Here is a 72,089-nt window from a genome sequence, read left to right as displayed (position 1 = left end):
AAAAATGTTACTTATACACCTATGTTTGAATATATGTGTAGCATAAACCTGATAGTTCATGCCATACAAGCACAAAGGGAAAACAACTTTAGATAACCCACTCGAAAGCTGGTTGTCAAAACTGAATTTATTTTGCTTGTGAGGGTTTCTGTCAGTAAAACAATGCTTGATGTTGAAATATCCTCCTACACAGTGAAGAAGTAAAGAAGAACTGCAGCAGATGCATTTGTCAGGGACTTGAGAAATGTGTCAGATGTAGAATTCAGTATTCTGTAGCTATCTGCAAACATGGAATATGACAGAACACAGAAATATTTAACCATTGCCTATGAACCAGGCACAATATCAGAGTTTATTAATCGTGCATTTGTTTGTTTATTTATTTATTTAATATCTCTCTATCCCACTTGCTATACCCCACCTCTCTCTCTAATATATATATATATATATATATATATATATACACACACACACACATATATATATATATACACACACACACACACACACACACACAGAGAAGTGCATATATATATATATATATATATATATATATATATATATATATATATATATATATATATACTCTATATCTATCCATATTTTTCTTTAAAACATAAAACATTTAAATACCATGGCTCCACATTTAATATTTTTACTATAATTATCTATAAAGTTTAGATAATATCAGACTTTGATGCATGTAATAATTAGGTATATTCTATTCAATTAGAAGAGCCTTCTAAATTGAAATGTAAGGCTATTCCAACCCATCTGAAAATATTATTCATTTGACATTTGTTTCTATTATTTCATTGTGTACTTCAAAAACTCATCAGAATCTTTGAATTAAAGAGAAAATTAAACTTTCATGATTCAGATAGTAAACAACTTTCCAATTTACTTTTATCATCAAATTTGCATTGTTCTCTTGGTATTTTTCGCTGAATGCTAAACCTAGGTAGGTTCATATGTTAATTGCTAGCCCTTGAAAGACACCTCTTATCTGAATGCATTTGACAGTAGTTTACAGCTAGAGGGCGTTAGTTCATGTGTGCCATATAGATAACATTATGCTCACGTCCGTGGAGTTACTTACAAGAGGGCACTGATTGGCTAAAATGCAAGTCTGTCAAAAGAACTGAAAAAGGGGCAGTCTGCAGAGGCTTAGATACAAGTGTAATCATATAGGTAAAAAGTATATTAAAGGAACATGAAACCCAATTTTTGTCTCTCACAATTTAGAAAGAGCATGCAATTTTAAAAAACTTTCTAATTTACTTCTACTATCAAAGTTGTTTCCTTCTCGTGATATCCTTTGCTTAAAACATATCTAGATAGACTAAGTAGCTGGTGATTGGTGGCTACACATAGATGACTCATGTCATTGGCTCACCCATGTGCATTGATATTTCTTCAACAAAGGATATATAAAGAATGAAGCAAATTAGATAATAGATGTAAATTGAAATGTTGTTTAAAATTGTATTCTCTTTCTGAATCATGATAGAAATTTTTTGGGTTTAATGCCCCTTTAATCTCATCTTGTAAACCATTACTGAAAACAACAAGACCTGTGTCATTTAAACACAGTTTGCTATACCTGCCATCTCATTTTTCCAAACTCCAGTTATTGGTTATGGATGGCTTATCCCCCCCAAAGACCAAGACCTTGCTGACCTAGAAACTAAATTGTTCATCACGGTTTACGCTGCCCTTGCTTTATGATTCCCGCTTGATCTTGAGTCGAGTGTTAGAAATCACTTTAAGCCACTAAAAGTTTGTTAATTGCTGACATGATACAAGCCCCACTGGTACTCTGATGCACTGTTAATATCTAGCTATGCTTCACATGCACATGCAGAGAAAAATGTTAACACATTTTCAACCTCTCCCTCAGCACTGGTACATTTCCCTCATCGATGAAACATGCACTGGTCACACCTATCCTCAAAAAACTTTCCCTTGATCCTACCTCCCCATCCAACTATCGCCCTAATTCCCTCCTCCCTCTTGCTTCAAAGCTTCTCGAAAACTAGTATATGCACGCCTATCCCATTTCCTTACGTTAAACTCCCTTCTTGACCTGCTGCAATCTGGATTTCGTCCCTATCACTCCACAGAGACAGCTATTGTTAAGGTCACCAACGACCTACTTACAGCTAAATCAAAAGGCCACTTCTCTCTGCTTATCCTCCTTGATCTGTCCGCAGCCTTTGATACTGTCGACCACCCTCTTTTGCTCCAAACCCTCCAATCCTTCGGCATCTGTGACACAGCCCTTTCATGGCTCTCTTCCTACCTGTCAAACCGTACCTTCAGTGTAGCCTTCTCTGGGGCCTCCTCTGCCCCATCACCACTTTCTGTCAGAGTACCGCAAGGCTCTGTCCTCGGTCCCCTTCTCTTCTCAATCTATACGTCATCACTAGGTTCCCTAATTAAGTCCCACGGTTTCCAATATCATTTGTATGCCGATGACACCCAAATCTGCTTCTCTGCACCAGACCTATCTCCTTCCTTGCTAACCCGTGTCACTAACTGTCTTTCTCACATCTCTTCCTGGATGTCCTCTCACTACTTCAAGCTAAATCTCTCCAAAACTGAGCTCCTCATTTTCCCCCCTTCTTCTCCACCCCCAATATCTCTATAACTGTCGACAATTCCATCATTACCCCTACCCCGCATGCCCGATGTCTTGGGGTCGCATTTGACTCAGATCTTTCCTTCACTCCTCACATTCAGTCCTTGGCTACAGCCTGCCGCTTCCACCTTAAAAAAATCTCTAAAATTAGACACTTCCTTACACAAGACACAACTAAGATTTTAATCCACTCTCTCATTCTTTCCCGCCTTGATTACTGCAACTCTGTCCTCTCTGGTCTCCCCACCTGCCACCTAGCTCCTTTACAATCCATAATGAATGCCTCTGCCAGACTCATCTTCCTTACACGTCGCTCATCATCTGCTGCGCCTCTCTGCCAATCCCTTCACTGGCTTCCTCTTGCCTCTAGGATCAAACACAAAACTCTCACTCTTACATACAAAGCCCTCAACTGCACTGCTTCCCCCTACATCTCAGACCTTGTCTCCATATACTCTCCCTCCCGTCCCCTTCGCTCTGCTCATGACCTCCTACTCTCCTCCTGTCTTGTCACCTCATCACACTCCCGTTTACAGGACTTCTCCAGACTGGCTCCCATCTTGTGGAACTCTCTGCCTCGCTCCACAAGACTCTCTTCTAGTTTTAAAAGCTTCAAGTGCTCCCTAAAGACTCTACTGTTCAGGGACGCATACAACCTACGCTAACCTTTCCTAATACCAGTTCCTCTCCTCCACTGCAATCCCCTGAACCCCCTTAGCATGTAAGCCTAAAAGTCCAGCTGTTTGTAGATCACCTTCTTAAGAGCTGACTACAACAGTGCAACTCTTGGCAGGGCCCTCTACCCTATAATTGTTTTGTTTTGTACTCCCCCTTTGTTTATAGCGCTGCGGAATCTGTTGGCGCTCTACAAATAACCGATAATAATAAATAATAACACTAAAACAGTGATTACTTTTGCTAGAAGTACATTTAAATTTTGCCTGGAATGTCCCTTTAATTCATATGGTTGCTTGGTGCAGCCAAGTTCGGACAACATTATTTGCTACTTAACAAAAATGTGTTAACTCTTTCTTTCCTATGTGGAACATCTTCAGGGCAGCAGAAGAGCAGCTGGAAAGGTTAAAGGGTCATAATAGTGAAAACAAAGACATCCTCTCATTCAGTAGAGCATGTAATAATAATGCTATAGACCACTGGTTTTTATACCTGCCTTCAGGCCTCACTAACAGGCCACATTTTGAGACTGAACTGGAGCACAGGTGAAATAATCAGCTGCTTAGTAAATATGGTTATTTTACCTGCTCTCATCTAAGGTAATCCCAAAAACCTGGCCTGTTGGGGAGGCCTGAGGACAAGTTTGAAAACCAGTGCTATAGACCCTGCAAATGTATGTGTTTAACTACTGCTTGAGAGCTACAGAGATTAGCTGGTCCTGAGCTGGAACTGTGTTTGATCCAATCAGCAGTGCTAGTCCCATAATCCAACTGTCCAACAAGTGTTGCTATTTGGATCAGCAGCAGTTTCCACTTGGAAACACAGTTCTCTGCTGCTCCCAAGAGGTGCTTTATCTATGTGTTTTACTCATTTGATAATATTGATAAAATTACCTGCTCTAACGAATAAGAGCATGCACCTGTTTCACTATAATGGCTACTGCATAGCACAAAATAATATTTTTGAATTTATTTTTTTAATGGGGTAAGTATTGTCAAGTACATTAGAGAAGCGTATATGCTTATTGACTGACACATGAATCAATCAATTGGCTACTGAACTGCTATTGAGTTGCATAAAACTAAATGTAAACACATTCCTGCCTATAGAGTAACATTAATTTCAACTGTGTGAATAATTCAACTACATTTTAGTGTGCCATGCAATAAAGCAAAATTAGTGGTGTTTTTTTTTTTAATGATCAAAATCTGAATGAAATCCATTTATTCATTGTATGCCAGCCAGATTCTTTTTTTCTCTTAGTTTTCTATGCCATTCTGATGCATCAGTAGATCGTCCAATATTATGAATACAATTGTTTGGATTGTGTATAGGATATAATAATAATAGGCAACTAAGAGATTCATTATTAATAATTACTACCAAATGAGTTTAAGTTTTTTTTTGTCACAAGAAGTGCAATTAACAGTTTAATATAATTTTGTGTAATTTAATTAACTAACATCTGAACGCTTAAAGGGACAGTAAACACCTTGTAATTACAAGACAATTTTTCTGTGTTCTAATTTTAGAATAACATATCAGCCAAGTCTAATTTGACCAACCAATAGGATTTCATTAGCTACTAGCTCACATCCTATTGGCTGTTTTGAACAGCCAATAGGATTTCAGAAGCTCTCATCCTATTATCCTATTACCTGATTTGAATTTGAAGAATCAAATCAGCCAATAGGAATGCAAGGTACACCATTTTGAAACAGCTACCTTGCATTCGTCTTCAGTGTACGGCAGCGACCGTATGAAGAGGACGCTCCACGCAGGATGGGATCAGCTTCCAGAATGGCTCTGTTCCGTGCCGCCAGGATGAATATAGAAGATTCGCCCAGGATGGATGAAGACCTCGCCGCCTGGATGAAGGCTTCGTCGCCTGGATGGAGATGGATGTCCAGACTTCAGAAACTGTGAGTAGATCTTCTAGGGTTAGTGTTAGGATTTTTTTTTATTTTTTGGGGTGGATTTTTTTTAGATTAGGGTTTGGGCTTTGAAAAAGAGATGAATGCCCTTTTAATGGCAATGCAAAAAAGCTAAATGCCCTTTTAAAGGCAATGCCCATACAAATGCCTCTTTAGGGGCAATGGGTAGCTTATTTTTTTTTTAGAGTTAGGTTTTTAATTTTTATGGTTGGTTGGGTAGTGGGTTTTACTGTTGGGGTACTTTGTATTTTTTTACAGGTAAAAGAGCTGATTTCTTTAGGGCAATGCCCTACAAAAGGCCTTTATTGGTAGTATATTGTAGGCTAGGGAGCGTTTTTTATTTTGGGGGCTATTTTATTTTTATAGGGCTATTAGATTTGGTGTAATTGTTTTATTTTGTTAATCTTGTTTATTTTTTGTAATCTTAAGTGTTTTTTATTTTTTTGTGATTTTAGTGTTAATTATTTTTGGTAAACTTAGATTATTTAAATTTTTCGTAGGATTTTTTTTTTAGTTGTAATTTAGATTTTTTTATTTTTTCTCGTAGTGTTAGGTTTTTTAAATTTGTAATAGATATTTTAATTGGTAGTATTTTTAATTTTATTAGAATAGTAAGGTTAGGTTAATTTATAGTTTAATGTTAGGTTTATATTTATTTCACAGGTAAGTTTTCATTTATTTAAATAGTTGTATTGTAATTTTAATTTAGAGTTAGGGGGTGTTAGGTTTAGGGGTTAATAGTTTAATTTTGTGTTTTGCGATGTGGGGGGCCGGCGGTTTAGGGGTAAATAGGTTTATTTAGTGGAGGAGATGTGGGAGGCCGGAGGTTTAGGGGTTAATAACTTTATTTAGTGGTGGCGACGTCGGGGAGCGGCGGAATAGGGGTTAATACCATTATTATAGTGTCGGCAATGTCGAGAGTGGCGGAATAGGGATTAATAGCTTTATTATAGTGGCGGCGATGTCGGGAGCAGCAGATTAGGGGTTATTAACTTTATTATAGTGGCGGCGATGTCGGGGGCAGCAGATTAGGGATGTATAGACTTGGGGTTTATGTTAGGGTGTTTAAATGTAACTTTTTTTCCCCCATAGACATCAATGGGGATGCATTACGTTGATTGCCATTCTGCACTTCAGGTGTTAGGTTTTTTTTTGTAACACTCTCTCCCCATCGATGTCTATAGGGGAAAGTGTGCATGAGAACGTCAAAGCAGCCCTTGGGTTTTGTGCGGTATGGAGCTTAACGCCACCATATCACACGCACAAGGAGGCTTTTCAGAAACTCATAATGGCAGAACTATGGAGGGTGAAATAACGCAACTTTTGCGTTTGTTTCGCACCCTGTTTAGCGCAAAACTCGTAATCTAGGTGTTAATTAGTAAAATAATGTCCACCTGTATGCAATATAAGTGTCACATTATCTGTCACATGATCTCAGTATATACACACCTGTTCTTAAAAACCCCAGAGTCTGCAACACCACTGAGCAAGCGGCACCATGAAGACCAAGGAGTTTTCCAAACAGGTCAGGGACAAAGTTGTGGAGAAGTACAGATCAGGGTTGGGTTACAAATAAATATCAGAAACTTTCAACATCCCATGGAGCACCATTAAATCCATTATTATTAAATGGAAAGAATATGGCACCACAACAAACCTGCCAAGAGAGGGTTGCGCCAAATCTCATGGACCAGGCAAGGAGGGCATTAATCAGAGAGGCAACAAAGAGACCAAAGATAATTCTGAGTGAGCTGCAAAGCTCCACAGCGGAGATGGTAGTAGCTGTCCATAGGACCACTTTAAGCCGTATATTCCACAGAGCTGGGCTTCATGGAAGAGTGGCCATTGCTTAAAGAAAAAAAATAAGCAAACACTTTTGCTGTTCACCAAAAGGCATAAGGGAGACTCCCCAAACATATGGAAGAAGGTATTCTGGTAAGATGAGACTAAAATTGTTTTCGTGAACTATGTAAACAAGTCTAAAGTTTTCAGTTTGGCACCCAAAATCTTGATCCAGTGCAATTTGGTGTCCTCTCTCTGCTGCCCCTCACTGCTTTTTACCTCTTCTCTGACATTTTACAACTTTTATACAGCTGTTCCAAGTGGTTTTTATTTTATTTATTCTGAATATTACAAAATGCACTATTGGCACCCCCCCCCCGCCCCCCACCGGCGGAAATGGATAAACTACAATTTTCAGATTTAAATTGAGGCAAAATTAAAAATGAATGCATTGTTATTAATTTTTGCTATGCAGAATTAATTCTTTATATTTTGGGAATTAAACATTACATTGAGTGTGGCTTTAAATCTTTTATTTATACACCAGTTTGCGTACTGACAATCATATTGTAAATCAGAACTATTTTGTTATCCTCCAGGATTTGATGAATTGCAAAACAAACAGCACGGAATAAGTTGAAACATTTGTCTGAAAAAAAAAAAGACTAAATAAATGTTTGTATAAAGATATGTTGGTATTTGCTATATTTTTTTTTTTTCTTAGAATCAATGCCTCCGGTTTTTAGGATAAAGGTTAGACGACTCAAAGCTTTTGTTAAGCAGTTCCTGATGCTTCTTTTGACAGAAGCCTTAGATAAGAGACTTTCAGCTGCAGGAACTCGCCTAAAATAGATTCAAGCATCTCAGAGTTGATGGTCAATAGTATTTTTTACCCGGAGTGCTAAACCTGAAGTTCAATTCAGAAGGTTTTAAGAATAAGCCAATGTTTAGAACATACAATACGTCTTACAAAGACTAAGATTTTTTATTTTTTATTGTTGTTGAATACTTTAAAAAACTTCTAGCTGGTTAAGTGATAATACATCACTGGCAGTTTGGCACAGCATGAATTTGCTATTTTTTCTATTGAAAACTCCAGGTAAACTTTTATATATTTTGTAATTAAAAATTATATTCCATCAAAAAATCAGATGTGCTATATTGGGCAAAATCAAGAAAGATGTATATTGATCGATTTAGAAACATAGAAACAATGGGGTAGATTTATTAACTGTCGGGCGGACATGATCCGCTGTAACGGATCATGTCCGCCCGACATCGCTAAATGACGTCTGCATACGCTGTCGGCATTTAACATTGCAAAAGCATTTCTGGTGCAATGCTTGTGCAATGCTGCCCCCTGCACATTCATGGCCAATTGGCTGCTAGCAGAGTTTTTTTAATCATCCCGATCGTATTTGATCGGGATGATTGCTGTCCACAACCTCAGAGATGGTGGATGAGTTAAGGAGCAGTAGTCTTATGAGACAGAAACAGCTGCATTCACAGCATGATAAATCTACCCCATAGCATTTGACAGTAGATAACAACCAAAAAGGCCCATCAAGTCTACCCATATTACATGTTACTTATTTCTTAGGATAGCCTTATGAATATCCCAGTCCAGAGTCACACCAGCAACTGGGAGATGTGCCTTACTAGGCTTGGTGCACGTAGGATGAACTGGCGACCTCCAGCTGAATATATCTACATCAGAGCAAGTACTCCACAGCACCATAGAATCCTTTAAAAATATCCTTTTTTGAAGCATACAAACAGACAGGTATGCAACGTTTCGGGATCACAGTCCCTTAATCATGCATACTAAGCAGTGCACCTGTGTCTTTATTCAAAGGTATGGCCAGGTATCCTCTTTCCAGGAATTTCTCACCCATTTTATTTAGTCTTGTCTCTTTCAGACTCATCACGGACGTTTCTATTGATCCTCATTAATTGACTCCTTGGAAGGGAGTTTTTTAATCTTTGATTATGAAAACTGTCGTATCTAAGAAGCATATTACGATCCGTATCTTTACAATGTAAATCTATTTTCAATTCTTCCCCCTTCTTGTAAATCGCAGTATCCAAAAATACCATACTCGCTTCACTAGTTACCAATGTGAATTCTAGCCCATTAACCTCCTGATTAAGTTAATTCCCACATTGTATGATGGTATCTTCATTAACCCACCATATGCCAAACACATCATCATTGAAAAGCCACCAGGTGGTGCCATACCTTAAAATAGATGATAGTTGTAAACACATTTTTCTTCAAAATGATTCATGTATAGGTTGGCATATGATGGGGCAACATTAGAATTCATAGCGGTCCCCTTCTTTTGAATATACCAAGTATCTCTGAATAGAAAATAATTATAATATAACACTACTCTTAGTAATTACTCTAAAAAATCTATTTGTCTAGCATTATATTGTGTATCAATAGACAACAATTGGCAAATTACCCCTATTCCACTTCCATGCTTAATGGACGTGTACAGACTTTTCTTTTACAAAGATATGACGAGTCCACGGATTTCATCTTTACTTGTGGGATATTAACCTCCTGCTAACAGGAAATGGCAAAGAGCACCACAACAGAGCTGTATATATAGCCCCTCCCTTTCCCCTCCACCCTCAGTCATTCTCTTTGCCTGTGTTATACTAGGAAGACATGGTAAAGTGAGGTGTTAGTTTTAGTTTCTTCAATCAAGAAGTTTTTTATTTTAAATGGTACCGGTGCGTACTATTTTCCTCAGGGGGATATGGAAGAAGATTTCTGCCCTGAGGTTTGATGATCTTATCATTTGTAACTAAGATCCACGCTGGTTCCCACAGGACTTCTGAAGGTAACCATGAGACATCTTCAGTGTGGAGAACGGTTTCATGCTACAAGCAGCATTAAGGTATGTGCAGCCTTTTTTTCTGAGGAGACTTGGTGTATCAGAACTGGCTGGCATTATTTCCCTGTATGGGAATTGGGTAAGCAGTAAAACCTATTTTAATAAGAGGGGTGTTACTGGAGTCCCTATTTTATATTTATTATTAGTTGATATTTGGGCATTATGTGACATGGTAGACAATATAAAAAACTACGTTTTATGTTTTTTTTTATTTTTTTGGCACTTAAAACTTATTGGTTTTATGCTTGAGGGTAATATTGTGTGTGTATTTTTACTTTAGTGCAAAACTACATTTCCATGCGGTGTTGTTTGGGCATATGAGACTGCTGGACAGCAGCCTCCTGAAAGTATTATGGCTCATTCTACTAGGGCTGTGGCTTCCACATGGGCTTTTAAAAACGATGCATCTGTTGAACAGATTTATAAGGCTGCGACTTGGTTGTCCCTTTACACTTTTTCCAAATTTTCCAAATTTGATACTTTTGCTTCTTCTGAGGCTATCTTTGGGAGAAAGGTTCTTCAAGCAGTGGTGCCTTCCATTTAGGTTCCTGTCTTGTCCCTCCCTTACATCCGTTTCCTATTGCTTTGGTATTGGTTTCCCACAAGTAAGGATGAAATCCGTGGACTCGTCATATCTTTGTAAAAGAAAACTAAATTTATGCTTACCTGATAAATTACTTTCTTTTACAATATGACGAGTACATGGCCCACCCTGTTCTTTTTAAGACAGTTTTTCTTTATATTTTTTGTAAACTTCAGTCACCTCTGCACCTTTTAGCCTTTCCTTTTTTCGCTTCCTATACCTTCGGCCAAATGGCTGAGGATGGAGGGGAAGGGGAGGGGCTATATATACAGCTCTGTGTGGTGCTCTTTGCCACTTCCTGTTAGCAGGAGGTTAATATACCACAAGTAAGGATGAAATCCGTGGACTCGTCATATCGCAAAAGAAAGTAATTTATCAGGTAAGCATAAATTTAGTTTTTACGTCTAAGCTAAATAGTAAATACTTAGCATACCCCCCAACTGTCCCTATTTTCGCGGGATAGTCCCGATTTTAGGGGTCTATCCCCCTGTCCCGGGTTGCTAGCCATCTGTCCCGATTTGCCCCAGGCATTAAAAAAAATATATATATTTTTTTTAAATTCTTTTGGGCCCATACTCAGAAGCAGCTGGCTTTGCTCTCACAGGGTTAGATACCTGTTAGATTCCCTGTTTAAAAGGAATGGTGTATGGGTTAAGCAGGAGTAAGAAGGCTGTATACCCTCTGACCACGGGTAATGGTGACCTCTCTAACCTAACTCTGGTAGTGATGATGTCTAAGCCCTGATGATAATAGTAGCAAGCAGTTGCTGAAGTCCGGCTTGAACAATCTTCATCCCAGCGACTCCATCTTCATCCAGGTGGCTCCATCTTCATCCAGGCGGATTCATCTTCATCCATCCCTGGCGGCATCTTCTTCATCCCTGCGGAGGTGGAGCGGTTGATGCACGGAGGCGGAGATCCAGGCTAAGGTCCAAGGCAGAGGTCCAGGTGGAGGTCCAAGGCGGAGGTCCATGTGGAGGTCCATCGATCCGACGTGGAGGTCCTCTTAATGCGATTGTCCGCCATACACTGAGGATTCAAATGCAAGGTACCCCTTTTTTACTGTGGGTACCATTGCATTCCTATTGGCTGAAAAATTAAATCAGCCAATAGGAATTAGGTCTGCTAAAATCCTACTGGCTGTTCAAATCAGTCAATAGGATTTAAGCAGCTCTTATTCCTATTGGCTGATTCAAATCAAATGAGAGCTGCTTAAAGTTTTACTGTTGTGGTGAGTTTTACTGTTTTACTGATGGGGGGGGGGGGGTATTTTTTTACAGGGAAAAGAGCTGATTTCTTTAGGGCAATGCCCTACAAAAGGCTAAGGTTTTTTTTTATTTTGAGGGGGCTTTTTTAGTTTGATAGGGCTATTAGATTAGGTGTAATTGTTTTTATTTTGGATAATTTCATTTGTTATTTTTTGTAATTTAGTATTGTGTTATTTTTTGTAATTTAGTATTTTTTTATTTTTTGTAATTTAGTATTTTTGATTTTTTTTAACCGTAGATTTTTTTTTAGTAGGGTTAGGGTTTTTTAATGTGTAATTTAATTAATTTAATTTGTAGTTTAATAGTAATGTTAGTTTAATTTATAGTTTAAACATAGTTTTTTTTATTTCACAGGTAAGTTTTTATTTATTTTAAGATAGGGATCTTGTAATTTTAATTTAAAGTTATTTTTTTTTTAGGTTTAGGGGTTAATAGTTTAATTTAGTTTTTGGCGATGTGGGGGGCTGGTGGTTTAGGGGTTAATAGGTTTATTTAGTGGTAGTGATGTGGGAGGCCAGAGGTTTAGGGTTAATAACTTTAATTAGTGGCAGCGATGTCAGGGAACAGCGGAATAGGGGTTAATATATTTATTATAGTGTGGGCAATATTGGGGTGCGGGGGAATAGGGGTTAATAACTTTATTATAGTGGCAACAATGTCAGGGAGCGGCAGAATAGGGGTTAATACATTTTATTAGTGGTTGCAATGTCGGGAGCAGCAGATTAGGGGTTAATAACTTTAATATAGTATTTGCGATGTGGGAGGGCCTTGGTTTAGGGGTTAATAGGTAGTTTATGGGTGTTAGTGTACTTTGTAACACTTTAGTTATGAGTTTTATGTAACAGTTTGGTTGCGTAAAACTCATAACTACTGCTCTCAGATGGCGGTATGGAACTTGTCGTTATAGGGTGTAACTCAAGATTTTTAGCCTCACTGCAAAACTCGTATTGGCAGCGCTATGGGAATCCCATTAAAATAACGTAATTTTTTCTAGTGCGGGACTGACGTTGCGTTACAGGCTAAAAGGCTTTTCGTACAGCTATACCGACAAGACTCGTAATGGCTGCGTTACTGTTTTAACTCTGAAATTACCATTTTTCAGCGTTAAAACATGAACACAAAACTTGTAATCTTGGTGTTAGTTTGTAATGCATTTATGTCAGATGTCACTAACTTAGAAAAAGTGTCTAGACTACTATTATTAATGTGACCATTTTGCCGCTTTAAAAAAGGACGCATATGAAAAATACATATGGTAGGGCTGTTTAAAGAAACATTTTGAATAATGTTCCATTATAAGAACCCTGACATATGTATTTTTCATATGTGTCCCTTTTTAAAGTGGAAATATGGTCACACTAACTATTATGCATGCTGGGGGTGAAAGTACTTTTTCTATGCAGTTTAATCTTCTTAGGGTTAAATATGTCAGTTTGGCAAGCTTTACTAATATCACTTTGACCACTGCTTACATTTTTATTGCTAGCAAAAAACATCCGCAATTTGATATTTCTAAAAAGTTTAAACAAATCTTTGTTTAATTAAAAAAAGTCCAGTTCTTTATATGGACAAAAAGAGAGTCTTTTCTCCAACAATATGTACTCACTGTTGTCTAGAGTACTGTTTGAGATGTTTATTACTGTTTCCATGCTTCTCTCCTCCGGTTCCCTTGGCCCCTCGTTTTCATCCGCTTATTGCCCTCTGTGCCGGTGTTTCCTTCCACCACGTTGTTTCCTTCATTGGTGGATAAAAAAGTGGGTGGTGACAATCCAGAAGACTGTTCTGATGTAGTCCCGCCTCCTTCCTTATGTTTGCTGTACTTATAGGTTTGACGGCCCTGATGTCTTGGTGATGCTGTGGGAAATACCTTTTGTGAATCGTAATATCCAGCTCGCCACTTATAGACTCTGCGTTTGATATAATCGTCTTCATCCTGGACGAATTTGAGTCTTTTACATTCCTGGATCTCTTTTTTCAGGTTAGCAATTTTTTCATCCATTTTCGTAATGAACTCTTCTAATGCTTCTGTCGATAGTAATTTCATTAGCTCAACCTTGCAAGCCTCTATGTCTTTCTCTTGTTGTTCCATGTCTTTTAGCAGGTACTCCACTGTAAGTGTTATAAGATCATATGAACACTTATTCAGGATAGCCTCTAACTTTCCACAATATTCTTCATTTTCACGTAGCAATGTGGGGTGGGTACTCATCCTCTTAACCAAGTGATATTCTGAAAGAGAAGTGATATGTAAGTCCCAAGCAGTATTTTTGCTTCTCAGATTTTCATATTGTTTCTCATGATCCTGTGCCGGAATGGTTTTGAGGAAAACCCTGGATCCCCTAGTGAGAGTTGTGATGTGGGCAGCTTCCATTTCTGTGTTCATGAACACCTTAGTGCCATCCGTTTTCTGCAGCTTCTCCATGTAAAAGAGTATACATTATCACCTGGCTGCAGGTATAAAGTGCACTGCTTAGTATGCATGATTAAGGGACTGTAATCCCGAAATGTTGCATACCTGTCCGTTTGTATGCTTCAATAAATAATATTTTTAAAGGATTCTATGGTGCTGTGGAGTACTTGCTCTTATGCATATCCCAGGCATTTTTTAATTCCTTTACAGTCTTTGTGTTTACCACCTTAATTGGAAGTTTATTCCATGAATCCACAACCCTGTAAAAAAATGCTTCCTCACATTAAACCCACATTTTTTCTTTCATGATTCAGATAGAGAATACCATTTTAAACAACTTTCTAATTTACTTCTATTATCTAATTTGCTTCATTCTCTAGATATTCTTTCCTGAAAAGCATATCTAGATAGGCTCAGTAGCTTCTGATTGGTGGCTGCACATATATGCCTCATGTGATTGGCTTACCAATGTGCATTGCTATTTCTTTAACAAAGGATATCTAAAGATTGCAGCAAATTAGATAATAGAAGTAAATTGGAATGTTGTTTAAAATTGTATTCTCTATCTGAATCGTGAAAGAAAATTTGTGGGTTTAATGACCCTTTAAGAATGTGACCCCTTGTTTTGGCATTTGTTTTTTTGTGTTTTAAGCTTCCACTTTATTAAGTACCTTCATATATTTGAAGGTTTCTATCAGGTCACCTCTTTCCCTTTTCTTCTCTAAATTATACATATTTAGGTCAAAATATTCCCTACTACCCTGTTTATGAAGAGGGTCTACATTGATACTTTTTCATTCTTTTGGAACAACTCCTGTTTTGAACAGCCAATAGGATTTCAGTAGCTCTCATCCTATTGGCTGTTTTGAACAGCCAATAGGATTTCAGAAGCTCTCATCCTATTGGCTGATTTGAATTTGAAGAATCAAATCAGTCAGTAGGAATGCAAAGTACGCCTTTTTGAAACGGCTACCTTGCATTCAACTTCATGGTACGGCGGTGCTCCGCACAGGATGTCATCGCCGGTTCAGGATAGCTCCACTCCGTGCCGCCGGGAGGAAGAAAGAAGATGCCCCCGCAATGGATGAAGATGTCGCCACATGGATGAAGACTTTTCACCGCCTGGATGAAGACTTCTCGCTGCCTGGATGGAGGTGGATGTCCGGACTTCAGGAACTGTGAGTAGATATTCTGGGGTTAGTGATAGGTATTTTTTGTTATTTTTTGGGGTGTTTTTTCAGATTAGGGCTTTGGGCAAAGTGTAAAAGTGTTGAATGCCCTTGTAAGGGCAGTGAAAAAGAGCTGAATGCCCTTTTAAGGGCAATGCCCATACAAATGCACCTTTAGGAGCAATGGGTAGCTTAGGTTTTTTTTTAGAGTTAGGTTTTTCATTTTGGGGGGTTGGTTGGGTGGTGGATTTTACTGTTGGGGAACCTTTGTTTTTTTTTGCCAGGTAAAAGAGCTGTTTAACTTAGGGCAATGCCCTACAAAAGGCCCTTTTATTTTGGGGGGGCTTTTTATTTTTATAGGGCTATTAGATTAGGTGTAATTGTTTTTATTTTTGATAATTTTGTTTATTATTTTTTGTAATTTTCGATTTTTTTAATTTTCTCATAGTGTTAGGGTTTTTTAAATTTGTAATTTAGATTTTTAATTGATAGTGTTTTTAATTTTATTAGAATAGATATGTCAGGTTCATTTATAGTTTAAACTTAGATTTTTTTTTATTTTACGGAATAGGGGGTTAATAACTTTTATTAGTGTTGGCGATCTCGGGGAGCAGCGGAAGAGGGGTTAATAACTTTTATTAGTTTTGGCGATGTTGGGGGCGGTGGATTAGGGGTGTTTAGACTTGGGGTTTATGTTAGGGTGTTAGGTTTAAACGTAACTTTCTTTTCCCCACAGACATCAATGGGGTTGCGTTAAGGCGAATTTCCATTCCGTACTTCAGGTTTAGAAATAAGTTAGGGTACTTTTCTAATAATGGAGCACCACTCTGGTGCAATAGAGTTTTGTTCCATTATTGCCAAAGTACAATAAAAGCTGAACTTCCCCCACCTCCACTCTCTTTGTTGTTTTCGCCTGGAGAATTCCACCGGGGTGAAGTGTCAATCCACGATTTTCACTTGGGGTGGATGCCGGATGATAATGCTCTGCACCAATCCTCTGGCATCCACCCCAAGTGGATTGATGCTGTGCCCCCCTTGAATCCCCCAGGAAGTAGAGGTAAGGGTATTTCAGCTTCTGCAGTACTTTGGCAATAGTGGACAAAAAAATCTATAGTGTAATTTGCTGACAGTGGTGGTCCGGTAATGGAAAAGTACGTTAAATTACTTATTATTAGAAGGATATAGATAGTATAGATTAGCTAATAGTTCATAGATATTAGTAAGTAGTTAAGAGTTAAAGTAAATAATTCATATTTAATAAGAAATAGTTCATAGTTATTAGGCTAGATTTGAAAAATACTTAATAAGATAACGTTAATAATAAAGGTGGAATTAGTCTCTTACATGTGTATTTCTCCTGCCTATGATGTACCTCAGGGTGATGTACCTACTAATAGCATATGGGCTATGTGAGTGCATGAAAATGTCTTCAATTACCATAAGATGCACTGAGTACACCTTGCTTACCAGCTACAGAATTGACTGATTCCATTAGAGAGCCCATACAGTGCTGTAAATGAAACAGCAGAGGTTCTGTGTTTGGAGTATATCAACAACCCAACAGGATGAGTCTAAGGGATCAGTCCCTGAGACCTGGGGCAGGCTTGTAACTCCCCACTGAGTGTAATTGTGTCACTGGCCAATACTCCACACTCCCCTCTATCCCAAGTAGCAGCTCTCTGAGGGGGAAAATGGGCCTCCAATCAGTCTGAGGATCCCTTTCAATTAGAAATCTGGAGCACCTCAATTCTTTACCTTCCTCCTCTGGAGGCAAAAGATAAGACTGGGCTATTAGAAAGGTGTGAGTAAGTGCTCTTAGAGCTTTAGGAATCTTTGCTGCCTCCTAGAGACCAGGAGATGAATCCCAGGAGTAATGGTTCATGGACACTCACCACATTATAAAAACAATTAAGTTTTCCTTAGTACAGTGGCGGCTCTTGGGTTATTCAAATTGGGGCTCACAATACATGAACTGGGGTTAAATACCACCTAGCAAGTATTTTATAATTAATGCATGATATAAATGGAGCTTGTGAAACCAATAAAAGCAAATTATTTGTTTTGTTCTTAGAACTTTCTAAGTTACACACATACACAGACAAACACACACACACAGAGTTACACACATACACAGGCACATACATACACAAACATATACACAGACAGAGTTACACACACATAAAGAAACATACACAAACATATACACAAAGTTACACACATACACAGAGTTACACACATACACAGTTACACACATACACACTTACACACATGCACAGGCACATACATACACAAACATATACACAGACAGAGTTACACACACATAAAGAAACATACACAAACATATACACAGAGTTACACACATACACAGAGTTACACATATACACAGTTACACACATAAACAGGCACATACATACACAAACATATACAGGGAGTGCAGAATTATTAGGCAAATGAGTATTTTGACCACATCATCCTCTTTATGCATGTTGTCTTACTCCAAGCTGTAAAGGCTCGAAAGCCTACTACCAATTAAGCATATTAGGTGATGTGCATCTCTGTAATGAGAAGGGGTGTGGTCTAATGACATCAACACCCTATATCAGGTGCGCATAATTATTAGGCAACTTCCTTTCCTTTGGCAAAATGGGTCAAAAGAAGGACTTGACAGGCTCAGAAAAGTAAAAAATAGTGAGATATCTTGCAGAGGGATGCAGCACTCTTAAAATTGCAAAGCTTCTGAAGCGTGATCATCGAACAATCAAGCGTTTCATTCAAAATAGTCAACAGGGTCGCAAGAAGCGTGTGGAAAAACCAAGGCGCAAAATAACTGCCCATGAACTGAGAAAAGTCAAGCGTGCAGCTGCCAAGATGTCACTTGCCACCAGTTTGGCCATATTTCAGAGCTGCAACATCACTGGAGTGCCCAAAAGCACAAGGTGTGCAATACTCAGAGACATGGCCAAGGTAAGAAAGGCTGAAAGACGACCACCACTGAACAAGACACACAAGCTGAAACGTCAAGACTGGGCCAAGAAATATCTCAAGACAGATTTTTCTAAGGTTTTATGGACTGATGAAATGAGAGTGAGTCTTGATGGGCCAGATGGATGGGCCCGTGGCTGGATTGGTAAAGGGCAGAGAGCTCCAGTCCGACTCAGACGCCAGCAAGGTGGAGGTGGAGTACTGGTTTGGGCTGGTATCATCAAAGATGATCTTGTGGGGCCTTTTCGGGTTGAGGATGGAGTCAAGCTCAACTCCCAGTCCTACTGCCAGTTTCTGGAAGACACCTTCTTCAAGCAGTGTTACAGGAAGAAGTCTGCATCCTTCAAGAAAAACATGATTTTAATGCAGGACAATGCTCCATCACACGCGTCCAAGTACTCCACAGCGTGGCTGGCAAGAAAGGGTATAAAAGAAGAAAATCTAATGACATGGCCTCCTTGTTCACCTGATCTGAACCCCATTGAGAACCTGTGGTCCATCATCAAATGTGAGATTTACAAGGAGGGAAAACAGTACACATCTCTAAACAGTGTCTGGGAGGCTGTGGTTGCTGCTGCACGCAATGTTGATGGTGAACAGATCAAAACACTGACAGAATCCATGGATGGCAGGCTTTTGAGTGTCCTTGCAAAGAAAGGTGGCTATATTGGTCACTGATTTGTTTTTGTTTTGTTTTTGAATGTCAGAAATGTATATTTGTGAATGTTGAGATGTTATATTGGTTTCACTGGTAAAAATAAATAATTGAAATGGGTATATATTTGTTTTTTGTTAAGTTGCCTAATAATTATGCACAGTAATAGTCACCTGCACACACAGATATCCCCCTAAAATAGCTATAACTAAAAACAAACTAAAAACTACTTCCAAAACTATTCAGCTTTGATATTAATGAGTTTTTTGGGTTCATTGAGAACATGGTTGTTGTTCAATAATAAAATTAATCCTCAAAAATACAACTTGCCTAATAATTCTGCACTCCCTGTACACAGACAGAGTTACACACACATAAAGAAACATACACAAACATATAAACAGAGTTACACACATACACAGAGTTACACACATACACAGTTACACACATACACAGTTACACACATACACAGAGTTACACACATACACAGTTACACACATACACAGTTACACACATACACAGTTACACACATACACAGGCACATACATACACAAACATATACACAGACAGTTACACACACATAAAGAAACATACACAAACATATAAACAGAGTTACACACATAAACAGACATACACAAACATATACACAGAGTAACACACATACACAGGCACACTTACACAGAGTTATACACGCACAAACACGCAGATGAATATTATATTCAAACACAGACCAACATATACACAGACACAAACAAAGACAGACAGACAGACAGTATATATATTGAATAAAAATTCACAAATTAAAAAGAACTGATTTGCATCTCTGTCTTTGTACTTTGGCTCAGACCAGGTGAATAAAGCAAAGTTACGCATCAGTTTTATTAATCACTCAGTGCAGCAAAAAAAAAAAATCTGTGGAGACCTTGTGTAATCAGGATGGTCTTTATAAATTACAAAGTGACAGAAGAATGAATTTAATTTAAAACTCACAAATTCATGGTTTATTCTATATTTGTCACTGAGTTGTATCTGTAAAGAGCATATTTAATAGTGTCGGATGAGAAATAGCAAATTATTTCAGCAGAAATCATATAATTATTAGTATACCTTTCTTTTAGCATGTCCATCTATTTGTTGCTTACATGACAGTATATAAATATATCTCTCTTTTTTGTTAAGGCAGATAAGGCTGGGGAGAGTTAGAAAGTAGAAGAGAGAAAAGTACTCAGCATAACAAATGCGTCTGACAGTCTAAAACCTCCAGGAGCAAAGAGGTTAAAAAAAAGCCTTTGTCCTGCTGTGAGCTGGAGGGTGGGAGCAATGACGATAAACAGACCCTCTTACATGGTTCAATTAGTTGTAGAATAAGCTGCACGCAGTGTGCCTGCTGAAGCATGAGGCTAAGCACCGCACTGGGGAGGGAGAAGGGGGAGCTGCTACTAATAATAACTCATCTGCCGACATCCGGAAGTGTTCTACACAAATGTAGCATGAGGCTAAGCACCGCGCTGGGGAGGGAGAAGGGGGAGCTGCTACTAATAATAACTCATCTGCCGACATCCGGAAGTGTTCTACACAAATGTAGCATGAGGCTAAGCACCGCGCTGGGGAGGGAGAAGGGGGAGCTGCTACTAATAATAACTCATCTGCCGACATCCGGAAGTGTTCTACACAAATGTAGCATGAGGCTAAGCACCGCGCTGGGGAGGGAGAAGGGGGAGCTGCTACTAATAATAACTCATCTGCCGACATCCAGAAGAGTTATACACAAACGTAGCATGAGGCTAAGCACCGCGCTGGGGAGGGAGAAGGGGGAGCTGCTACTAATAATAACTCATCTGCCGACATCCGGAAGTGTTCTACACAAATGTAGCATGAGGCTAAGCACCGCGCTGGGGAGGGAGAAGGGGGAGCTGCTACTAATAATAACTCATCTGCCGACATCCAGAAGAGTTATACACAAACGTAGCATGAGGCTAAGCACCGCACTGGGGAGGGAGAAGGGGGAGCTGCTACTAATAATAACTCATCTGCCGACATCCAGAAGAGTTATACACAAAAGTAGCATGAGGCTAAGCACCGCACTGGGGAGGGAGAAGGGGGAGCTGCTACTAATAATAACTCATCTGCCGACATCCGGAAGTGTTCTACACAAATGTAGCATGAGGCTAAGCACCGCGCTGGGGAGGGAGAAGGGGGAGCTGCTACTAATAATAACTCATCTGCCGACGTCCAGAAGAGTTATACACAAACGTAGCATGAGGCTAAGCACCGCAATGGGGAGGGAGAAGGGGGAGCTGCTACTAATAATAACTCATCTGCCGACATCCAGAAGAGTTATACACAAAAGTAGCATGAGGCTAAGCACCGCGCTGGGGAGGGAGAAGGGGGAGCTGCTACTAATAATAACTCATCTGCCGACATCCAGAAGAGTTATACACAAACGTAGCATGAGGCTAAGCACCGCACTGGGGAGGGAGAAGGGGGAGCTGCAACTAATAATAACTCATATGCTGACATCCAGAAGAGTTATACACAAACGTAGCATGAGGCTAAGCACCGCGCTGGGGAGGGAGAAGGGGGAGCTGCTACTAATAATAACTCATCTGCCGACATCCAGAAGAGTTATACACAAACGTAGCATGAGGCTAAGCACCGCACTGGCGAGGGAGAAGGGGGAGCTGCTACTAATAATAACTCATCTGCCGACATCCAGAAGAGTTATACACAAACGTAGCATGAGGCTAAGCACCGCACTGGGGAGGGAGAAGGGGGAGCTGCTACTAATAATAACTCATCTGCCGACATCCAGAAGAGTTATACACAAACGTAGCATGAGGCTAAGCACCGCGCTGGGGAGGGAGAAGGGGAAGCTGCTACTAATAATAACTCATCTGCCGACATCCGGAAGTGTTCTACACAAATGTAGCATGAGGCTAAGCACCGCGCTGGGGAGGGAGAAGGGGGAGCTGCTACTAATAATAACTCATCTGCCGACATCCAGAAGAGTTATACACAAACGTAGCATGAGGCTAAGCACCGCACTGGGGAGGGAGAAGGGGGAGCTGCTACTAATAATAACTCATCTGCCGACATCCAGAAGAGTTATACACAAAAGTAGCATGAGGCTAAGCACCGCGCTGGGGAGGGAGAAGGGGGAGCTGCTACTAATAATAACTCATCTGCCGACATCCAGAAGAGTTATACACAAACGTAGCATGAGGCTAAGCACCGCACTGGGGAGGGAGAAGGGGGAGCTGCTACTAATAATAACTCATCTGCTGACATCCAGAAGAGTTATACACAAACGTAGCATGAGGCTAAGCACCGCGCTGGGGAGGGAGAAGGGGGAGCTGCTACTAATAATAACTCATCTGCCGACATCCAGAAGAGTTATACACAAACGTAGCATGAGGCTAAGCACCGCACTGGGGAGGGACAAGGGGGAGCTGCTACTAATAATAACTCATCTTCTGACATCCAGAAGAGTTATACACAAACGTAGCATGAGGCTAAGCACCGCGCTGGGGAGGGAGAAGGGGGAGCTGCTACTAATAATAACTCATCTGCCGACATCCAGAAGAGTTATACACAAACGTAGCATGAGGCTAAGCACCGCACTGGCGAGGGAGAAGGGGGAGCTGCTACTAATAATAACTCATCTGCCGACATCCAGAAGAGTTATACACAAACGTAGCATGAGGCTAAGCACCGCACTGGGGAGGGAGAAGGGGGAGCTGCTACTAATAATAACTCATCTGCCGACATCCAGAAGAGTTATACACAAACGTAGCATGAGGCTAAGCACCGCGCTGGGGAGGGAGAAGGGGAAGCTGCTACTAATAATAACTCATCTGCCGACATCCGGAAGTGTTCTACACAAATGTAGCATGAGGCTAAGCACCGCGCTGGGGAGGGAGAAGGGGGAGCTGCTACTAATAATAACTCATCTGCCGACATCCAGAAGAGTTATACACAAACGTAGCATGAGGCTAAGCACCGCACTGGCGAGGGAGAAGGGGGAGCTGCTACTAATAATAACTCATCTGCCGACATCCAGAAGAGTTATACACAAACGTAGCATGAGGCTAAGCACCGCGCTGGGGAGGGAGAAGGGGAAGCTGCTACTAATAATAACTCATCTGCCGACATCCGGAAGTGTTCTACACAAATGTAGCATGAGGCTAAGCACCGCGCTGGGGAGGGAGAAGGGGGAGCTGCTACTAATAATAACTCATCTGCCGACATCCAGAAGAGTTATACACAAACGTAGCATGAGGCTAAGCACCGCACTGGGGAGGGAGAAGGGGGAGCTGCTACTAATAATAACTCATCTGCCGACATCCAGAAGAGTTATACACAAAAGTAGCATGAGGCTAAGCACCGCGCTGGGGAGGGAGAAGGGGGAGCTGCTACTAATAATAACTCATCTGCCGACATCCAGAAGAGTTATACACAAACGTAGCATGAGGCTAAGCACCGCGCTGGGGAGGGAGAAGGGGGAGCTGCTACTAATAATAACTCATCTGCCGACATCCAGAAGAGTTATACACAAACGTAGCATGAGGCTAAGCACCGCACTGGGGAGGGAGAAGGGGGAGCTGCTACTAATAATAACTCATCTGCCGACATCCAGAAGAGTTATACACAAACGTAGCATGAGGCTAAGCACCGCGCTGGGGAGGGAGAAGGGGGAGCTGCTACTAATAATAACTCATCTGCCGACGTCCTCAATGAGTGGAGTGAGCGGGGCATGTATGGATGATATGTGCATGTTGGTTGACAGGACTCTATCCCATTCTGACAAAATGTCAGCTGTAACATGGTATTTGTGTACTATTTTGGGTCTTTTTTGAGGTATAGTCCATGCCATCGTGGCTACATTGTTTAATCTAAAGATTTGCCTATCAATTTGTATCCATGCCTTACTGTTTTATATTGTGAGCCCATTCAACTATATTTTGTAGTGTTATTGCGTGTTTGTATGCCTGCAAACATGGAACACCCAATCCCCCACTATCTCTAGAGAGAAACATTTTTTCTTTGGGATTCAAGGCCTGGATCCAGCCCCTAAATATACTGTTCAAATGCTTTTTGTAACTGAATAAGATATCCATCAGGCAGCAGAATGGGCAGGGTCTGTAGTAGATACAAGATTCGTGGGAGGATGTTCATTTTTAGAACTCTGATTCTGACAAACCATGAGAGCTGTTTGTTTTTCCATATCGACAAATCTCATATAATTTCATTCTTAAGTGTGATGTGATTAAATTTGTATAAGTCTTGCGCTGAAGGAGACAGATAGATCCCTAAATATTTTAGTTTTTGCTGAGCAATGGGGATATTATATTTGTTTCTTAAGTATTGTATGGTTTTCGGATTGGAGTTTATAGTCAAAATTTCTGATTTGGTGATATTTAATTGGAAGTTTGAGATTCTGCCGTATCGGTCTAGCTGAGCAAGAAGTTCTGGGATAGAGGTCTCAGCCTCTGTGAGTGAAAACAGTGCATTATCAGCATAGAGAGCCTGTTTGTATTTGGTGTCCCCTACCGCTAGCCCCTTAATCTCATTATTGTTTCTAATTTTTTGAGCAAGTACTTCCATTGAAATGGCGAAAAGCAGTGAGGACAGGGGACAACCCTGCCTAGTGCCATTGGTTATACAGAAGGAGTCAGAGAGTGTGCCGTTGACTCTTATTCTAGCATTTGGGTTGGAGTAAAGGGCCATGGACATATTTAGGAAAGGATCTGGGATTCCCATTTCCATCATCGCTCTGCGTAGGAAAGACCATCTGACTCTATCAAAGGCCTTTTCTGCATCGGTCGTGAAAAGGACCAGGGGAGTGTTTGTGACTTTAGCATGATTTATCAGCTGCAAGATTTTGATGGTATTATCTTGGGCCTCCCGTCCGGGAATAAAGCCCCCTTGGTCTTTAGATATCAGGCTTGGCAAATATTTATTTAACCTATTGGCAAGGATTTTAGCTAATAGTTTCATATCGGTGTTTATAAGTGAAATTGGTCTAAAGTTCTCAGGGCATGTAGCTGGTTTGCCTGGCTTGGGAATAACTGTACTGTGTGCTTCTAGGAGTGAACTGGACAAATTGGGGCTGTCTCTTAAGTTATTAAAAAGCTTTAGTAGATGAGGGGCAGAATATCTTTGAATATTTTATACTATCTGGTGGTATAGCCGTCTGGTCCAGGGCTTTTGCCTGTCGGTATGTCTTTGATGGCTCTTTGTAGTTCTTCTAAAGTGATAGGAGACTCAAGACAAGTTTTTGCTTCATCATTCAAAGAGGGGAGATTGAGATCTCGAAAATAGATGTCAGTGTGTTCTCTGACAATAGTTGTTTTGTCTTGTGATTGGGGAGATAAATCAAGATTATCTATATTGTAAAGTGAGCTATAGTACTCTCGGAAAGGGGAGGCTATAAGTTTACTATCATGGATTAGCTGACCATCTTTTGTTTTTAGGGAATGAGTGTATGCTGATGATTGTTTCCTGCGAAAATTTCTTGCTAAGATTTTCCCAGGTTTATTGCCCCCCTCGTAATAGTATTCTTTGGGATATAAGGTATTGCGTTGGTGTACTTTTATGAGAAAGTGCTTAAGTTCTTTTCTCACACTTGTTAGGTTTTGCTTAAGGGTAACATTAGTTGGGTCATTTTTGTGCTTATTCTCAAGTGTGCTAATCCCGGTCAGAAGGTTAGAGTATTGTTCCCTAGACTGTTTATTAATCTTCGCTCTGTGTTTGCTAAATAGGCCATGCATTACAGATTTATGTGCCTCCCATTCCACTAGGGTCGACGAGGTGGTATTCTCATTAACTGAAAAGTACTCAACTAGATTTCTTTCTATGTCATCTAAGATTATTGAATTGTCAAGTAATGTGTCGTCTAGCTTCCATGTCCTTGATATGATTGGGAGATCTGGCTAAAGGATGGAGCAGGTGATTGGGGTGTGGTCGGACCATGTTATATTACCTATGTCACATTGATTGATGAGGGAGAGGCCATTAGAGTCTGTAAATATATAGTCTATCCGCATGTAACCGTTATGGGGGGAAGAGTAGAAAGTGTTGTCTTTCACGTTTGGGTGCAACGCTCTCCACACATCATGAAGTGAGAGATTGTTCAGGGAGTTTTTCACCGCCCTGAGCACAGTTTTGGGTACATTGGTGGAACCTCTCGAAGCGTCCACCATTGGGTCAAATGAGAGTTTAAAATCTCCAGCCAAGAACACCACACCTTTGGCATTATCCAGCAATAAGTTTGAGACTTTTTTGAAAAAGCTATTCTGGTTTTGGTTAGGGGCATATATATTTAATAATATAAGTTTTTGGCCAAAGAGTAGGCCCACCATGAGAACATAGCAGCCCTCTGGATCCTTGACAGTGTGTGTAACTTGAAGGGGTAGGGATTTGTGAATTAGAATGCCCACTCCTCCTTTTTTATTTTGCCCTGAAGCAATACAAGTTATGGGGTAATGCATGGGAGTCCAATGCGGTTCCCTCCCTTTTTGGAAATGCATCTCCTGTATCATTAGAATTTGGCATTTTAGTTTGTTCAATTCCCTAATCGCTATGGACCTCTTACCTGGGCAGTTAAATCCTTTTGTGTTTATGGAAGTCAGTTGAAAAGAGTGGTCCTGGAATCTACTAAGTCTGGAGGGCATATTGCAGGGGGGGGGAAAGGGGGGAGGAGAAGATATAAAAGAGAAGAAAAATAGGTAGAAAAAAGAGTAGAATATATATATATATAGATATAAATAAAGAGGAGGGAGAGTGCTTAGTAAGCACACAATTGGGAGGTTATGAAGAACCTTTGTATACAGTCAACAAAATCGACTGCTGTGTCTTAAAATACCAGTACTTCTCGAGAGAGATAGATAACCTGTGAAAAATATCTGAGAGGGGAAGTATCTCCACTTCCGGCACAATGAAATGTGTGTTTTGAGAGCATTTAGTTTAGATGGCATGAAGGGGGAGAGGGTGGGAAAGAAGCGAGGGGGGGGGGGGGGAAGAAGGGAGGGAGGGGGGGAAGAGGAGGGAAATTGGTGAAAAAGGGAGGGAGGTAGGTAGGGATGATGGTGTGTGGTGGGGTGGATATTGAGGGTATAGGTTGTGAGGAGTAAATCACAATTGTGATATAAGTGCACTATCACCAGCCATGAGGGGTTTCCACCAAAGTCTACTTGGGAGTAGGGTTTAAATAGTGCTGTAGAAGTGGGCATTTGGTTATTTTTTTATTTTATTTTTTAAATCTTTATTAGAAAAATTATATAAAATCTACAGAAAAAATAAGAAAGTGATCAAAACTTCACACACATATCAAGAAAAAATTATCTGGGATATCATTACATCTATAAGATAAATAACCATCACCAATTTATAATACCCCCCTACTCCTTCTTTAACTTCGCTCTCTTTCCACTATAATTCAACAATGTTCTTTGGTCAAAAATGCTTACTAACTTTGTACTATTGTCTTATGAATTCAGATAAATATGGAACCTGTCCCCTCTCCACCCATCCCCACCCCTCCAAACAAAAAAACAACAACAACAACAAAAAAAAAAAAAGGAGAAAAGAGAAAAAAAGGGAGGGGGCAAATTAACCCTGTGCTTTCCCACTTCTCATGGACAGTGGGATTATTTGTGATATATTTAACACAGCATCTTCCCCCATATACTTAATAAATTCCAGCCATATTTTCTTGTAACTCAAGACATTTGCTTTGTTGTAAACTTTAGTATCATAGGCCTCCAGGAACGCCTGTCTGAGTAACTTTTTTTTAACTGCTCCTATGGAGGGGATCTTGTTATTGACCCAGTTTACATAGAGTAAGGATCTCGTTAAGATTATAACCCATTGTATAAATGTAGTGTTTGCCCCCCAGTTAACCTCCTTATTTAAGAAGATAGAGTTTTCTCCCAATAAATGAATCTTCTTCTTTGTAACCATAAGAAGGAAATACCTCACATCTGTCTAACATTGGGACATGAAAACACCATGTGTATTATAGATGGATCTACCTCCCCACATTTTACGCATTTGTTGTCAATTAATTTATTTAATTGCTGTGCCCTTCTTGGGGTAATATAATCAAAGTGTATTAATCTGAAGTGAGATTCTCTGAAATTAGCTGACTTTGTAATATTCTTGATAATTTCAAAACTTTTGGGAATAATCACACTAGTACTACGGTCATAATTGCCCCACCTATTAGTATACTCTATAATAACTCTCTCTGTCTCTGGGGTTTGTAATATACCATATAGAATAGATAAAAGACCCTTTTTTAACTCTTCGACAATCTAGGATCGGATGTTTATGAACAATTCTTGGTTCTTTGCCTAACATTTGAAACAGATAGTGTTTTCCCTGAAAAAAGTAAAACTTGTCTGATAGTGGCACTTCATATTTCAACTGAAACTCCCTGAAATTATATGGACGTATCAATAAAGGATTAATCAGTTGATTTATATATATAATATTTGTAAGCCTACAACGATGAAATACCTCATAACTTAAGCCTGGAATAAATCTAGAATTTCCCAGGAGGGGCAAGTATTTAGTAATCGTATGCCCATGGCCTACCGATCTCATTGCCATCCTCCAAGCCCTTATGATGTCTTTATAAAGAGGGTGTGTTCGGAATCTGAAGCCAAGTTCCCTGTCTGAAGCATGTAAAATAAATGGCAAAGATAATGGCACACAAACTGCATCCTCTATTTCACGATTCGAAAAATGGTCCGCATGTATTAACCAGTCTAATGGATATCTTATTAAAGCTGCATTATTGTCGTTTTTTAAGTTAGGGAGGGCCAATCCCCCTTTAGAGATTGGAAGATATAATTTTTCTAATCTAATCCTCGGCTTTTTCCCTTTCCACAAAAAGTGCCAGAGTTCTTTCAAAAAATTACAAATATCTATGTCTTTTATCATTATTGGGAGCATTCTAATGAGATAGAGAATTCTGGGTAAAATAAACATTTTAAATACTGCCACCCTTCCCGTTAATGAGAGCGGCATATTAACCCATTGTTTCAATCTTTCAACATTATGTTGAAGAGCTGGAGTAATATTTAATTCATACCATTTAGCTGTATTAGATAATAGATACATTCCCAAATAACTTAATTTCTGGGTTTCTATAAATTGATATATTTGAATATCCACTGGTTTCTTTAACCATAAAATTTTGGATTTAGAGTAATGGATTTTATAGCCTGATACCACTCCATAAGAATCCAGTATATCAATTATACCCTTAACATATTTACCTGGGGATGAAACAAACATTAAGAGATCATCCTCAAAAAGCGAGATGTTTACACTTTCTTTGCCAATCTCAGAACCTACCAAAAAAACTCCTAAGAAGAATGGCCATTGGCTCCAGTATTAGATAAACAAGCAATGGGGACATGGGACAGCCCTGCCTTGTACCCCTCTTCAAGGGGAAGGGGGGTGATAGGTAGCTATTAACCAAAACCGAAGCTTCTGAATCAGAATATACATTTGCTATTAATCCCAAAAACCCACCCTCAAAACCATATCTAGCCAATACTTCCATCATAAATGCCTACTCGACTCTGTCGAAGGCCTTCTCTGCATCCAATTATAGCAGGAAGGCCTCCGGCAGAGCTGAGTCCTTCTCCTCACCACTGTGACTACTGTACTTACATATTACTTGAAGTATCTTCCTTATATTCATTTCTGGGGCTCTACCCATTACAAACCCCCCCTGATCAATATGAAGTAATCTTGGGAGAATAATTTTAAGTCTATCGGCCATTATATTCATCAGTATCTTATAATCAAGGTTTAAAAGAGAAATTGGCCTATAAGAAGATAGCTGTGCAACATCTTTTCCCTCCTTATTGAGGAGAATAATATTAGCTGACTTAAATTGTGCAGAAATCACTTGACTATTAATAAAGAAGTGATTATATACTTCCCCCAGAATTTTTACAATATCCTCTTTAAGGCATAAATAAAATTCTAATGGCAAGCCATCTGGCCCAGGTGCCTTTCCTTTACTCATGGCTTTTAAGGTGTTTAAAATGTCTTTCTCAGTAATAGATGCATTACGTTCTATTATATCTTCCTCAGTAAGTTTTGGAAGCTTAATGTTTGTTAAAAACCTCTGAATAGTTTCTTTTTTAGGAGATTTAGATAGATATAGATCTGCAAAATATTTCTGAAATAATAATGTAATATCTTCCACTTTATTTTGTATTTTACCCTCTGAGTTAACCAAACCTATTGTTTTCCTTTTTTTTGTTCTATTTATCAGGTTCGCCAGATATTTACTGCCTTTATTCCCAAATCTTTCAAAATGTGCTGAACCTTGCAAAAGGGCTTTCGCTGCTATGGAGAGCAAAAATTCACCTCTTTCTTTCCCTGCTTTATAATAAGCTTCTCTATTCTCCTTTGTCGGTGAGTTTCTCATTTTTGAGTATACTGAGGATAAGACTGCCGAGAATTTCTCATGGCTAATTTGGGCTTCTTTCTTTGCTTTAATTACATATGTTGTAATATCTGCTTTCAGGGTAGCTTTTGCTGCTTCCCAATAAATATCTACATTCCCTGAATAGTTCAGATGATTATACTTAAATTCCTGCCACTTTCCCTTTAAAAACTGAGCAAACTTAATTGAGTTGTTCAAATAACTAGGCATATAAAATGAGTTATAATTTGGTCTGTTAGGCTCCTTTATTATCAAAACTATAGGGGCATGATCTGATAATGTAAACTCCAAAATTTTTGTGTCCTCAATTCTATTGATTAATGTTCCGGATATCAGAAATAAATCTAACCGAGCTAATGTCAAATGTGTTTTCGATAGACACGTAAATGCTAAGTTATTGGGATTGAGAAACCTCCATACATCCCTCAAATTATATAATTCTAATAGAGTTGAAATTTTTTTTTCTTCTTATTTTGCATTCCGATTTGGAGTTGTTTTCCTCTGATTACTCCCCAGTTTCCCTCTATCAAGAAAATAATCTGGTGTAATATTATAGTCTCCAATAATTATTGTCTCATACAATGAGAATTTCTCTATAATTTTAAAAATATTCCTCCAGAATTTCCAGTCTAGTTTATTGGGGCCATATATATTTCCAATGAAATATTCCCTACCATCTATATTTATATGTATAAACACATATCTCCCTTCCTTATCAATTATTTTTTTCTTTATTACATAATTCAATTTCTGATGTAATACAATTGCTACCCCCCTTGTGGATTTCTTATATGATGAACCAATGACTTCAGCTATCCATCCAGCTTTGATTTTTTGATGTTCGCTCTCAGACAAGTGTGTTTCCTGGAGGTCTATAACATCTACTTTTTTCTTACTCAAGTAGTTCACAATGGCTTTACGTTTTATTGGGGAATTTATCCCCCCCACATTCCAAGATAGTAACTTAACCATCACTTTCCTTAAAAAATATGTGTAAAAAAAAAAAAAAAAGGAAAAAAAGAGGGGAGGGGGGGAAAAGGGGGGAAAAGGGGCAGGACCATATGCCTCAAAGCAACTAAGTCCTCCCCTTGTTATTTCCGTCTTTATCTCATCTTCGTGAGACATTATTCCATATACTTTCATTTTGATACACACTAAGCAAATACCCATCTCATTACCCTTTTTTTTATACTCCTAACACCTCTCAGTAAAGCCCTTCCCTGAAAGACGAAAAAAAAAAAAAAAAGCGAAAACCCTTCATTGAATATCTAGACCCATGAGACATATACTTTTAAAAGCGAGCTAACCCAATTGTGCACAAATTTCCTTGCCTTCAGTGCTTTACATTCATATTTTCAATGAACCAACTAGTATATTATTCCTGTGAACTCTCTAAGAATATCTAAGTATGAAAAAAATAAAAATAAAACCCCTTTCATAAGATATCTAGATGCATGTGACATATAAATTTAAAAGCAAGCTATCCCAATTATACAGAGATTCTCTTGCCTTCAGTGCTTTACATTTATTTCTCATACTTTCAATTAGCAAGCTAAAAAAAAAAATCTAAACACATGAGACATATACATTTAAAAGCAAGCCAACCCAATTGTACAAAAAATGTCCTTGCCTTTAGTGCTTTACATTCATTTTCATGTTTTCAGTAAACAAACTTGTATATTATTCCTGTAAACGCTCTAAAAATGTCTAAATATGAGGGGGAAAAAGAAACAAAAAAAAAAAAAAAACCTTCATTAAATATCTAAACCCATGAGACATATACATTTAAAAGCAAGCTAACCCAGTTGTGCAAGAATTCCTTGCCTTCAGTGCTTTACATTCATTTTTCATATTTTCAGTAAACAACCTAGTATATTATTGCTGTGAACTCTCTATATATATCTAAATATGCCTGAGAAAAAAAAAAGGCAAACTAACCCAATTGTGCAAAACTTTCCTTGCCATCAATGCTTTACCTTAATTTTTCATATTTTCAGTGAACAAACTAGTATATTATTGCTGTGAACTCTCTATAGATATCTAAATATGCCTACCCCCCCCCCCCCAAAAAAAAAAACCTTCATTAAATATCTAAACACATAAGACATATACATTTAAAAGCAAGGCAACCTAAATGTGCAATAATTCCTTGCCTGCAATGCTTTACATTCATTTTTCATATTTTCAGTAAACAACCTAGTATATTATTCCTGTGAATTCTCTAAAAATATCTAAATATGCCACAAAAAAAAAAAAAAAAAGGTAAATTTTCCTTAACCCTCCAGGAAAAAAAAAAGCATCACTGGAAGGTGATGGGTAGTCCAACAATCAAAAACTAGTTGGGCTTCATATCTCTGTCCAGGAATCTTTGGGCTTGATCCGGGGATTCAAAAACAAAAAAAATCATTCCCCTCTCTGATTTTCAATTTAGCCGGATACATTAAGGAAAAGTTATTCCCTTCCTTCACCAACCGTGTACAGATATGCGAGAATGCTCTTTCCTTTTGCTTGCAGTCTCATTTGAAAAATCTTGGAAGATTAAAACTCTGTCTTCTTTATAAGTGAGCTGGTATGACTTTCTGTAGGCTCTCAAGATAGCCCATTTACTTTGAAAGCACAGAAATTTCACCACTACAGCTCTGGGTCTAACTGGTCTTGTCTCAGAAGCTTCCATTATTCGTCCAACCCGATGGGCTCTTTCTACCACAAATCTCGCTCCTCCTCCCTCTATTTCCAGTAGTGAAGGCAAAATTATTTAACATTTTGCTTTATTAATAAATTAAGTTTGGTATCCTGGGTATTTAAGTTGTCTTCACAATAAGAAATTCTTTGCTCCATTTCTGTGAGCCGCTCATTTTGCCTCTTCATCTCCTCCATAATTAAAGCCAATTTTATATTTATCTCTTCCATTTTAGGAAAGATTAATGCAGAAACTTGATTAGCAATAATGTTGGCCTCACTTTCCTCACTTTTCTCTTCCAATAATGATGAGCCAGAAATATTGATATTTTTATTAGGTTTTCTTTCCCCTGTTTTTTGTTGTGGTGACATTTTCTGAGATTTCAGGTATTTATCCATCTGAAACCTTTCCTTTATTATTACACATATATTAGTTTGTCAACTTGTTAGCTCTTTGAAGCAAATAGGGGAAGTTTTTGCTCTCAAACCTTATAATATGTTGCTTTATCTTTAATAGGTAAAAAGATTCCAAAGCTTTAGGTGAAGGGGGGGGGGGGGGGGGGGGTAGATGTGTGCTTATGCTTGTATCTTCAATTATATTTCTTAATGTCCAAATATTCTAGCTTAAATATCACAGGCTTAGACAGTTCAGGATTTTCAAATGCTGCTGTATTTTAAATGTTCATTTTTTTTCCCCTTCAAAACCGGGTACTACTGCAATCTCTTTACAATGTACCATTTGATAGTAGGAGAGAAGTATTAAGAAGAACAGTACCTTATTCCTTATGTTTTTAAATTTTTCCTTGTATTGATCCTCTGTAGCTCAGGGCCTGCGTATCTAGGCTTAGGGGGAGGGTCTCACCTGTTGTTAATGGTGGTAGAATTTCTAAAGTAGACTCACCACCTTGAGCCTATGCCATTCCTCCTGGCTGTGGCTTGTACCCGGGTCATCCGGTTCGTCCTATTGACGTCACTCTGCCGACCTGCAGACCCACTGTGCCTCCGTGGGTTTGTTGAAATGCAGCCTTGCTGCTAGACAGAGCTAGCTTCTTAGCTTCTGGTAGGTGCTCAATTCTCAGCCCCTTCCCTGTCTGCCTCACACTGCAGACACACAGCTCCTCAGCAACTTCCTGTGTGACGTAAGCCGACACCATTAGGGTATTTGGTTCTTTTAGAAGAAAAGTGCAGTCTTTCTCAATTCTCTTTGTGGGGCTACAGCTATCGTTGTACCTAAGAACCCTGATTAAGACTTATTCAAATATATTAGTGTGGGTGCCATGTATATCTTTAAACAGCTTAAACCCATAGGCCTAGATTTAGAGTTGGGCGGTAGCTGTGAAAACCAGCGTTAGAGGCTCCTAACACTGGTTTTGGGCTACCGCCGGTATTTAGAGTCAGTCAGGAATCAGCCAATCAGAATCAAGTTCAATCCGATTGGCTGATCCAATCAGCCAATCAGATTGAGCTTGCATTCTATTGGCTGTTCCGATCAGCCAATTGAATGCAAACTCAATCTGATTGGCTGATTGGCTCAGCCAATCGGATTGAACTTGATTCTGATTGGCTGATTCCATCAGCCAATCAGAATATTCCTACCTTAATTCCGATTGGCTGATAGAATCCTATCAGCCAATCGGAATTCGAGGGATGCCATCTTGGATGACGTCATTTAAAGGAACCGTCATTCGGCGAGTAGGCGTAGGTTGAATAGGTTGGATCCGCGTCGGTTGGAAAGAAGATGGCTCCGCTCCAGAAGAAAGAAGATTGAAGATGCGGCTTGATAGAAGACTTCATCCCGATGATGGACTTCCGACTTCAGCCCGATGATGGAGTTCTTCAGCCGCCGCTTGGATCCAGACTTCAGCCCGAGGATGGACGTCACTCTTCAGCCCCCCCGCTTGGGCTTGGATCAACACTTCCGAGGCTTGGATCAAGACTTCCGAGGACGGATCGGTGAACCTGGTATGGTGAAGATAAGGTAGGAAGTCAATTAAAGGAACCTTCATTCGTCATCTAGTCGTCGGAAGAAGAGGATGGATCTGCGCTGGAGGTCTTCAAGATGGAGCCGGTTGTCATCGGATGGAAGAACATAGAAGATGCGGCTTGGATGAAGATGTTTGCCGGTCCGGATCGACTCTTCTGCCCGGATAGGATGAAGACTTCTGCCCGAAGATGGAATTCTTTAGCCGCCGTTTGGATCCAAACTTCAGCCGGATGATGGACGTCACTCTTCAGCCCCCGCTTGGGCTTGGATGAAGATTTCGGAGGCTCTTCTGGACCGATCGGGACCCGGTGTGGTGAAGACAAGGTAGGGAGATCTTCAGGGGCTTAGTGTTAGGTTTATTTAAGGTGGGTTTGGGTTAGATTAGGGGTATGTGGGTGGTGGGTTGTAATGTTGGGGGGGGGGTATTGTATGTGTTTTTTTTACAGGCATAAGAGCTGAATTCTTTGGGGCATGCCCCGCAAAGGGCCCTGTTCAGGGCTGGTAAGGTAAAAGAGCTTTGAACTTTTTTAATTTAGAATAGGGTAGGGCATTTTTTTATTTTGGGGGGGCTTTGTTATTTTATTAGGGGGCTTAGAGTAGGTGTAATTAGTTTAAAATTGTTGTAATAATTTTCTAATGTTTGTAAATATTTTTTTATTTTTTGTAACTTAGTTCTTTTTTATTTTTTGTACTTTAGTTAGTTTATTTAATTGTAGTTATTTGTAGATATTGTATTTAAATAATTTATTGATAGTGTAGTGTTAGGTTTAATTGTAGATAATTGTAGGTAGTTTATTTAATTAATTTATTGATAGTGTAGTGTTAGGTTTAATTGTAACTTAGGTTAGGATTTATTTTACAGGTAATTTTGTAATTATTTTAACTAGGTAACTATTAAATAGTTATTAACTATTTAATAGCTATTGTACCTGGTTAATATAATTACAAAGTTGCCTGTAAAATAAATATTAATCCTAAAATAGCTACAATATAATTATAATTTATATTGTAGCTATATTAGGGTTTATTTTACAGGTAAGTTTTAGCTTTAAATAGGAATAAGTTATTTAATAATAGTTAAGTTATTTTGTTAGATAAAAATTATATTTAACTTAGGGGGGTGTTATGGTTAGAATTAGCTTTAAGGGTTAATACATTTATTAGAATAGCGGTGAGCTCCAGTCGGCAGATTAGGGGTTAATGTTTGAAGTTAGGTGTCGGCGATGTTAGGGAGGGCAGATTAGGGGTTAATACTATTTATTATAGGGTTATTGAGGCGGGAGTGAGGCAGATTAGGGGTTAATAACTTTATTATAATAGCGGCGTGGTCCGGTCGGCAGATTAGGGGTTAATAAGTGTAGGCAGGTGGAGGCGACGTTGTGGGGGGCAGATTAGGGGTTAATTAATATAATATAGGGGTCGGCGGTGTTAGGGGCAGCAGATTAGGGGTACATAGGGATAATGTAAGTAGCGGCGGTTTACGGAGCAGCAGATTAGGGGTTAAAAAAATATGCAGGTGTCAGCGATAGCGGGGGCGGCAGATTAGAGGTTAATACGTGTAAGGCTAGGGGTGTGTAGACTCAGGGTACATGTTAGGGTGTTAGGTGCAGACGTAGGAAGTGTTTCCCCATAGAAAACAATGGGGCTGCGTTAGGAGCTGAACGCGGCTTTTTTGCAGGTGTTAGGTTTTTTTTCAGCTCAAACAGCCCCATTTTTTTCTATGGGGGAATCGTGCACGAGCACGTTTTTGAAGCGGGCCGCTTCCGTAAGCACCGCTGGTATCCAGAGTTGCAGTGGCGTTAAATTATGCTCTATGCTCCCTTTTTGGAGCCTAACGCATTGAAAACTTAGCCATTCTGTGAACTCTAAATACCAGCGGTATTTAAAAGGTGCGGCCAGAAAAAAGCACGCGTAGCTAATGCACCCCTTTGGCCGCAGAACTCTAATTCTAGGCGATAGATGCTTAAACACTTTAAAATTATATAAATATTGGAAAGATTACTTATGCATTGAAAATCAGTGTCACGAATACCTCAGGATTCAGCTGAGAAAGGGTTAATTCTGTTCAGCTTGTGAGCTAAAAACAGTTATCTGCTTTTCAAGAAGAATTGTGTCCTGGGTTTGTGTTTCTTTGAAGTGCCAGGAGCATCATAAATGCTTGGCAGTGTAAACAGGATAGAGTTTTATGGCTTAGACTGTCAGGAGAATACATGATAGAAAACAGGGCCTCAGTCACAGAAACTGATAAGGTCACTAAAAGGACATTGGTATTATGTATAGATGTGTTTAAACTGTTATGACATTAAGTGAAGGGAAATCTGTCATATCTGGTATCAAATTGATTCTCCCAATGAAACCAAGAGAGTACCGGTCAGTATATCTGACTATAGAGTGGCCTATCATAAATTATAATGGGTTCTTTAATTTCAGGCAAAAAACTTACGCCTAGATTTAGAGTTTGGCGGTAGCCGTCAAAACCAGCGTTAGAGGCTCCTAATGCTGGTTTTTACCGCCCGCTGGTATTTGGAGTCAGTCAGGAAAGGGTCTAAGGCTCACTTTGCAGCCGCGACTTTTCCATACCGCAGATCCCCTTACGCCAATTGCGTATCCTATCTTTTCAATGGGATCTTTCTAACGCCGGTATTTAGAGTCGTGGCTGAAGTGAGCGTTAGAACTCTAACGACAAAACTCCAGCCGCAGAAAAAACCCAGGAGTTAAGAGCTTTTTGGGCTAATGCCGGTTCATAAAGCTCTTAACTACTGTGCTCTAAAGTACACTAACACCCATAAACTACCTATATACCCCTAAACCGAGGCCCCCCCACATCGTCGCCACTCGATTATTTTTTTTTAACCCCTAAACTGCCGACTGCACACCGCCGCCACCTACGTTATACTTATGTACCCCTAATCTGCTGCCCCTAACACCGCCGACCCCTAAATTATATTTATTAACCCCTAATCTGCCCCCCACAACATCGCCTCCACCTGCCTGCACTTATTAACCCCTAATCTGCCGACCGGACCGCACCGCTATTATAATAAAGTTATTAACCCCTAATCTGCCTCACTCCCGCCTCAATAACCCTATAATAAATAGTATTAACCCCTAATCTGCCCTCCCTAACCTCACCGACACCTAACTTCAAGTATTAACCCCTAATCTGCCGACCGGACCTCACCACTACTATAATAAATGTATTAACCCCTAAAGCTAAGTCTAACCCTAACACTAACACCCACCTAAGTTAAATATAATTTAAATCTAACGAAATAAATTAACTCTTATTAAATAAATAATTCCTATTTAAAGCTAAATACTTACCTGTACACTAAACCCTAATATAGCTACAATATAAATTATAATTATATTGTAGCTATTTTAGGATTAATTTTTATTTTACAGGCAACTTTGTAATTATTTTAACCAGGTACAATAGCTATTAAATAGTTAATAACTATTTAATAGCTACCTAGTTAAAATAATTACAAAATTACCTGTAAAATAAATCCTAACCTAAGTTACAATTAAACCTAACACTACACTATCAATAAATTAATTAAATAAAATACCTACAAATAAATACAATTAAATATACTAACTAAAGTACAAAAAATAAAAAAGAGCTACGTTACAAAAAATAAAAAAATATTTACAAACATTAGAATAATATTACAATAATTTTAAACTAATTACACCTACTCTAAGCCCCCTAATAAAATAACAAAGCCCCCCAAAATAAAAAAATGCCCTACCCTATTCTAAAATTAAAATAGAAAAGCTCTTTTACCTTACCAGCCCTGAAAAGTGCCCTTTGCGGGGCATGCCCCAAAGAATTCAGCTCTTTTGCCTGTAAAAAAAAAACATACAATACCCCGCCCAACATTACAACCCACCACCCGCATACCCCTAATCTAACCCAAACCCCCCTTAAATAAACCTAACACTAAGCCCCTGAAGATCTCCCTACCTTGTCTTCACCACACCGGGTCCCGATCGGTCCAGAAGAGCCTCCGAAATCTTCATCCAAGCCCAAGCGGGGGCTGAAGAGTGACGTCCATCATCCGGCTGAAGTTTGGATCCAAACGGCGGCTAAAGAATTCCATCTTCGGGCAGAAGTCTTCATCCTATCCGGGCAGAAGAGTCGATCCGGACCGGCAAACATCTTCATCCAAGCCGCATCTTCTATGTTCTTCCATCCGATGACAACCGGCTCCATCTTGAAGACCTCCAGCGCAGATCCATCCTCTTCTTCCGACGACTAGATGACGAATGAAGGTTCCTTTAATTGACGTCATCCAAGATGGCATCCCTCGAATTTCGATTGGCTGATAGGATTCTATCAGCCAATCGGAATTAAGGTAGGAAAATTCTGATTGGCTGATGGAATCAGCCAATCAGAATCAAGTTCAATCCGATTGGCTGATCCGATCAGCCAATCAGATTGAGCTCGCATTCTATTGGCTGTTCTTGTTGTTGTTTTTGTACTTTAGTTAGTTTATTTAATTGTATTTATTTGTAGGTATTTTATTTAATTTATTTATTGATAGTGTAGTGTTAGGTTTAATTGTAGATAATTGTAGGTATTTTAATTAATTTATTGCTAGTGTAGTGTTAGGTTTAATTGTAACTTAGGTTAGGATTTATTTCACAGGTAATTTTGTAATTATTTTAACTAGGTAGCTATTAAATAGTTCTTAACTATTTAATAGCTATTGTACCTGGTTAAAATAAATACAAAGTTAAGAGTGAGAAAGAGGGCGCCACATAGCGTGATACTGTTGATACAGGTTCAGACGGCAAAGAAATCAAAAAGGCTTACCGAACAGCTCTGCACCGTTCTGTGACCGGTGCTATCAGGCAGACTAACACTCTCAGTGGTTAGCACACTGGGTGGCCTCGGACAAGATGCAGACAGGTAGATCTCAGCGTTGTTCGATTAACACGCTGGGTGGCCTTGGATATGGTGCAAACAGGTGGATCTCAGTGTTGCTTGATTAAAGCAAATCAGCGTCTCTGCACCATGTGCACTGCAACCTCCAGTGGGTATTAGACAAAGGTACCTCTCCAGGTAAGGTAAATAATCGTAAGAGACAACTTCCGTGTAATAAAGTTAAAATCTTTAATCAATCCAGGTTTTTGCTACGCGTTTCTAGACCAATGGTCTTTTCCTCAGGCATAAAAACAAGGGATAAATTTACTAGTACATTGTAACCTTATATACAGGTGATTAAAAACGGAAGTTGTCATAGTGTTAAAAATAAATCCAACTTTAATCCCACCAACATCAATAACAAATACATTGAACTTTACCAAAACATGGTCTTAGAGGACTGTGAAAAATTATTGAAAACAACAGCAAAAAGGACAAACTATTCCTTTCAGAGACATAAAAAAGCTTTGCATAAATTACAGAACAATCCAAATATTGTCATCCGCGATGCGGACAAGGGGGGTGGGATCATTATTCAGGACTATAAAGATTACACCAAAGAAGCAGAGAGAATTCTAGGTGATATTAACTACTATCAAATTCTATCCAGAGATCCGACCCCCCTTTTCAAAACATCATATCAGGAATTAATAGGCAAGGGCTCTTTGCAGGGTATACTAAATAAAGAAGAACGTGAATTCCTTAGAATAGACAATCCCAGTATCGCTCATTACTACCATCTTCCAAAAATACATAAGGAAAAAAATAACCCCCCCGGATGTCCTATCATAGCTGGGATAGGCAACCTAACATATAATGTATCATTCTACATCGATCAGTTTTTACAAAAATTTGTTATCACTCTTCCGTCATACATCAGAGACAGCACTCATCTTTTACAGTTATTACAAAACCTCACTCTCACCAACAAAAAGAAATTATGGATCACCTGTGATGTTAGTTCACTTTATTCAAACATCTCTCATGATTTAGGATTGATGGCAATATCACATTTTTTAGAACAGGACCCATATTTACCAAAATCACAAGGAGCTTACATTTTAGAATGCATCAAGTTTATTTTGCAACACAATTATTTTCTATACTTAGACCAGTTTTATTTGCAGACTAGGGGAACGGCCATGGGCACCAGGTTCGCCCCAAGCTTCGCCAATCTCTTTATGGGATTATTTGAGGAGGTATATATTTACAATGCGGATCTTGGGGAGAACCTGGTATTCTATGGCCGTTATATAGATGACCTCATATTTATCTGGGACGGGTCATTAGAATCAGCCGAATCATTCATCACTCGACTCAATGACAATAATATGGGAATCACCTTTACAGCCAACATACAATCTGAAGCAATAGACTATTTAGATCTTTCACACAGTTGGGGGCTTAACCAGACTATTATATCTAAAACTTTTTTCAAAGATGTGGACAGCAATAGCTATTTGGAATACCATAGCAACCACCATAGGAGTTGGATTAATAACGTACCGTACAGTCAGTTTAGACGCATCAGAAGGAATTGTTCGGATTACGATATGTTTCTTGAACAAAGTCAGACTATATACAACAGATTTATAGAAAGAAAATATCCAGCTCACATTTTAGACCATGCTCTTACCAGAACCAAAAGATTGGACAGGAATGAGATATTATCCAACAACAATAATAACAAAAAAACAAATCAACTAAACAATACACCAATAGATCAGGGAAATCCTATGTTTATCACCCAATACAATAATCATTTCCAAAAAATTAATCAGATTATATACAAACATTGGCATGTCATCCAAAGGGATCCCATTTTGAAGAATATTGTACAGGAAAGACCAAAGATAGTCTATAGGAGAGCGCCAACTCTGAGAAATAGTTTAGCACCCAGTAAAATTGTCAAACATACCCAACAACTATCCAAGACAATCACAAAATCCAAGAGGGGCATTTTTGGGCTACAGGGAGTGTATAGATGCGGAAGAACGGGTTGTAAGTCCTGTCAATATATCAAACACGGCACTAAAACTTTTAAATCTCACACCACCGGAGACATTTATCCCATTCAGGGATATTATAACTGCAATACATCTTTTGTTGTCTATTTATTAGAGTGCATTTGCGGCCTGCAATACATAGGCCTCACCTCCAGAAAAGCCAAGACAAGATGGGGGGAACATTTTCGTAACTGCAAAAATTGCAAGAAAACGAAAATTAAACATAGTGTTCCAACCCATTGTCTAACAAAACATCAAGGCAACCCTCACATTTTTAAATTTATTCCCATAGATTTTATTCCCAGGTCAGTAGATTATAATAGAACCAACAAACTCAGACAACGAGAAACTTTCTGGATTTTTAAGTTAAAAACACTATTTCCGGAAGGTTTAAATGCGATCTTAGACCTAGCAGCCTTTAATTAATATCCAGAAATAACAACAAACATACCTAAATCAGACATCCATAATAGATAAGATCAAAGACTACCAACAACATTTACACTCGGATTTAGATTAAAATATTGATACATCATGAATCAATATTGGAATCATAATGATTATTGACGTTTTAATTAGGTTTATTATTTATTAATATTTTAGATCCATTATTTTTTACATATTAATATAACTTCCAGTTGAACAGTATTTATTGGAAAATATTATCAATCCTATCTGTTTACGACTCAGTTTCAACAATTGTAGTATAACAGAAACATATTTCAATATGCTTTACACTAACCAATTATTCTTCGACACTAGGAAGGGCTAATATTTGCCATGCCTATTATTCAGAATGACAAATATATGCAATAGCAAAATACTCATTGTTTGACACCAATCATATATTGCACAACATATTAAATAGTAAAAATACATATTTTACTCCCATTGAGGCATGCAATTTTGCATCGACAGTGCAAAAATTAGGTACTGTTATAATGATTAAACAAACCCTAGGATGTGAACTTTTAACTTGTTCCATATTCATATGGTACATTATATTTAACAATCTATTCCTTAACAATTTATTACTATTATCATTTTGGGATAACAAAACACTCATCGAACTAATAATGTAATAAACTCTGGATTTATATGTTACTAAAAAAGATAATACACTGAAGAATCATTTTCAGAGGCATAGTGAAGACCATTATATTAAACATAGATTATTTACACACACACATATTCAAAATTATAGCGCTTTTAATTCCATAGCCGTGAGGTTTAAAATTAAAGGATCTGTAATATACCTTTAAGACAGATCCCTCCTACTATTAACCAAACCCTATTTAACCTATCAGTACCATATGCACCTTGCCTGTTAATTGTTGTCCTACGCTCAGTTAGCTCTGTGTAGAGTCAGCTCTATTTCATAGTTTTATTTCCAGGTCCTTGGTAGTATTTCACCTCTGATTTTTGAACCAGCGACAACTACCTTTACTTTCATCAACTACTTGTGCAAGAACAAATCAACTTTATCACAGTCTCCAAAGGATCGTATCCTGTACCGGTAACTGCAGCTTCTATTCAGTACATTCTGTAGCGGTTTCCTTCAGACCTCCTTACCGCAACCCGGAAGTGAGTCACACTCTCACCGGCTTCACTTTCCTCCACACGCTGACGGTTGAACTTCTCCCCAAACCCGAACTTCTGACTAAGGTATCATACTGCTCATTTTGGTCTAAAGTCGGTAAGCACATTTACGATATCCTCTAAAGCATTCCAGTTCTCTACTTTGATACTTGTGACTGAATCACCAAATATTATTTGTGCTTTACTAATGGATGAATGTATAACTACTGTATATATTTTATCCCGGTGTGAGTGTGTGAAGATTGATTGCCAAACTTGCTGAAACCTCTATCATCGCTATAATGGATATGCTGCACTAAAGCTAATTTACGTTTTCATACCAGTCTGCAGAGATCTCAATCTGCAACGTATCACTGCTTATTAGAAAGTCTCTGTATTAATGTGCACTTGCTTTCTTTATATTCAGTGTTATTTATATAACTGTTCCTACGACTAAAAAGCTCACAGTTACTGATCTTAGTAAAATCAAATACTTTGCTGAGACAAATAACACAAGAGCAACAAAACCAATTTTACATTGGTCAGAGCATTACAGTATTAACAGGCCAAAAGACTACCTGTTTGTTTTACTCTTTAAGTCATGGAACCACAAGAGATTCAGAATGAGTTCAATAATATACATCAAAAATTGGACTACCTTGCACGTGGCTTAACAGAGGTGCAAGCAGAGAATACAGCACTTAAAGCTTTAATTAAAGACTGTTTAACCCCTAAAGAGCAGGCAATTCCTGAACCTCAAATTCAGCCTCCCACACCTTTTTCAGGTAAACGTTCTGCCTTTAGGGATTTTAAAAATGCGTGCAATTTACTTTTCACTATGAGACCTAGGACTTACCATAGTGAGAAAATCAAAGTTTGCACAACTATTTCCTACTTACTTGGGGAACCTAGAACATGGGCCAATAGGCTATATGAAACTAATGATCCCGTATTAGATTCTTTGCAGGACTTTTTTTCTGCTATGTCTATCTTATATGAAGACACAAACATTCAGATTAATGCAGAGTCTAAATTACGTGCCCTTAAACAAGGCAAACAAAGTGTTGAGGAATACATCACTGATTTTCAGATGTGGGCTTCAGACTCACAATGGAATGAGGTTAGCCTCAGAAATCAGTTTAGGTTGGGACTATCTGAGAGTCTAAAGGATGAACTTTCACGCCTTGAAATGCCTGACTCTTTATCAGCTCTCATAAAGATTTGCATCACTCTTGACAGACGCTTAAGAGAACGTAAAGCAGAGAGATCACTTTATGAGACAGTCCCAAGACGCTCATACCCCACACCTGTAACACAAGAAAAGAGCTCCTCCAATCCTGTACCCATGGAAATAGGAGCTATAAGGGGTCCTCTTTCGTCAGAGGAAAAGATAAGACGAAGGTTATCAAATCTCTGCCTTTATTGTGCACATAAAGAACACTCAGTGAGTGATTGTCCGTTGTTAGCTAAACAAAGAAAGGGTAAGACAGTATTTGTTAAACACATAGATAACACCTCAAAGACACAACATCTAACTATTCCCCTTTCTTTACAGTGGGATCAAGACAACCTACAGACTGAAGGACTGATAGATTCTGGGGCGACTGGAATATATATTGACACTGATTTTGTAAATAGAAATAAAATACCCACTGTGTGCAAAGCAAATCCAGTTTTTGTCAAGTTAATTGATGGCACTTTCATTCAGAAAGGACCAATCACTCATCATACCATACCTCTCCTATTAACCACATCTAACATACACACTGAATATGTCACATTCGACAAAATTCCTATAGCACAACATTCAGTTATTTTGGGTTATACATGGTTAGTGACTCATAATCCTCTAATTGATTGGACACAAAACACTGTAAAGCTAAATTCACCCTATTGTTCTAAGACTTGTTACCCCCAGGTTTCCATTGCTACTATGGAACAGGGTATTCCATGTGTTTATCAGGATCTGGCAGACGTATTTGATTTGAAAGAAGCTGAAAATCTACCACCGCATAGGACATTTGACTGCCCCATTGATATTATTCCAGGTTCTCAAATACCTCATGGCAAAATATACCCAATGAATCAAAACGAGCTACAAGATTTACGTACCTATTTGGATGATAATTTAAGAAAGGGGTTTATTACACACTCTACCTCTCCCGCAGCCGCTGGGATTTTTTTTGTAAAAAACAAAGATGGAACTTTACGTCCCATCATCGACTATAGAGCCTTAAACAAGATTACAATAAAGAACCGTTACCCTCTCCCTTTAATACCCGAGCTATTAGAAAGACTTACAGAAGCCACGGTATTTTCAAAGCTGGATCTAAAAGGAGCATACAATCTAATCCGTATCAAGAAGGGTGATGAGTGGAAGACCGCTTTCCGCACCAGATACGGACTATTCCAATACAACGTTATGCCCTTCGGATTATGTAATGCTCCGGCAACCTTCCAGCATTTCATAAATGAGATTTTCCATGATCTCACTGATGTTTGTGTAATCATCTATTTGAATGATATCTTAATATATTCTAAAGACATGACCGAACATGAGAAACACGTACGTTGGGTTTTATCTAGACTTAGACAAAACAAGTTATATGCTAAGTTGGAGAAATGTATCTTTCATACATCTGAAATAAAATTTTTGGGATACATTCTAAAACCTAACAAAATTGAGATGGATCAACAAAAGATCCAGGCAATTATAGATTGGCCAGAACCCTCTACTGTACGATCACTCCAGAGGTTTCTGGGGTTTGCAAATTTTTACAGGAAATGTATTAAAGGATTTTCCTCCGTAGTAAAACCCCTTACACAACTGACTAGTATCAGACACAAATTCCATTGGACAGAAGAGTCCAAAGAAGCTTTTAATAAGCTCAAAAACTTTTTACTTCAGCTCCAGTTTTAACCTTACCAGATTACAACCAACCATTTATATTAGAAGTAGATGCTTCCAATTCTGGAATTGGAGCTGTACTATCACAACAAAACAAGGAGACTAATCAGATTCATAGTATAGCATTTTATTCCAAGACCTTCTTACCAGCAGAGAACAATTACTCTATTGGTGACAAAGAGTTACTAGCTATAAAACGCTCGCTAGAACATTGGAGACACCTATTAGAAGGTACAAAAGAACCCTTTCTAATTTACACTGACCATAAAAACCTTGAATACTTGAGGACCAATAAGACTCTTTCTTCCCGTCAAGTACGGTGGACACTTTTCTTGGATCGCTTTAATTTTCTGATTACATACCGGCCAGGTATAGCAAATGTAAAAGCTGACGCTTTATCAAGACAGTTTGATTCCAACCTACCATTAAGTATCACAACATCAATTATACCAGAAGAAAAGATTCTGGGTACACCTACTAACTTAGAGACTGAGATTCTAACCGCTCTACAAACTGAGATACATATACCCCCAGAGTGTATCAAGGATCCTACAACAGGATTATTCTATAACAAGGGAAGGTTATTCATCCCTGAGTCTCAACGACAGATTATATTAAACAACACTCATGACAATTTGTTGTCTGGACATACAGGAATTCAAAAGACTATTGAGTTGACTAAACAAAATTTTTGGTGGCCTCAGATGGAAAAGACTATTACTGATTACATCATTGGCTGTGACGTCTGTGCTAGAAACAAGCTTGAACACAGGAAACCTATTGGTTACTTAACATCGCTACCAATACCTGATAGACCATGGAGTACCATATCCATGGACTTTATTGTTGAATTACCAGAGTCACAACATTACAATACAATATTCGTTGTAGTAGACCAATTAACCAAACTTGCTCATTTCACACCACTGAAGGCTCTTCCCACTGCTTACATAACAGCAAAAGCCTTCATCAGAGCTATAGTCCGGTTACATGGTTTACCAACAACCATTATAACTGACAGGGGTACTCAGTTTACCTCCGCTTTCTGGAGATAACTCTGTAAATTACTAAAGATTTATACACGTTACTCTACAGCATTCCACCCTCAGACCAATGGTCTAACTGAACGGTTAAATCAAACATTAGAACAGTACCTCAGGTGTTATATTACACATTTACAGGATGATTGGGTAGCATACCTACCCATGGCAGAATTCTCATACAACAACTCTGTGTCCTCCTCAACAAAGATGACTCCATTTTTTGCCACATACGGTTTTCACCCCACATCAATCACTCTATCAAACACTCCAGTCAACTCCCCAGGTGCTACAACTTATATCACTACATTACAAGATCGCTTAGAACAAATAAAGACACACCTCGTTCAAGCTAAAGACCGACAAAAACATTATTATGACCAGAGACATCGACCCTCACCAGATTATAAGTTAGGTGATCAAGTACTCTTATCCACTAAGTATTTGAGGTTTCAGATACCTAGTAAAAAATTAGCAAATCAGTTTATAGGACCATTCCTGATAGACAAAATCATCAATCCCAATGCAGTGCGACTAAAACTACCAAGACATTACAAGATTCATAACACTTTTCATGTCTCTTTATTAAAACCTTACACTTCGGACCAAAACAGATTGCACTTGGTAGATCCTCCTCCCCTGCTCTCAAACAGTCAAGAAGACTTCGAGGTCGAAAGTATTTTAGACTCTCGTATTAGGAGAAAGAGATTAGAGTATCTCATCCAATGGAAGGGTTATGGACCAGAGGAGAATTCTTGGCAGCTTCACTCTGAGGTTACTGCTCCAAGACTTCTTAGGCGCTTCCATCTGCGTTACCCCTCTAAACCTCATCCTGAATCACCGGGGGTGATTCTTTAACGGGGGGGGAGATGTAATATACCTTTAAGACAGATCCCTCCTACTAATAACCAAACCCTATTTAACCTATCATTACCATATCCACCTTGCCTGTTAATTGTTGTTCTACGCTCAGTTAGCTCTGTGAAGAGTCAGCTCTATTTCATAGTTTTATTTCCAGGTCCTTGGTAGAATTCACCTCTGATTTTTTACCAGTGTTAACTACCTTTTTCTCCATCAACTACTTGTGGATGCACAAACCAACTTTATCGCAGTCTCCATATTATCTCATCCTGTACCGGCAACTGCAGCTTCTTCTCAGTACTATCAGTAGCGGTTCATTCAGAACTCCTTACCGCAACCGGAAGTGAGTCACACTCTCACCGGCTTCACTTTCCTCCACACGCTGACGGACAAACTTCTCCCCAACTCGATCTCCTGACTAAGGTATCAAACAGCTCAATTGGGTCTGAAGTCGGTAAGCACATTCACGGTAATCCTCTAAGGATCCCAGTTCTCTACTTTGATACTTGTGACTGAATCACCAAATATTACCTGTGCTATTCTACTGGATGAATGTATGACTATTGTATATATTTTATTCCGGTGTGAGTGTGTGAAGATTGTTTGCCAAACTTGCTGAAACCTCTAACATTGTGATAATGGTTATGCTGCACTTAAGCTAAAATTCGTTTTCAACCAGACAGCAGAGATCAAAATCTGCAACCTAACACTGCTTATTAGAAAGTCTCTGTATTAATGTGCACTTGCTTTCTCTATATTCAGTGTCATTTATCTAACTGTTCCTACGACTAAAAAGCTCACAGTTACTGATCTTAGTAAAATCAAATACTTTGCTGAGACAAATAACACAAGAGCAACAAAACCAATTTTACATTGGTCCGAGCATTACAGTTATTAATCCCTAAATCTAAATCTAACCCTAACCCTAACACCCCCTAACTTAAATATAATTGAAATACATCTAAATAAATATTCCTATCATTAAATAAATTATTCCTTTTTTAAACTAAATACTTACCTAGAAAATAAACCCTAAGCTAGCTACAATATAACTAATAGTTACATTGTAGCTAGCTTAGGGTTTATTTTTATTTTACAGGCAACTTTGTATTTATTTTAACTAGTACAATAGTTATTAAATAGGTATTAACTATTTAATAACTTCCTAGTTAAAATAAATACAAATTTACCTGTAAAATAAAAACTAACCTAAGCTACAATTACACCTAACACTACACTATAATTAAATAAATTACCTAAATTAACTACAATTAATTACAATTAAATTAAATAAACTAAATTACTAAAAAAAAAAAAAAATTACAGAAAATAAAAAATAATTACAATTTGTTTTAACTAATTACACCTAATCTAATCCCCTTAATAAAATAAAAAATCCCCCCAAAATAAAAAAAAATCCCTACCCTACACTAAATTACAAATGGTCCTTAAAAGGGCTTTTTGCGGGGCATTGCCCCAAAGTAATCAGCTCTTTTACCTGTAAAAAAAAATACAATACCCCCCAACATTACAACCCACCACACACACACCCAACCCTACTCTAAAACTCACCCAATCCCCCCTTAATAAAACCTAACACTACCCCCTTGAAGATCACCCTACCTTGAGACGTCTTCACCCTACCGGGCAGAAGTGGTCCTCCAGACGGCCAGAAGTCTTCATCCAGGCGGCATCTTCTATCTTCATCCATCCGGAGCGGAGTGGGTCCATATTCAAGACATCCGAAGCGGAGCATCCTCTTCATTTAACGGCGACTGGAACAATGACGAGTCCATTAAAAGACGTCATCCAAGATGGCATCCCTTCAATTCCGATTGGCTGATAGAATCAGCCAATCGGAATTAAGGTAGAAAAATCCTATTGGCTGATCCAATCGGCCAATAGGATTGAGTTTGCATTCTATTGGCTGTTCCAATCAGCCAATAGTATGCGAGCTCAATCCTATTGGCTGTTCTAATCAGCCAATAGGATTGAACTTCAATCCTATTGGCTGATTGGATCAGCCAATAGGATTTTTTCTACCTTAATTCCGATTGGCTGATAGAATTCTATTAGCCAATCGGAATTGAAGGGACGCCATCTTGGATGACGTCATTTAAAGGACCCGTCATTGTTCTAGTCACCGTCGAATGAAGAGGATGCTCCATGTCAGATGTCTTGAAGATGGACCCGCTCCGCGCCGGATGGATGAAGATAGAAGATGCCGCCTGGATGAAGACTTCTGGCTGTCTGGAGGACCTCTTCTGCCCAGATAGGATGAAGACTTCGGACCGTCTGGAGGACCACTTCTGCCCGGTTGGGTGAAGATGTCTCAAGGTAGGGTGATCTTCAAGGAGGTAGTGTTATGTTTTATTAAGAGGGGATTGGGTGGGTTTTAGAGTAGGGTTGGGTGTGTGGGTGGTGGGTTTTAATGTTGGGGGGTATTGTATTTTTTTTTACAGGTAAAAGAGCTGATTACTTTGGGGCGATGCCCCGCAAAAAGCCCTTTTAAGGGCTATTTGTAATTTAGTATAGGGTAGGGATTTTTTTTTTGGGGGGGGGGGGGCTTTTTTATTTTATTAGGGGGATTAGATTAGGTGTAATTAGTTTAAACAAATTGTAATTATTTTAATTATTTTCTCTAATTTAGTGTTTTTTTTCTGTAGTTTATTTAATTTAATTGTAATTAATTGTAGTTAATTTAGGTCATTTATTTAATTATAGTGTAGTGTTAGGTGTAATTGTAGCTTAGGTTAGGTTTTATTTTACAGGTATATTTATATTTATTTTAACTAGGAAGTTATTAAATAGTTAATAACTATTTAATAACTATTGTACCTAGTTAAAATAAATACAAAGTTGCCTGTAAAATAAAAATAAATCCTAAGCTAGCTACAATGTAACTATTAGTTATATTGTAGCTAGCTTAGGGTTTATTTTATAGGTAAGTATTTAGTTTAAAAAAAGAATAATTTATTTAATGATAGGAATATTTATTTAGATGTATTTATATTATATTTAAGTTATGGGGGGTTAGGGTTAGACTTAGATTTAGGGGTTAATAACTTTATTATAGTGGCGGCGACGTTGGGGGCGGCAGATTAGGGGTTAATAATTGTAGGCAGGTATCGGCGACATTGGGGGTGGCAGATTAGGGTTTAATAAATATAATGTAGTGTTTGGCGATTTTGGGGGCAGCAGATTAGGGGTTCATAAGTATAATGTAGGTGGCGGCGGTGTCCGAAGTGGCAGATTAGGTGTTAATAATATAAAGCAGGTGTTGGCGATGTTGGGTGCGGCGGATTAGGGGTTAATAAGTGTAAGATTAGGGGTGTTTAGACTCGGGGTTCATGTTAGGGTGTTAGGTGTAGACATAAATTTAGTTTCCCCATAGGAATCAATGGGGCAGCGTTAGAAGCTGAACGCTGCTTTTTTGCAGGTGTTAGGTTTTTTCCAGCCGGCTCTGCCCCATTGATTCCTATGGGGAAATCGTGCACGAGCACGTTTTGCCAGCTTACCGCTACCATAAGCAGCGCTGGTATTGAGGTGAGACGTGGAGCTAAATTCTGCTCTACTCTCACTTTTTTGCAACTAACGCCGGGTTTCTAAAGACCCTTAATACCAGCGTTGTCTGTGGTGAGCAGTGAGGGAAAACTGTGAGCTAGCACCGCACACCATTACCGACAAAAACTCGTAATCTAGCCGTGGGTATTTCTAAATTCAGGACAAAATTTAGAAACTATTTAGCATGGTTGTTTTTTGATAGTTTTAGTTGTGTAACAGATTTTGGGGGTCAAAGTTAGAAAAAGTGTGTTTTTTTTCATCATATTTTATCATTATTTTGATAGTAAATTATAAGATATGATGAAAATAATGGTATCTTTAGAAAGTCCAATTAATGGCGAGAAATACGGTATATAATATGTGTGGGTAAAGTAAATGAGCAAGAGTAAAATTACAGCTAAAGACAAACACCGCAGAAATGTAAAAACAGCCCTGGTCCTTAAGGGAAAGAAATTGAAAAATGGTCTGGTCCTTAAGGGGATGGATTCTTGCACTGGGGCCTTGGGATATCTAGTTATGCCTCAGGAGGTGGGAGTGCGCTCTATTGAAATATATAAATATATATATATAAAAATACCAGAGTATAGTTACAGCACTAATGCAAAGTTTCTTGTAATTTTCTCCAGGTGCTCGCTTGCTCCAAGGGTCCTGCAACTCCTACCCAATATACCCAAAGTGAAATAAGAGAATGCAAAAAGCAGCTACATTTCAGGCCTAACTAGCCCTTAGTCCTACAGAGTATTGGTATTTTCCACATAATATAGCACTTGTGTGCTCAATTGTTAAAGTGAATGTAAATTTTGATGCTAAAGTGCCCGGTTTTTAAAACTTCGATTAAAAACAGGGGCACTTTAATTCATAAAAATTTTCATTTCACTCCTGTTGTGAAAATAAACTTACTTTTTAATCTTCACAGCAGCTCCAGCTTCCTCCACCTGTTTCAAAGCCTCTTCCTGGGTCTAAAATGAGGCATCGGCTTCCTCCAATCACAGCAGTGAATCAGACACTGAATCCACCGGGGGGCAAGCTGTGATTGGAGGATGACCTATCAATCATTTCTGACATCAGAAATGGCTTGTGAGACCGGAGGAAGCAGCAGCTGCTGTGAAGTTTAAAAGGTAAGTTTTTTGTCACAACAGGAGTGAAATGTAAATTTTTATGAATTAAAGTGCCCCTGTTTTTAATCAAAGTTTTAAAAACTGGGCACTTTAGCATCAAAATTTACATTCACTTTAAAGGAACACTGAAGCCACATTTTTTCTTTTGTGATTCAGATAGAGCATGCAATTTAAACAACTTTCTTATTTACTCCTATTATCACTTTATCTCCATTGTCTTGCTATCTTTATTTGTAAAAGAAGGTATCTAAGCTAAGGAGCAAGCTAATTTTTGGTTTAGAATCCTGGACAGCAATTGTTTATTGGTGGGTGCATTTATCCACCAATCAGCAAGAACAACCCAGGTTGTTCACCAAAAATGGGCCGGCATCTAAACTTACATTCTTGCTTTTTAAATAAAGATAACAAGAGAATGAAGAAAATTTGATAATAGGAGTAAATTAGAAAGTTGCTTAAAACTGCATGCTCTATCTGAATCACAAAATAAAAATTTGGGTTCAGTGTCCCTTTAACTCTTTCATACACGTATCACATTTCTTAACTGTTACTGCAATCTTAACTGTTACTGCCATCTAGTGGGCATCAATAGTATTACACCATTAATTACAAAAATACCAATAGGATTATAATAATCTAAAATAATAAAATTAAAGATCTGGAGGTCAGGGCGGATGTAGGCAGTTATAAAGTTGTAAAGGTAAATTATCTTAGGGTTCAGAGCCCTGCCTATATTGTGCCCAATGCAATTCTATGATCAAAGGGAAATATGTGGCACAAATCCATGATAGAAAGAAGAGATAAATTAGTGGTCTCTATTCATGTGAGACAGATTAAGTAGTATACATTTTTAAATGCCCATGTGGGAGGGGCTATATTGGAGAAACCATACGCCCCATTAAAGACAGAATAAGTGTTCAAAAATCATCAATTGGAAATAAGGATATGACATTGTCGGTATCTGCTCACTTTGTTACAGCAGGACATACTGTAAGTCAACTAAAATTCCAGATCATAGACCACATTCCTAAATTGAGAAGGGGTGGAAATAATAAGACATCTTATTCAGCATTGCACCAGCAGCTCACAAGAACTGCTGGTGCAACGCCACCCCCTGCAGACTCGCGGCCAATGGGCTGCCAGCAGGGAGGTGTCAATCAACCCGATCGTCTTTAGACCGCTGCTTCATAACTGCTGTTTCTGGTGAGTCTGAAGACTCGCCAGAAACACGGGCCCACAAGCTCCATACCGAGCTTGATAAATGGGCCTCATAGTCTTAAAAATGTTACAGACCACCAAAAACTTAAAAATAAAACCTACAGAAAGTAGGTGTATATTGGTGTGAGTCAAAAACAAAGAAAAATGTATTTTAAAATACAAAAAAAAAAGAAAAAGAAAATCTGATCAAAGTTCATTCACAATGCATCCTTCTGCCTTCTGATATCTATGAATAAATCCCTTCTATTTATTTCTGACTAAATAACCTAAATAAAAGACATATTACGTAAATTCCATTCATACAAACAAATGCTTATGGGTTTTCTCTGTATTTTTATAGAATCATAAAGTAACTACTATGTACATCAATTAAGGATACTTCTCTTTATAGATGTGCATTGTTTTCAAGACATTAAACAAGGTCCATTTTAGGCTTATTTATGGATTAGAATCACATTGTAACCAGCCTTGTTTAATTAGCTTGTTAGCAGCAAGTGTCTGTATGCGACTATCAGGGTAACTAAGAGCTTTACAGCGGAGAGAAGACTTATTAATGCATACTCTGAATGTTTTGCAATGATAGAATGGAGTGATTCTTCCACATAGCAACTAATTGGTGCTTAATAGCAAAAGCAGTGATCTTATATTCATTGACTCTAATTACCTATTTATTGTAGGAGTCAGTAAGTTATGGTGATCTTGGCAAGAGCTCTATAAGTATATGCAGCCCATACACTTATACATTAGATCTGGCAGAAACTGTTTACTGGCTGCCATCTCTTTAGAAACTCCATTGCTGGAATCAACAATCCCCAAGTTCTAACAATGTGCAGCTTGGTTAGTAATTAACTTAAAACGTTTTCACTTCTCCCACTCAGTGAAATGATAGGTCTAAGAGAAGGCCAGTATATGATCTATGTGACAATTCATAATATTAAATCCATTTCTCCAAACTGGTCAATGAATGTAAGTTTGCATGGACCTTCTTAATTGGGGCCACAAAGTAATTTAAATGGAAGAGAAGTTTAGGGTGACTTTTTATACCACAAGTAAATTACATTTTCCATCTAATGCAGTGCAATCACCTGACAGCAGAAGTACTTTTTTTTTTTAAAATTAAGGGTCCCTATTTTGTTGTATTCTATGTGATTAGAGTTCTCTTTAAGGGGCAGTAAATTCAAGAATAAACTCTCATAATTAAGAGCACACATTTTCAGGAAGCTTTCCAATTTAATTGATTTAAATTTGCTTTGCTCTCTTGGTATTCTTTGTTGAAGAGTAAAACTAAGTAGCCTAAAGAAAGTGCATGTGTCTTTATCATTATATGGCAGCAGTGTTTGCAGCAATGTATAACATTGCTACACACATTGTTGCAAACACTGCTGCCATTGAGTTATAAAGACAGATGCACACTACCTAGGTTGAATCTTCAAGAAAAGATAACAAGAAAATGAAGCAAATTTATTAATAGAAGTAAATTGGAAAGTTGTTTAAGATTGTATGCTCTGTCTTAATCATAAAAGCTTAATTTTCACTTTACTGTCCCTTTTATGTTTCCTCTAACTGCCAGTGGGTTAGATTCATCGGCGCTTGAAAGACCGCCGAGAGGCGTCATTGTTAAGCAAAATCATGTTCAAAATTCATTGAGGTTCTTATCACTAATGGGTTTTATACTGTAAAATATTGGCATGTCTGTTTTATTAGGATAAAGTAATCTCACAGGATTGACTGAGCGGTGTCTCGGAAACCTCACTGACGCAAACAAAAGAATGGCCATAGGCATTCTTCTACATACTAGAGGCTTGGTTGGCGTTTTCACCTATCCCTTGTTCAGTCATGTCATAAAGAAGAGATTGGCCTAATAAAGTATCTTGTCTTGTTTTTCTTATTCTTTAAATATCTTTCACTCAAGTTCTCTTTTATTTATATGTTAGAGTGGACTGTATTAAAGAGAGAGTTTTTTTTTTCTTTTTAATTTATGTATAAATAACACACATTGTTATAAAGAAATATCCTGTTATGTATTTATGTTTAAAAAATACAGTAAAAACATTATACAATGAGAGATTAAAGGGACAGTCTAGTCAAAATTAAACTTGCATGATTCACATAGGAAATGCAATTTTAAGCAACTTTCCAATTTACTTTTATCAAATTTGCTTTGTTCTCATGGTATTCTTTGTTTAAAGCTAAACCTTCGGTAGGCTCATATGCTAATTTCAAAACCCTTGAAGTTTTCCGTACATCTCAGCGCATTTTGACAGTTTTTCACAGCTAGACAGCGATATTTCATGTGTGCCATATAGACAACATTGTGCTCACTCCTGTTATTTATGAGTCCGCACTAATTGGCTAAAATACAAGTCTGTTAAAAAAACTGAGATAAGGGGCAGTCTGCAGAGGCTTAGATACAAGGTAATCACAGAGGTAAAAAATATATTAATCATGTGGGTTATGCAAAACTGGGGAATGGATAATAAAGGGATTATTTATCTGTTTAATCAATAAAAATTCTAGAGAAGACTGTCCATTTAAATTACTATAGGCCATAGGGTAGCAAATATACAAAGCAAAAACAATATTCATTTTACAACACAAACTAAAAACAAAAACACGTGCCCAGTCTAGAGACAGAGGGGTATATTTATTAATGTGCGAGTGGACATGATATGATGTAGCGTATCATGTCCGCCACACATCGATAAATGCAGACAGCATACGCTGTCGGCATTTATCATTGAACCAGCAGTTCTTATGAACTGCTGGTGCAATGCCGCCCCCTGCAGATTCGCAGCCAACCGTCCGCTAGCAGGGAGTGTCAACCAATTACGATCGTATTCGATTGGGTTGATTTCCGTCTGCGGCCTTAGAGCAGGCGGACAAGTTATGGAGCAGCTTCTTCATAACTTCTGTTTCCAGCGAGCCTGTTTCCGGCGAGCCCCCTAGAATTTTTCCAAACTCATGATTAGTGTCTGGCCAGACTAAATAGGAGCACAATGCACTTCTTCACCAGGTGTCCAGTTAATTAATATTATTTTATTTTATTAATTTATGTGTCTAGAACTTTTGTGGTGCTGGTTTTCTTGACAGCGGAATTCTTTCTATGCATCAAGAAGTTAACAATTGCGAGATAGATTAAACTTCTTTGATTATGTTAGAGCTAATCTCGTAACTGATGGCTGTGATAAGTGGTGGGTGCAAATTTTATAAATTCCTCTGTGCTGCCTCAATGGGGCATAGAATATGACATAGCCTCTGTTAATATTCATGTTGATATAGTTAAGAAATTATCGCCTAGATTACGAGTCTTGTCGGTAATGCTGTGCGGTGCTAATGAGCAGTTTTTCCTCACCGCTCACCTACAGACAACGCTGGTATTACGGGTTTTTAGAAACCCGGCGTTAACTGCAGAAAAGTGAGCGGAGAGCAAAATTTAGCTCCACATCTCACCTCAATACCAGCGCTGCTTACATTAGCGGTGAGCTGGCAAAACGTGCTCGTTCACGATTTCCCCATAGGAATCAATGGGGGAGAGCCGGCTGGAAAAAAACCTAACACCTGCAAAAAAGCAGCGTAAAGCTCCTAACGCAGACCCATTGATTCCTATGGGGAAATACATTTTATGTCTACACCTAACACCCTAACATGAACCCCGAGTCTAAACACCCCTAATCTTACACTTATCAACCCCTAATCTGACGCCCCCGACATCGCTGACACCTACATTATATTATTAACCCCTAATCTGCCGCTCCGGACACCGTCGCCACTTACACTATACTGATGCCCCCAACATCGCCGAAACCTACATTATATTTATTAACGCCTAATCTGCCACCCCCAATGTCGCCGCAACCTACCTACACTTATTAATCCCAAATCTGCCGCCCCCAACGTCGCCGCCACTATATTAAAGTTATTAACCCCTAAATCTAAGTCTAACCCTAACTCCCCTAACTTAAATATAATTACAATAAATCTAAATAAAATAACTACAATTAACTAAATTATTCCTATTTAAAACTAAATACATACCTATAAAATAAACCCTAAGCTAGCTACAATATAACTAATAGTTACATTGTATCTAGCTTAGGATTTAGTTTTATTTTACAGGCAACTTTGTATTTATTTTAACTAGTTATAATAGTTATTATAGTTAATAACTATTTAATAGCTACCTAGTTAAAATAAAGACAAATTTACCTTTAAAATAAAACCTAACCTATGTTACAATTACATCTAACACTACACTATAATTAAATTAATTCCCTAAACTAACTACAATTAAATACAATTAAATACAATTATATAAAGTACGGAAAAAAACACTAAATTACAGAAAATAATAAAGTTTTTTAAATTAATTACACCTTATCTAATCCCCCTAATAAAATAAAAAAGCCCTACCCTATACTAAATTACAAATAGCCCTTAAAAGGGCCTTTTGCAGGGCATTGCTCCAAAGTAATCAGCTCTTTTATCTATAAAAAAAAGTACAATACCCCCCCAATATTAAAACCCACCACCCACACACCCAACCCTACTCTAAAACCCACCCAATCCCCCCTTAATAAAACCTAACACTAACCCCTTGAAGATCACCCTACCTTGAGAAGTCTTCACCCAGCCGGGCCGAAGTCCTCAACGAAGCCGGGTGAAGTGGTCCTCCAGACGGGCAGAAGTCTTCATCGAAGCTGGCCAGAAGAGGTCCTCCAGATGGGCAGAAGTCTTCATCCAGGCGGCATCTTCTATCTTCATCCATCCGGCGCGGAGCGGGTCCATCTTTAAGACATCCGATGTGGAGCATCCTCTTCCATCAAAGTCCAACTGAAGAATGAAGGTTCCTTTAAATGACATCATCCAAGATGGTGTCCCTTCAATTCCGATTGGCTGATAGAATTCTATCAGTCAATCAGAATTAAGGTAGAAAAAAATCATCTTGGCTGATCCAATCAGCCAATAGAATGCCAGCTCAATCCTATTGGCTGATTGGATCAGCCAATAGGATTGAACTTCAATCCTATTGGCTGATTGCATCAGCCAATAGGATTTTTTCTACCTTAATTCCGATTGGCTGATAGAATTGTATTTAATTGTATTTAGTTTAGGTAATTAATTTAATTATAGTGTAGTGTTAGGTGTAATTGTAACTTAGGTTAGGTTTTATTTTACAGGTAAATTTGTCTTTATTTAAACTAGGTAGTTATTAAATAGTTAATAACTATTTAATAACTATTGTAACTAGTTAAAATAAATACAAAGTTGCCTGTAAAATAAAAATAAACCCTAAACTAGCTACAATGTAATTATTAGTTATATTGTAGCTATCTTAGGGTTTATTTTATAGGTAAGTATTTCGTTTTAAATAGGAATAATTTAGTTAATGATAGTAATTTTATTTAGATTTATTTAAATTATATTTAAGTTAGGGGGGGTTAGGGTTAGACTTAGGTTTAGGGGTTAATACACTTAATATAGTGGCGGCGACGTTGGGGGCGGCAGATTAGGGGTTAATAAATGTAGGTAGGTGTAGGCTATGTTAGGGATGGCAGATTAGGGGTTATTAATATTTAACTAGTGTTTGCGATGCGGGAGTGCGGCGGTTTAGGGGTTAATATATTTATTATAGTGGCGGCGATGTCCGGTTTGGCAGATTAGAGGTTAAAATATTTATTTTAGTGTTTGCGATGTGGGGGGCCTCGGTTTAGGGATTAATAGGTAGTTTATGGGTGTTAGTGTACTTTTTAGCACTTTAGTTAAGAATTCTATGCTACGGCGTTAGCCCATAAAACTCTTAATTACTGACTTTTAAATGCGGTACCAGGCTTGACAGGAGAGGGTCTACCGCTCACTTTTTGGAAGACTTGTAATACCGGCGTTATGCAAGTCCCATTGAAAATATAGGATAGTCAATTGACGTAAGTGGATTTGCGGTATTTTCGAGTCTGGCCAAAAGAATGAGCGGTACACCTGTACCTGCAAGACTTGTAATACCAGCGTTAGGAAAAAAGCAGCGTTGGGATCTCTCAACGCTGCTTTTAAGGCTAACGCAAGACTCGTAATCTAGCCATATATATTTTTATGCCATTTTTCTCAAAGCTTCTCTATGTTTATTCTGTACTGCCATCTAGTGACCTTTTTTGGTAACGCTCCTGTTTTCTGTAGTACCTTCCCTCAGACCTATTATGCATTTCCCTTTTATGTGTATTGCTCCGCCCTTGTAGTTTGATGATGCTTTTCCTGTGTCATGGCTGCAGCTAACAGGCCTCATGTAACAAGCACACATGTTAAACTACATTGCATGCTACGAACAGTATCAACTTTTGACCGCTTAAATACTGTAACCATTCATCTGCTGTATTTTATTATCTGCTGTAAACTGATATTCAGAATAAAGAAACTTTGTGGATGGACAAGGTATTGGTGAGTTCAGCTATCTTACAAGGATTTTTATGCAGTGATTGTATCTTCTTATACAGGCCAGGCATAGAGGTCTCAGCAAGGGATAGATCACTATTACAACTGAGTCAGAATAGTCAAAAGTTGTATAGAATTCCTACAGCCTGCTATGTATATGTGTGTGCCTAATCTGCAATCAAGCTCAGTGCCATCCGCCATCTTGTGAAAGCACATGGTCGCACAAGCTTACTGCACTTCATCTGTGAATGTTGAAAACTGTTTCTCTGCATTGATTTGTGTTACCTCACCTGTCTAAGCTGCTGTTCATTTTCTTAAAGAGACAGTACCATTTTTTACAAAACTTGAAAAAATGTCTAGACAAGGCTCTGAGCACTCTTTTATGGTCGAACCAACGCAGATACATCATGCCTCTGAACCTGCAGACGTACAGGGAGCAGATCCTGCAGATATTGCTGAACAGAGTGTAAGACCCAAACGTACATAAAACTGACACAGAAACTCAAAGAAAACTATGAAACCACTAGAGATGAGTTCTCCAGCAACCTGTCAGACCTATGGCACAGAATTTCGCAATGCATGTCAGTTTTGTCACACTTTAATGATCAACCAGCCGAATTGAGAGACTCTATAGATCACCTATCTGCTGCGTATGAACGCTACCAGCGGCTGTCTGCAAAATACAAAGCCTTCTTACAGGACTTTAATATAGAGGACTCTTCAGCAGAACTGACAAGGACTGATGCACTGGACCAACATAGAAATCTCTTAGTACAAATCGCTAAAGAAAGGGCAGAGTTCCGCATTGCTCAACTGCAGGAGACCAGATATCTTAGATCCACGTCAACTAAGCTCACTGCACGTTCTTCTAGATCCTCTCACTCCAAAAGTTCAACATTAAGCGACAAGCTAATAGAGGCCCGTGCTGATGTGGAATTAAAAAAAGCGCAAAGCTCCTTTACCATAAGGGAAGCAGAGATGGAAGCCCAAATAAGGTTCCGCAAATGGAAAAGGAAGAAGCAGTGGCCCTAGCAAGGCTGAAAGTCCTTGAACAAGCAATGGGAGAAAGTACTAATTCAGATTGCCATATCCCAGCAGATCTGGAAGACCCAGTTGAAAGCACTAGTAAATACGTGCTAAAGCATAATATTTGCAATGATACAGAGTCATCTCCTGTACCTCCTACTAACACCATCATTCTCAATCTCAACACAGAGACCTCTCAGCACCAAATGCCTGAGCCTCTTCAAATCCACAACACAAGTGCATCTACGCAGCAAACCGCATCACCTCCCGCTGACAACAAGTTGACTTCCAGTGACAAGCCACATCTCAAGCCACAGCCAGCAGAAGCCTTAGAGACTACACCACAGTTGAACGCTCTTGCAACATCATTTTATCCTGGTAAACTTGACCCTTCTTCACCAGAGAACTTTCACACCCAAGGGGTTCCTCAAGTTACTTTGGCACCAAATAGTGAGAGATCAGACTTGACTGACTTCAACAGATACATAATATGCCGTGAGCTCATTAACACAAGCCTCTAAAGGTTTGACGACTATCCAGTGAGCTACAGGGCCTGGAGATCAACCTTCAACGCTGCTATTGCTGATCTCGACCTTACAACCAAGGAGGAACTCAATTTGCTCATAAAGTGGCTGGGGCCTGAATCTGCAGATCGTGTTAAAAGTCTGAGAACAGTACATGTTGACCACCCAGATGCAGGCCTTGTTGCTGCATGGAAAAGACTTGAGCAAGCCTATGGTAGCTCTGAAGCCATAGAAAGTGCTCTGTTCAACAGACTGCAAAACTTCCCAAAAATAGGGAACAAAGACTATCGCAAGCTCCAAGAACTAAGTGACCTCCTCATGGAGCTAGAGTTGGCAAAGACAGAGCCACATCTACCTGGACTAAGCTTCCTGGACACTGCTCATGGTGTCAATCCAGTGGTGTCTAAACTGCCATGGAACCTGCAAGAAAAATGGGCGCAACAGGGCTCAAGATACAAAAAAGACTATAACATATATTTTCCTCCATTCTCATATTTTTGCAGGTTCATCAGCGATCAAGCCTGGATGAGAAACGATCCCAGCTTCAGCTTCTGCGAACCCAACTTTCCTGCTCCATCATCCTCACCAACATCATCAAGGTATGATAACAATAACACAGCAGCTAAACGAAGAGACATTAATAGAGCAATATCTGTTAAAAGGACAGACATCTCACCACCCGTATCCTCTCCTGCACACCAGAGTGACTCGGGTGAAAGAGATAAAGACCCCAATCGTCAGTGCCCTATTCACAGGAAGCCTCACCCTCTTAAGAAATGTTGTGGGCTTAGGGCAAAGACTTTACAAGAGCGCAGGGAGACTCTCCAGAAACTTGGAGTATGCTACAGGTGTTGTGCTTCTTATGGTCACTTTGCTAAAGACTGTAAAGTTGTCATCAAGTGCACAGAATGCAGTAGTGACAGACATGTTACAGCTATGCATCCTACTCCACTTCCAGACAACCCACAGCAGCTAACTGCCTCCACCCCTGTCTCAATTCATGGCAGGGAGCAACAAAGTTGTGCTCCAGTCACAGCGAGTGTTTCCTCTGCATGCACAGAAGTCTGTGGAGAAGGCTTAGACCACAAATGCCTTGCCAAGGTATGCCTAGTCAAGATTTACCCATAGGATCAACCTGAGAAAGTTTCTAGGATGTATGCTATAATAGATGAACAGAGCAACAGATCCCTGGTTAAGCCTAAATTCTTTGAGATCTTCGGCATAGAGGGTCATGCAACACCGTATACTCTCAGAACCTGTTCTGGATGTGTAGAGGCCTTCAGCAGAAGGGCCGATGGATTCATGGTCTCTCATATTAAAGGAAACGAAGGCATACCCCTACCAACATTAGTCGAGTGTGACCAGATTCCAGACGAAAGGGAAGAGATTCCTACTCCAGAGGCTGCATATCACCATCCTCACTTAAGGCACCTTGTTGATGAGATTCCAGCAATGGACATGAATGCTGAAATCTTGGTCCTGCTAGGAAGAGACATTCTCAGAGTACATAAAGTTGGCGAGCAGTGCAATGGACCTGATGATGCCCCTTATGCACAAAGACTGGATCTTGGCTGTGTGATAGTGGGCGATGTATGCTTGAATAGTATACGTATGTCATCTGAGATCCACTCCTTCAAAACTTACATATTAGGAAATGGACGTGCATCCCACTTCAAACAGTACTCTTGCCATTATGAAGTAAGGGAGAAGCCTCCTAACATCATCCAAATACCTGATGTTACTCCTAAACTTTGTGATGACAATCTGGGTACCACAGTGTTTTGTACTACAAGTGATGACAACAAAATAGCCTTGTCAGTTGAAGACAGAGATTTCATCAAAGTAATGGACAAAGAATTCTTCAAGGGCACATCTAACAACTGGGTTGCACCATTGCCTTTTCGTGCTGCAAGGGTCAAACTCCCAAACAATCGTGAACAGGCGTTATCCAGATTCAACTCACTTCAACGAACACTAAAGAACAGGCCTGAAATGAAGGACCATTTCATTGCCTTTATGAAAAGAATCTTTGACAATGATCATGCCGAGCCAGCTCCACCACTTCAAAAACTCCAAGATTGCTGGTACCTGCCTTTCTTCTGAGTGTATCATCCACGTAAGCCAAAACAAATCAGGGTAGTGTTCGACTCCAGTGCCAAGCATCAAGGCGTATCTCTGAACGATGTTCTTCTCACTGGTCCTAACCTGAACCCATTCATTGACGATGATGGCATGTTAAGGGTTGGAAGACGATTAATCAAGGCTAAGTTGGGAGGTCAAGAACAGAATCCTCTCATTATACCTGCTCGCAATGATATCACCACTTTGCTCATACGGCACTACCATGAAGGGGTTAAGCACCAAGGTAGACACTTCACAAAGGGTGCCATAAGAGCTGCAGGCTAAGACTAAGACTAAGAGGTAAACATCAGCAACAGCAAATGTCAGATTTGCCAGCTGACAGGTTAAATACTGACCCACCTTTCACTCATGTTGGTTTGGATGTCTTTGGACCATGGATGGAAACAGCCCCCAGAACTCGAGGTGGCCAAGCAAATAGCAAACGATGGGCAGTGCTGTTCACTTGCATGAGTGTGCGTGCAGTACACATTGAAGTAATAGAATATATGGATGCCTCAAGTTTCATAAATGCTCTAAGGCGATTCCTTGCCATCAGAGGACCAGTCAAAACATTATGATCTGACTGTGGAACTAATTTCATTGGAGCCTGTCGAGAGTTACATCTCAACTCTAGGCCAATTCAAGACCTTTTAGCTGAAAAAGGCTGTACATGGATTTTCAATCCTCCTCATTCTTCCCACATGGGTGGCTCCTGGGAGAGAATGATAGGCATCACACGTAAAATACTGGACTCCATGCTTATGGACTTGAAATCCACAAGACTCACCCATGAGATTCTAACCACCTTCCTGGCAGAAGCATCTGCCATAATCAATTCAAGACCACTTGTTCCAGTGTCTGTAGATCCAGAGGCCCCAACTCTCCTCACTCCAGCTACTCTTCTTACCCAGAAGCTTGGGTCTGTTCCTGTTCCACCTGGAGACTTTAAAACAGGAAATCTGTGCTACAATCAGTGGAAGCGAGTACAACACCTTGCCAACTGCTTCTAGAATCGTTGGAAGATGGAGTATCTCTCTACTCTGCAAGGATGCAGGAAATGGCAATGTCTGAACCCTAAAATCAAGGTTGGAGATCTCGTTCTCTTCAAGGACCAGCAAGCTGAAAGAATCGAGTGGCCCATGGGACTGATTGTAAAGAGCATTCCTAGTGATGATGGAAAGGTGTGTAAGGTGGAGGTGAAAGTTGCAAGACAAGGGACTATACAAACTTTCATCAGACCGGTCACGGAACTTATCTTGCTCTTGCCCTTTGGAGACTGAGCTTACTTATGTATGCTGTTGGATTCTTCCTGTGACTTCAAGAAGGAAGTATCTCGAACTTTAATTGACACAACTTGAAGTCTTATATTATAGTTGTTCTTGCATTATATGTATGTTCTCCTTATATCTTTTAGGTCTTCAAGACATCTCTGCAAATTACATTGTTATGCATAACTTCCGTTATGATTTAAATAGTGACATTTACTATGCCAGGCGGGGAGTGTGCTGCCTCAATGGGGCATAGAATATGACATAGCCTCTGTTAATATTCATGTTGATATAGTTAAGAAATTATATATTTTTATGCCATTTTTATTCTGTACTGCCATCTAGTGAGTTTTGGTAACGCTCCTGTTTTCTGTAGTACCTTCCCTCAGACCTATAATGCATTTCCCTTTTATGTGTATTGCTCCGCCCTTGTAGTTTGATGATGCTTTTCCTGTGTCATGGCTGCAGCTAACAGGCCTCATGTAAATAGCACACATGTTAAACTATATTGCACGCTACGAACAGTATCAACTTTTGACCGCTTAAATACTGTAACCATTCATCTGCTGTATTTTATTATCTGTACCTGATATTCAGAATAAAGAAACTTTGTGGATGGACAAGGTATTGGTGAGTTCAGCTATCTGACAAGGATTGTCTGCAGTGATTGTATCTTCTTATACAGGCCAGGCATAGAGGTCTCAGCAAGGGATAGATCACTATTACAACTATCTGAGTCAGAATATCCTCAGTTTGTGAGGTGCAATGTTGTGGTAATTTTTTTCTTCAGTGAAATATTAGTTTCATGAATTAGTATAAAGTTTAATCACCAATTTTGGTGACTTAAGTAAAATCAAATATTTTGTAGCTTCTTCTACCTCAACCAAATCACTGTTTTTAAGGCGATCTTATGAAAGGTAAAGTGGTATGTGAGCATAACAATGCCTGATATGATGAAGGACTGTAATAGGTCACCCACTATTTTATATATATAGGTGTTTTAGTACATTTCACTGTGTGGTGTGAGAGTCCTATGCCAGTAGCAGAATGTTCTATACTGAAGCATCACCATATGTGCAATGAGAGTTAAATATGGTTGGTTTGTTCTTGAAAACTTTGTGGACGCCTGATCATCACACCTATATGCTTGTTGGACATCCCATTCTAAAGTCATGGCATTAATATCAAGTTGCCCCCTTCCCACTTTTGCATCTGAAACTGCTACAATGGTTCTAGGAAGGTTTTTTGCACAAGATTTTGGAGTAGATCTCTGACAATGTATGTACATTTAGCCAAAAGGACCTTGCTTTGTGTACAGGGGAATAGTCATGCTGGAACAGAAAATGGCCTTCCCCAAACTGTTACCACAAAGATGGAAGCACCCAACTGATGTCTTTGCATTCTGTAGCATTAAGAAGACCCTTTACTGTTACTATGGGGCCTAGCCCAAAGTAGCGCCAGACTATTATATCTCTTCCACCACTATGCATTTCACTAGGTAGCCTTCTTCTGGCATCCACCACTCCCAGATTCTATAGTCAAAATGCCAGATAATGAAGCGTGATCTATCACTCCAGAGACACATTTTCACTACTCCAAGGTTTAGTGGTGGCAAGCTTTATGCCTCTCCAGCTGATGCTTGGCATTGTGTATCTTGATGTAAAGGCTTGCAGACAAATGCTTGCAAGGAAACCCATTTTAAGAAGCTCCCAGCCTTCCAATGCACAGTTTTTGTGCTGTGGGTGTTTCCAGAGGCAGTTTTGAAGTCTGTAGTGATACATTATATGTGATTTTTTACATATTACACACTTCAGCACTTGGTGGGCCGCTCAGTGAGTTTGAGTGGGCTAACACTTTGTGGCTGGGCTGTTGTTGCTCCTAGATGCTTCCACTTTACAGTAATAGCACTTAAAGTTGACCGGGGGCAGATCTAATAACGTGGAAATTTCAAAGAACTGTGTCAGTGACAGTGCCACATTTAAAGGGTCATAATACTTAAATGCTAAACCATTTGAAAGTAATGCAGCATAACTGTAAAAAGCTGACAGGAAAATATAACCTGAACATCTCTATGTAAATATGAAAGATATTTTACCTCAAAATTTCATTTCCTCAGCTTACCAGGTGTTCTGTAAAAAGTTATCTTTGAGTCACTGCCCAGCTGCAGGTAAAAAAAAAAAGAAGGAAGAAATGAACAGCAGCCAATAAGCATCGGCAGTTTTATAGTAAACTTCCTTAAACTGAATAGGGAAATAACATGAGTGTGCATGAGGCACACTCCCTTGCAAGTCCCGGGACAGGCATACTAATTTGCTGCTTAAAGTTCTTTACAATGGGGTGTGAATACTTAGGACATTTTGAGGTAAAATACTTTCTTTTTTACATAGAGATGTTCAGGTGATATTTTCTAGTCTGCTTTTTACAGCTTTGATGCATCATTTTCAAGTGTTTCAACATTCGGGTATCAGGTCCCTTTAAAGTCACTAAGCTCTTCAATATGACCCATTGTATTGCCAATGTTTTGTCTATGGAGATTTCATGGCTATGTGCTTGATGCAATGGGTATGGCGGAGACAGCTGAATTTAATAATTAGTAGTGGTGTCCACATACTTTTGGCCATATACAAACTTTTTTTTCAAGATTGCAGGTGGACATATTTTCAAGTAGAGAACCTGTCTGTTAGCAATTACCACTTGCGATTAGCAAAATGTATCATTGCTCAAGAGCCCTTTTGTACAATGTGACCACTTGCTCTCACACAATAGTGTGTTAGAAGAACATGTCAATCACCAAGTGAGTGTCAAGGAGATTTATCTCACCACCTCTGAGGTCCCAAAGAGGCTAAAGAAACAGTTTATTTTTCTTAAATTTGTGGTTGCAGGCTTGCTCATGCGAATCTAAACAGCAAAGCATCAAAATGTAAATATTCTCTTTAATGTATGTTGGCAATCCCCAAAAACAGCTGGCATATGCTTATGGAGTTTTGGAAATCTTTGCCTCCTCCAAGTGATCAGGAGTGGAGTTCCCAAGAGTAATGACGTGTGGACTCTCACCACCATGAAGAGAATGAAATTATCAGGTAACCATACAGTTTTCCTGTGTGAGTCCTTTTGAATGAGAAGTATTAATACTGCTTAGCATTTTTATGGACATTTTTTTTGATGATTATATTGTTAATAATATTAGAGAAGTATTAATGCTATTAATTAGTTTAATTACTGTTTCAATGGATTTTAGTATTACCATTTTAATTAGAATAAACAGAAAATGGTTATTTGATGCCACTTCTGTGTGCAATTTGATTTTATTTGTGTGTATAATTTAATTTCAAACACCTGAGATCTCATATCTTTGAGCCATTATAACTTTTTTATGCAATTTTTTTTGTAAGAATTTTTAGTTAGATGGTGTAACTGTGCTTTAACATTTATTTTTGATGTGTTTTCTGTCACATTTTTGTTTTATGAAACAGTTAACCAGAGCTCTGAAGACCCATTATACCGACGCGCATTTAACTTCAACTTGTAATACGAGCGATACATTGGACACGTGCAAACCGCCGCGATAAATCCCTTTTCACTTGCGTTACTGTTAGCACATCACTAGTAATCTGGCCCTTAATGTAATGGTGGAATAAAGCTTGTGTTTTTACATTCAAACACCAGAGCTCCATGAAATGTTATTTATTCACATTTTAATAAACACCTCTAGCTTGGTTAAAAACAAAACAAAACGTGAATGGTGCTTAAAACTATAAATATGTTTTCAGAAATACATTTTCAGTCATTATTAAAATTAAAGGGACACTGTACCCAAAAAATTTCTTTCGTGATTCAGATAGAGCATGCAATTTTAAGCAACTTTCTAATTTACTCCTATTATCAGTTTTTCTTCGTACTCTTGCTATCATTATTTGAAAAAGAAGGCATCTAAGCTTTTTTTTTTGGTTTCAGTACTCTGGACAGCACGTTTTTATTGGTGGATGAATTTATCCACCAATCAGCAAGGACAACCCAGGTTGTTCACCAAAAATGGGCCGGCATCTAAACTTACATTCTTGCATTTCAAATAAAGATACCAAGAGAATGAAGAAAATTTGATAATAGGAGTAAATTAGAAAGTTGCTTAAAATTTCATGCTCTATCTGAATCACAAAATTAATTTTTTGGGTACAGTGTCCCTTTAAGTATTTAGACCATTTAAAATAAATAAAAATATGTGAAAGTGTTAGATACAAACATAATAAATCATTATTATTAAAGGGACATGAAACCCAAAAAGTTTCTTTCATGATTCAGATAGAGAATACAATTTTAAACAAATGTTTAATTTACTTCTATTATCTAATTTGTTTCCTTCTCTTGGTATCATTTGTTAAAGGAGCAGCAATGCACTACTGGTTTCTAACTGAACACATGGGTGAGCCAATGACAATCTTTATATTTCTGCAGCCACCAATCAGCAGCTAGAACCTAGGTTCTTTACTGCACCTGAGTTTACCAAATAAACCTTTCAGCAAAGAATAACAAGAGAAGGAAGCAAATTAAATAATAGAAGTACATTGGAAAGTTGATTAATATTGTATTCTCTATCTGAATCATGAATTACATTTTTTGGGTTTCATGTCCCTTTAAGAAACCAGTTTCTTATACTTTGTGTGCTTACCCAATTTTATTTTTAAATGCCCCCCCCCCCCCCAAAAAAAAAAAACAACCAGTTACATATGCAGCTCGGTGTACTTAACTAATTCATACAGCCTTTTTCCAATGGATTGGAATTCTAAAGAAAAAGGAGATTGAAATATTCAAATATCAAAATCTAATAGATTAGTAGTAGCGTATAAACATTTTTATTGTAGAAGATGAAAAATATATTTATTAGTTCACCTGGATTCATCTTCATGAGTGGTTGCGGTGCACACTTGCTAAGTCAATCCTGCAGCTGCAAGTTATCAGGCAGCCTAAAGGGACATTACACTGCTGGGTACAACTACAGTAGCAGGGTCACTACTCACCATGCTAGGGTTTTCCTTCTGTACAGCAGCTCTATTCAAAGTCTTTCTCTTATTTTCACACATTACAGAAGCCAGTAAGTATAGCTCTGCATCTTTACACTGGACTCCGCCATCTTGTCACGTGCATAGTGGCATCCAGTGATAGAAGCAGTGTGCTTTAACAGATAAGTTATGCTACTGGGCTTTGGACAGCTGTACCTTACACTTATTATTTTGCACAAAAAAAGCTTTACATATTTCCATTTTGCATACAAAGGCTAATTCATTTTCAAATATTTAACATTTTTAAACTATAATAACAAACCAAAACAGTAAATATTAATCTTGATCATGTGTGTTGGGATGTTCTAATAAATCCTATTTTGACTGCAAATCTTGTCTATGTGTTTTATTTGATCTCAGGTCTTTCCGTCAGTATAATGATTCCTATCTATTGATCTGTTATCATTTTTAAAGGTGATATGTTTATGTCTTGTTCAATGTGTTAATGTATTGTTCCCATAGCGCAACTATCTCTGCGTATATATCCATTTGGTCATGTTTTACATAATGATACTCCTCCAATTCTAAAATTTCGGAAACTTTTTTCCTCCACATTAATTTGTCAGGTGTCTCCCTACTCTTCCAATTTTTTGCTATAAGGAATTTTACACTATTTGTCATAGTAAAGAAGAGTTTTCGTGCTTATTTATGTTTCAGTTTCGGAGATTTATTTAGAAGCCAAATTAAAGGATCTAGAGGAAATTGTGTTTCTGATATGTGTTCTATTTCTGTGATGATTTGTCTCCATAAATCCTGAATAGATGAGCACCACCACCATATGTAAGCCATGTCACTTCCTATATGTCCACATCGCCAACATCTATTTTCTGTTGTGTGAAACAAACGATGGAGTCTACGGGGTGTGTAATACCACCTATGTAATATTTTGAGATTGAGTTAAAAGATGTTGACGTGTTCAGTGTATATTGAAAAATCTGTGAACAAGTCTGTGGTAATATGATAACCCCTAAGTCTCTTTCCCAATTTTCCATGTAGCGGTGTACATGTCCTGGTTGGGTTTGAGGCAATAATTTATAATTTTTTTATATTGTGTGTCTTGGGGAGGGGGTTTGGGTACATAGCAGTTCAAAGTTGGCTAATGGGTTTCTCATGAAAAAAATATTGTGTTCTATTGTATGTAAACCAATGAGTGAAACTGTGTAATCCTTGTTGTACTAGCTCTTGTGATTTGATTTGTTGGTTGTCTATAAGGAGGTATGCAGGTAAGTCTACAAATTTTCCCATTGTTTGTTGTTCTGTTATAAGATGAGTTAACTCTATTTCTCCGTTTTTGATCATCGAGGTTAAGGGAG

Source organism: Bombina bombina, chromosome 3 (genome assembly GCF_027579735.1).
Source record: "Bombina bombina isolate aBomBom1 chromosome 3, aBomBom1.pri, whole genome shotgun sequence".
NCBI lineage: Eukaryota > Metazoa > Chordata > Amphibia > Anura > Bombinatoridae > Bombina > Bombina bombina.
This window is presented reverse-complemented; position numbering follows the sequence as displayed.